The sequence below is a fragment of the Mustelus asterias genome, chromosome 28 (genome assembly GCF_964213995.1).
Source record: "Mustelus asterias chromosome 28, sMusAst1.hap1.1, whole genome shotgun sequence".
Taxonomy (NCBI): domain Eukaryota; kingdom Metazoa; phylum Chordata; class Chondrichthyes; order Carcharhiniformes; family Triakidae; genus Mustelus; species Mustelus asterias.
In genome coordinates this window covers 21062491-21134579 of record NC_135828.1, presented here as the reverse complement: position 1 = coordinate 21134579, position 72089 = coordinate 21062491, and the positions used below count along the sequence as shown (strand labels likewise).

At 46.8% G+C, this 72089-nt stretch overlaps 1 protein-coding gene and 1 pseudogene across 2 annotated transcripts; one reads left to right on the top strand and one right to left on the bottom strand.

Moving 5' to 3' along the window:
- Positions 1-12884: 12884 nt before the first annotated feature.
- Positions 12885-69539, bottom strand: LOC144480305 (annexin A4-like). Of its 2 annotated transcripts, XM_078199658.1 has the most exons (12): positions 69110-69539; positions 65253-65334; positions 52988-53082; positions 51413-51526; positions 48878-48968; positions 44294-44373; positions 42532-42588; positions 38120-38213; positions 29197-29292; positions 23501-23559; positions 17727-17849; positions 12885-13490 (listed from the first exon to the last, which is right to left on the bottom strand). In XM_078199658.1, the coding sequence occupies exons 1-12, from the start codon at positions 69131-69133 to the stop codon at positions 13422-13424; spliced, it is 984 nt and encodes a 327-aa protein (XP_078055784.1). In that variant the 5' UTR covers positions 69134-69539; the 3' UTR covers positions 12885-13421. The 2 variants fall into 2 exon arrangements, with proteins under 2 accessions (XP_078055784.1, XP_078055785.1); XM_078199659.1 differs by lacking the exons at positions 12885-13490; positions 17727-17849 and adding an exon at positions 19733-19966 and having other exon boundaries at positions 69110-69268.
- On the top strand, positions 56455-56659 carry LOC144480366 (U2 spliceosomal RNA; annotated as a pseudogene).
- Positions 69540-72089: the final 2550 nt, after the last annotated feature.

Sequence of the window (72089 nt, the reverse complement as noted above, 5' to 3'; positions counted from 1 at the left end):
AGGTGGTGGAGGCGGACAGACTGGGAACGTTTAAGACTTATTTAGACAGCCATATGAACGGAGTGGGAATGGAGGGATACAAAAGAATGGTCTAGTTTGGACCAGGGAGCTGCGCGGGCTTGGAGGGCCGAAGGGCCTGTTCCTGTGCTGTATTGTTCTTTGTTCTTTGTTCATGGCATTGGATCAGTGCTTTCAGGAAAGGAAGGGAGATGAAGGAAAGCAGAAAAGAGCAAACAGAAATGAGGAAGGTCTGGTAAATTAAAAGATTAAACCTGAGACAATGAAGCGAGCAGAGGAATCGGCAATCTTTGTTTCTTGAGGCACATGAGACGTCTCAGATCAAGTACAAAGAACAAAAAACGAAGAAAAGTAGAGCCCAGGAACAGGCCCTTCGGCCCTCCAAGCCCGTGCCCGAACTAAACTAAAGAAAAAACCTGCCCTTACTCAGTCCGTATCCCTCTATTCCCTCCCTATTCATGGACCCATTCAGATGCCTCTTAAATGTGGCTAATGTGCCTGCTTCCACCACCTCCTCCGGCAGCGCGTTCCAGGCACCCACCAGTTCTCAGCATGAAAAACTTCCCCCGCTCATCTCCCTTAAACTTTCCCCCTCTCACCTTGAACCTGTGCCCTTCCACCCTGGGGAAAAAGCCTCTGACTCTCCAGCCTGCCCATGCCGCTCATCATTTTGTAACTGTGTGAGAAGTGTAAATAAATGTTCAAAACAGGTTCTTCGAGTTAGAGGGAGCAGGTACGCCAAGGGACTTTCCAAACAGAGCAGGGGGCTGAGAGGTTTGACCTTGGGGATGGGGAGGAGGTGCTGAAGGACACGCTGTAGGAAAAATGCTGCTGCCCCATATTAAACATGGAGAATAAGAAACATAATTACAGTGCCAACAATAGTACCTCAGCAATTCATGGAATCTAGCTTGAGGCTTCACTCCAGCATAGCTTGGATGCTCGACAAGCAATTATTGTAAGCAATGGTATGGAAATTAATGAGATGGGAAACTTTATTGATGCAAGTTAAATACATTAAGCAAAAATGTGATCACTTCATCTTTGTATATATTTGATTTGCTTTATTATTGTCACATATGAGGGACAGCTCGGTGGATAGGATATTAGGATGTAGATAGGCTGGAAAATTGGGCGGGGATCCTGGATTCAGGATTCAATCCTGGACCGGGGAGCGGCGCGGGCTTGGAGGGCCGAAGGGCCTGTTCCTGTGCTGTATTGTTCTTTGTTCTTTGTATTAGTATACAGTGAAAAGTATTGTTTCTTGTGCGCTATACAGACAAAGCATACCGTTCATAGAGAAGGAACAGTAAGAAGTCTAACAGCACTAGGTTAAAGTCCAACAGGCTTATTTGGAATCATGAGCTTTCGGAGCGCTGCTCCTTCGTCAGGTGAGTGAAGGAGCAGTGCTCCGAAAGCTCGTGATTCCAAATAAATCTGTTGGACTTTAACCTGATGTTGTGAGACTTCTTACTGTGCCCACCCCAGTCCAACGCTGGCATCTCCACATCATAGACAAGGAAAGGAGAGAGTGCAGAATGTATTGTTACTGTCATAGCTAGGGTGTAGAGAAAGATCAACTTAATATGAAGTAGGTCCATTAAGAGGTCTGAGGGCAGCAGGGAAGAAACTGTTATTGAGTACGTGATCTCAGACCTATGTATCTTTTTCCCGACGGAAAATGTTGGAAGAAAGTATGTCCGGGGTGTGTGGGGTCCTTGATTATGCTGGCTGCTTTGCCAAGGCAGGGGGAAGTGTAGATGGAGTCAATGGATGGGAGGCTGGTTTGAGTGATGAACTGGGCTACGTTCACGACCCTTTGCAGTTTCTTACGGTCTTGGTCAGAGCAGGAGCCCAGACCAAGCCATGTATCATGTCTCTGAATCCAACACACTGGCTGGAATTTTACCATCCCGCCCGCTACGTGAATCGGAGCGGGCGAGGGGCGGACTATGGAAATGTCTGTTGACCTCGGGCGGGATTTTACCGTTTTGGGATGAGTGACCCCAGAAAATCCTGCCCACTGTGTCCCAAAATTCCAACGCTGGACTACATCTCTCCCGGTATATTTGTTAAATATTTTGGATCCACCTTTTTAATTACTGGTCATTATAGGTAGAAATTTTAATAATTTAATGCAAGCTGTATCGACCAAATAAAGAAAAACTACTAAAGGGCAGACTGATAGCATGAGTTTAATGTGTTAGGGAATGGTGAACTGAGTAAAGGTAATCGCCTCTGGTTGGTACAACGACCCAAATCTGCACTCTCTCATTTCCTTCTCTATGAACGGTATGCTTTGTCTGTATAGCGCGCAAGAAACAATACTTTTCCCTGTATGCTAATACATGTGACAACAATAAATCAAATCAAATAGGTGCAGTGTTAGTCAGAAGATCCGAGGACATTGCACAAAGCCAGTGCAGCTGGAGAGAGAGAGTGCAGTCCATGTTTTGCTTTTCACTGAAGACTGATGTAATGTTTGAACCTGTGCCACAATGCAGAAACTATCTGCTTCTTTTACTCAGAGTGCTACACAGTGCCTCTCAAACCTTGGTAAAAGATCGGGGAAAAATAAAGCCCAAGTTACAGCCGTGAGAGGCCCAAGAAAACTCACCCAGAACTGAACGAAATGGTGGCGGGATTACCCACAGTATTAAAATGAGTGTCACTGTATGCCATAAAAGCACAGACAACTTGTGTTTATATAATTCTTTAAAGTGGTTAAAAGTCTTTAAGGAGAATTATCAGATAAAATTTGACACTGAGGCGCATACAGGGATTTTTAAAGATTCAGTCAAGGGGCGTGGGCGTCGCTGGCTAGGCCAGCATTTATTGTCGAACCTTAATTGCCCGAGATGGTGGTGGTGAGCTGCCTTAGAATCATAGAATCCCTACAATGCAGAAGGAGGCCATTCGGCCCATTGCATATGGACTGACTCAAAAAAAGAGCATCTTATCCAGACTCCACGTTTTTATCCCTCTAATCCCCCTAACCCAGACATTTTGAGACACTAAAGGGCAATTTAGCATGGCCAATTCAACCTGTGGGAGGAAACCGGAGCGCCCGGAGGGAACCCACGCAGACACAGGGAGAACGTGCAAACTCCACACAGTGATCCAAGCCGGGAATCAAACCCGGGGTCCCTGGTGCTGTGAGGCAGCAGTGCTAACCACTGTGCCACCGTGCTGCCTTCTTGGACCACTGCAGTCCATGTGGTGTTGATAAACCCGCCTTGCTGTTGGGAGGGAGTTCGAGGATTTTGACCCAGCGACATAAAGGAATGGCGATATAGTTCCAAGTCAGGATGTGCATTTGGCGGAGAGGTTGAATGTTTAAGGTGATGGATGGGGTACCAGTCAAGTGGGCTACTTGGTCCTGGGTAGTGTCGAGCCCCTTGAGTGGTTCTGGGAGCTGCACTCGTCCAGGCAAGTGGAGGGTATTCCATCACTCTCCTGACTTGTGCTGGCCGACAGGCTTCGGAGATGAAATAATCCGTGCAGACTTCCCAACCTGTGACCTGCTGTTGTAATCATCCTGTGGCTGGTGCACTTAATGGTAACCCCCAGACTATTGAGGGTGAAAAGTTCAGCAATGGTAACACTACTGAATATCAAGGGGGGGGGGGCGATGGTTAGATTCTCTCTCATCAAAATGTGGAAATTCTTAGTACAAATGTTACCAGCCCATATCAGTCCAAGCCTGAATGTTTTCCAGATCCCACTGCAGACTGACACAGGCAGCTTCCCTATCTGAGTAGTTGTGAATGGAACTGAATGTGTGTGAACATCCCTAATTCTGACTTTATGATGGGAGGTTATTGATTCAAGAGCAGAAGATGGCATCAACAACATCTGCCATCACCTTGACGAGGATCGAGAGTAGACCGATGGAGCGGTAACCAGCTGGGTTGGATTTGTCCTGCTTTTTGAAGACAGAACATATCCGGGTGATTTTCCACATTATTAGGTGGATGCCGGTGTTGTAGCCGTACTGGAACATTCTGGCTTCGTGTGAAACTGGTTCTGGAGCACTGAAGCTGTTGGGACCCAGATCCTTTGTGGGATCCAGTGCACTTTGCTGTTTCTTGGATAGGAGGATAGGAGGAGCAAAAGCAATGTCAAAGAAGCACAGAGATATAGGTAGAGAGGCAGCGAGGTTTTAGAGGATAATTCTGGGAGTCCGGGCAGCTGAAGCCATGGCCACCAATGTTGGTGTAATGTGAAGCAGGGATCATGGGTGGCACAGTGGTTAGCACTGCTGCCTCATTGCGCCAAGGACCCAGGTTCAAATCCGGCCTTGGGTGACTATATGTGTGGAGATTGCACATTCTCCTCATGTCTGTGTTGGTTTTCTCTGGGTGCTCCAGTTTCCTCCCACAGGCCAAAAATGTGTAGGTTAGGTGGATTGGCTATGCTAAATTGCTCCTTAGTGTCCAAAGAGTTGCAAGTTAGGTAGAATAGCCATGGTAAAGACATAAGGTTACAGATGTTTGAGCCTCTCAGTTATAGTTCAGTAAAGGAGACATGAGATCAGCCTCTTCATAAACCACCTTTATTTTTTTTCATTCAACTCCACATACAATTCTCCCCAACACCCAGTGCCCCTTTATATATCAGTGACTTCTACTGGATAATTGACATCAAATAGGTTTTAATTGGAAGGTCTGTTAATCCATTCCCAACAACAGAGATAGTGTGGGATGAACTTTCGGAGAATTGGTGCAGACTCGATGGGCTGAATGGCCTCTTTCTGCACCTTAGGGATTCTATGATTCTATGTAAAGAGTTTAGAGTTGCAGGAGAACAGAGATCTCAGAGGTTAGCAAGATAGGTAGGAGCATGGAGAGCAGAGAGGGATTTGAAAGCTAGGATTAGAATTTAAAATTTACACCTCTTTTCCAATCTACTACTAGATTTTTAAAAATCTTTAAAGGCTGTTAGACAGCAATATATTGGGAAGACCAGCATTGTTTTTTTTCAGTCTCTGCCACAAACTGGCTTCCTTAGCCGTTGACTCCATCCAACTCCCGGCAGTCATCTGGGGGTGAACCAGACAGTGAACCAGACAATGGGCAGCACAGTGGTTAGCACTGCTGCTTCATAGCGCCAGGGACCCGGGTTCGATTCCCGGCTTGGGTCACTGCCTGTGTGGAGTTTGCACCTTCTCCCCGTGTCTGTGTGGGTTTCCTCTGGATGCTCCGGTTTCTTCCCACAGTCTGAAAGATGTGCTGGTTAGGTGCATTGACCCGAACAGGCGCCAGAGTGTGGCGACTAGGGGAATTTCACAGTAACTTCATTGCAGTGTCAATGCAAGGCTTACTTGTGACTAATAAATAAAACCCATCTGGTTCACTAATTCCTTTTAGGGAAGGAAATCTGCCGTCCTTACCTGGTCTGGCCTACATGTGACTCCAGAGCCACAGCAATGTGGGTGACTCTCAACTGCCCCTCTGAAATGGCCCAGCGAGCCATTCAGTCTAAGGGCAAACAGAGGGGGGGTGGAATAAATGCTGGTCTTGCCCACATACCCTGAAATAATAAACATTAATCACTCCGCCATTGGGGCCCTGCCTTCAGCTGCTCTGGAATTCCTTTCCCAAATCATTCCTCCTTTGAGATGCTCCTTAAAACTGACTTCTTTGGATTACTTACCCTAATCTTTCCTCGTGAGTCAGGCTTTGCTCTGCAACGCTCCTGTGAAGGACCTAGGGGGGAGGCAAATTCTTACTATAACGACGCTACATAAATACAACATGTAGTTGTTACTTCAATGCACTTTCGTGTATACTTTCATGCTCACTGAAGCATGCGATTCAATGCTGGGTTCTGGGTCACTTTCCACCTTGTGGGTCTGGTGTTAACATTGAGTACTCTTCTGAACAAATATTTTATTCTTTCCATGCTTAGCTAATGAACTGAGCAGTAAATCAACATGCAGACAAATGGCATGAATGTAATTATTTTTAACACTGTTAGCTTGTCAGCTTTGCCAACTCCTTGCATAGGAGAATATATTAAGTCATTCACAACGAATTGTAGAATAGAATTATAGAATCTCTGCAGTACAGAAGGAGGCCATTCGACCCATCGAGTCTGTACCAACCACAATACCACCAGGCCCTATCACCGTAACCCCGCACATTTACCCTGCTAATCCCCCTGACACTATTTAGCACGACCAATCAACCTAACCCGTACATCTTTGAACTGTGAGAGGACACTGGAGCACCCGGAGGAAACCCACGCAGACACAGGGAGAAGGTGTAAACCTCACACAGACAATGACCCGAGGCCGGAATTGAACCCGGGTCCCTGGCGCTGTGAGGCACCAGTGTTAGCCACTGTGCCACCGTGCTGCCCTGTAGTTGTGATTAGTTTCACATTTCTTATCAGTCAAAGAAGCTATTTACCTTAACTAATTCTATTTGCATGGTTCTGGATAGACTGTGTTGATGAAGGATGCAGACTAAGGGACAACAAGGTGCACAGTAGTTAGCACTGCTGCCTCACAGTGCCAGGGACCCGGGTTCAATTCCTGGCCTTGGGTCACTGTCTGTGCGGAGTCTGCACGTTCTCCCCGTGTCTGCGTGGGTTTCCTCTGGGTGCTCTGGTTTCCTCCCACAGTCCAAAAGAGTTGCTGGTTAGGTGCATTGGCCATGCTAAATTCTCCCTCAGTGTACCCGAACAGGTGGCGGATTGTGGTGACTAGGGGGATTTTCACAGTAACTTCAATGCAGTGTTAATGCAAGCTTACTTGATTTGATTTGATTTATTATTGCCACATGTATTAGCATACAGTGAAAAGTGTTATTTCTTGCGTGCTATACAGACAAAGCATACCGTTCATAGAGAACCGTTCATTGTGACACTAATAAACTTTAAAAACTTTTGAAAAACTCATTCCTTTGAGCCTTCCACAATATAAAAAAAATCTCAAAATATTTACTGGGGCTTCATTGAATTTTTAAAAAGACCTTGTGGTTTCATTGCTCAATTCAAAATCCAATCTGAGCAAATCACCTGGGAAATTTATGTTGATTTTTGTGGTGTGGCTCTAAATTGTCTAAAGATCCTCATCATTTGAGATGTCTTCACTCCTGTGAGTAAAGCTGAATTTTTACATCAGCAGGACACAAATAAAGCAGCCAATGCCAACTTAAAGTATTTACAGAAATATTCATGGAAAAAAATCTCAGTTACCTTCCAGCTATCTCTTAAATAATGGCATTGGCCTTCAGAAGACCTTGCCCTCTCTGTCAAGGTATAAAGCAAAGTAGGATTAGGTCTAAAAATGTTGAGAATACTAAGACAGCGATGAGGAGAAATTTTGGTCGGAATTCTCCAGTCGGGTGGCACGGTGACACAGTGGTTAGCACTGCTGCCTCACAGCGCCAGGGACCCGGGTTCAATTCCCGGCTTGGGTCACTGTCTGTGTGGAGTCTGCACGTTCTCCCCGTGTCTGCGTGGGTTTCCTCCGGGTGCTCCAATTTCCTCCCACAGTCCGAAAGACGTGCGGGTTAGGGTGCATTGGCCGTGCTAAATTCTCGCTCAGTGAACCCGAACAGGCACCGGAATGTGGCAACTAGGGGATTTTTGCAGTAACTTCATTGCAGTGTTAATGTAAGCCTACTTGTCACTAATAAATTAACGTTAATCATTCAAGCCCTGTCACCGCTGCAAGACAGGAAGAAGTTGGCGCTCAGCCAAATCTCCATTCACTGCAGCTGTGCCAGTTAATCCTGCTGGTGTGAATGGCCAGAAAATTCTGGCCTTTACTTCTCAGAGGGTGGTAAGTATCTGGAGCTCTCTTCCTCAAAAGGCAGTGGAAGCAGAGTCTTTGAACATTTTCAAGGCAGAGCTGGATAGATTCTTGATTAACAAGGGGGTGAAAGGTTATCGGGGGGTCAGCAGGAATGTGGGGTTGAGTCAAATTAGCCATGATCAGACTGAATGGCTCAGCAAGTTCATGGAACCAAGTAGCTTACTCCTGCTCCTAATTCGTATGTATGTAAAATTAAATGGGGTTGAGGGGACAAAGGACTTTGGTTACAAACTGACCTTTTACGTAATGTAAAGCGATTTCCTTTCCCCGAGGGCTGTCTGTCACAGTTCAGGGCTTCCCCCCAGGAGGCTAATGGCAGCTTCCAACACAGATTATGGTGCCTAATAACTTAAACCTATTTGTTTGGGTTTCAATTATTAGGCATGGTGGCACAGTGGTTAGCACTGCTGCCTCACAGCACCAGGGACCCGGGTTCAATTCCGGCCTCGGGTGACTGTCTGCGTGGAGTTTGCACGTTCTCCCCATGTCTGCGTGGGCTTCCTCCAGGTGCTCTGGCTCCTTCCCACAGTCCAAAGATGTGCGGGTTAGATGGATTGACCATGCTAAATTGCCCCAGGATGTGTGGGTTAGTGGGATTAGTGGGGTAAATATGTGGAGTTACGGGGATAGGGCATGGGTAGGATGCTCTGTCGAAGGGTCAGTGCAGACTTCATGGGCCAAATGGCCGCCTTCTGCATTGTAGGGATTCTATGATGATCTGTACATGCCATATGGTCTATGGCTGGAAAAGTTAAACGATAAACCCCAAATCAATGTGTACAAAACATTGGAAGAGATGTGAGAAAGCCACAATGTCCTTCTGTCCTTTTGGAAAGAAGGAAAGGAACATGTTATTAGATCAATGCAAACGGACTAAATCTACCTAGTCAGGGTCCTTCAGAACTAAGTTTAAAAGTTGATCCTACAATAGTCTGTTTGGTTATCTTACAGTGAGTAAGAGTAAGCTTCCAATTGCATTGCTGAGGTTGTTCTTCATTGTGTGGGAGAAAAGGATAATAGGACAGTCCTGAGGGGAATATTTTTCATTTAAACTTTACCCCCCCCCCCAGCATCCTGTTGTATCAACCCGACTTAGAGAAAGTGGAGAAAGGTCAACCTAATGATGTTCAGGATTCCAAGGAAATTCAGTGACAATGGACAATACGGACTCACACCTGTAGATGTGCAGACAACTCCCCTGGAGTGCAAGGAAAATGGCTTGATCGATTGGTAAGGCTCCAGACCAGCAGACGGCTGTGCCCAGACGCTATCCGTGGTTTATAATCTCCTCTTTGCTCCCTCTACCCCAAATCCCACGTTGTTCACAGACCCACTGCAATTTTCTCTCATCCCCCCAGTCAATGATATTCTGCCGTCCGCCTTGCCCCACCCCCCCAAATCTTTCCAGCCTTCCTAGGCGCTTCTTGGATCCAGCCTGGAAACAAATTTAAAGATCAGACCCCACCGTTAAGTTCATCATAAGAATCATAGAAATAGAATCATAGAAACCCTACAGTGCAGAAGGAGGCCATTTGGCCCATCGAGTCTGCACCGACCACAATCCCACCCAGGCCCTACCCCCATATCCCTACATATTTACCCGCTAATCCCTCTAACCTACACATCTCAGGACACTAAGGGGCAATTTTAGCATGGCCAATCAACCTAACCCGCACATCTTTGGACTGTGGGAGGAAACCGGAGCACCCGGAGGAAACCCACGCAGACACGGGGAGGACGTGCAAACTCCACACAGACAGTGACCCAAGCCGGGAATCGAACCCAGGTTCCTGGAGCTATGAAGCAGCAATGCTAACCACTGTGCTACCGTGCCGCCCGTAAAGAGATCGTAAAGAGATTCTGAAGTGTTTCCTGTCCACAGAACAAAGCAGCTCACATTCACCCTCCTCTGGCCTTCCTTAAATATAAAGACCTATGTTACAGAGTCATAAAGATTTACAGCACAGAAAGAGGCCATTCGGTCCATCGTTTCTCTGCTGGCCATCAAACACCTATCTATTCTAATCCCATTTTCCAGCACTCGGTCCACAGCCTTGTACACTATGACATTTCAAGTGTTCATCTAAATGCTTCTTAAATGTTGTGAGGGTTCCTATCTCTACCTCTCATTCAGGCAGCGAGTTCCAGATTCCCATCAACCTCCGCCTGAAAAGGTTTTCCTCTAAATCTCCTGCCTCTCACCTGAAATCTATGCCCCCTGGTTATTGACCCCTCGACTAGGGGAAAGGTTTCTTCCCTCATAATTTTGTACCTCAATCAGGTCTCCCCTCACCTTCTCTGCTCTAAGGAAAACAGCCTCAGCCTAACCAGCTCTCTTTGCAGCTGAAAGGCTCCAGCCCAGTACTGGTGACTCTCCACTGCACCCCTTCTGGTGTAATCACATCCTTCCTATAGTGTGACGACCAGAACTGCACGCACTACTCTAGCCTAACGAGTGTTTTATACACCGCCAACATAGAAACATAGAAAAACTACAGCACAAACAGGCCCTTCGGCCCACAAGTTGTGCCGAACACATCCCTACCTTCTAGACCTACCTATAACCCTCCATCCTATTAAGCTCCATGTACTCATCCAGGAGTCTCTTAAAAGACCCTATTGAGTTCGCCTCCACCACCACTGATGGCAGCCGATTCCACTCACCCACCACCCTCTGTGTGAAAAACTTCCCCCTAACCTGGACCTACCCCCCAGCACCTTAAACCCGTGTCCTCTCGTAGCAGACATTTCCACCCTGGGAAAAAGCCTCTGAGACTCCACCCGATCTATGCCTCTCAACATCTTATACACCTCTATTAGGTCTCCTCTCATCCTTCGTCTCTCCAAGGAGAAAAGACCGAGCTCCCTCAGCCTATCCTCATAAGGCATGTAACCTCTCTACTTTTATATTCTGTGTTTCGTCAGGGTCACGGTGGCTAGCACAGTGGTTAGCACTGCTGCCTCACAGCACCAGGGACCCAGGTTCAATTCCCGGCTTGGGTCACTGTGGAAGCTTACTCTTACTCCACTGTTTAAGGGCGGCACGGTAGCACAGTGGTTAGCACTGCTGCTTCACAGCTCCAGGGTCCCGGGTTCGATTCCCGGCTCGGGTCACTGTCTGTGTGGAGTTTGCACATTCTCCTCGTGTCTGCGTGGGTTTCCTCCGGGTGCTCCGGTTTCCTCCCACAGTCCAAAGATGTGCGGGTTAGGTTGATTGGCCAGGTTAAAAATTGTCCCTTAGAGTCCTGGGATGCGTAGGTTAGAGGGATTAACGGGTAAAATATGTGGGGGTAGGGCCTGGGTGGGATTGTGGTCGGTGCAGACTCGATGGGCCGAATGGCCTCCTTCTGCACTGTAGGGTTTCTATGTTTCTATGTATGCACATTCTCCCAGTGTCTGCATGGGTTTCCTCCCATAGTCCAAAAGATGTGCCAATTAGTTCATTGGCTATGCTAAATTCTCCCTCAGTGTACCCAAACAGGCACCAGTGTGTGGCGACCAAGGGATTTTCACAGTAGCTTCATTGCAGTGTTAATGTAAGCCAACTTGTGACACTAATAAATAAACTTTAAAAGAGGCGGCATGGTGGCAAAGTGATCTGCACTACTGCCTCGCAGCGCCAGGGACCCAGGTTCGATTCCCAGCTTAGGTCACGTCAGTGTGGAGTTTGCACATTCTCCCCGTGTCTGCGTGGGTTTCCTCCGGGTGCTCCGGTTTCCTCCCACAGTCCAAAGATGTGTGGGTTAGGTTGATTGGCCATGCTAAATCGACATTCGTTTTGGGGGGGGGGGTGGATTAGCAGGGTAAATATGTGGAGTTACGGGGATAGGGTGGGATTGTTGTCAGTGCAGGCTTGATGGGCCGAATGGTCTCCTTCTGGACTGTAAGAATTCTATTGCCAGCATTTTACGGGTGTGCCCACCCTGAAATCGGGGTGGGCAAGGCTCGCAAAACGGCATTCTGCGTTGGCCTCGGGCGGGATCTGACGAGCCTCGGGCGGGCGAGGTGGTATAAGTCTGGCATATGATTCTAATCTAGTTGTATGTAAAATCATGTAGACCAGATCAGGATGGCTAATTTCCTTCCCTAAAGGACATTAGGGAAACAGACGGGCTTTTATGACAATGGTTTCATGGTCATCAGTAGACTTTTAAAATCTTTATTGAATTCAAGTTTCAACAGGGCTATGGTGGGATTTGAAGTGAGGGGTGGGGTGGTGGGGGGTGTAGTGGTAATATCACTGTACTAATAATCTAGTAATCCTGAAATCCAGGCTAATGCTGTGAGGATATGTGTTCAAATCCCACCATGAATTCAAAATTAAAAACTAATCAGTGACCTTACCCACATATTTTTAAAAAAAACAAATTCTCGCCCCAGTCATACCTGTGCCTTTAACAAAAAGATGGAGTGAAAATGTCAGATTGAAGTACCAATGTGCTAATTGGCCCAAGATGGCGTAACATCCACAGTGCCCAGAAGGTTCTTTTGCTTTGTTATTCTGGATGAGCACTCAGTAGAAGATGGCCGCATCGCTATCGGGGAAAATGGGGATGAGCGGGCAAGATAAAATTAATCATAGAAACCCTACAGTACAGAAAAAGGCCATTCGGCCCATCGAGTCTGCACCGACCACAATCCCACCCAGGCCCTACCCCCATATCCTACCCGCTAATCCCTCTAATCCACGCATCCCAGGACACTAAGAAGCAATTTTAGCACGGCCAATCAACCTAACCCGCACATCTTTGGACTGTGGGAGGAAACCGGAGCACCCGGAGGAAACCCACACAGACACGAGGAGAATGTGCAAACTCCACACAGAGAGCGACCCAAGCCGGGAATCGAACCCAGGTCCCTGGAGCTGTGAAGCAGCAATCCCCCACTGTGCTACCGTGCCACCCCAATCTCCAACTAGATGAAGAAACCCAGAGCCTATAAGTGGCTTAAAATATGCACTGCAGGAAAGAGAAGAAAATGAGAAGGAAAATTACCCAAAATAGTATCCAAGAAAGTCAAAAGGGGACGCGGTGAAAACCACTGGAAGTTATCAGGAATTTTATTTTTAAAATATAGGCCAAGATCTTCAAATCACAGTCTTGTGGTATCTATAATATTAAATACTACAGTAGATGCAAAACCCTTAACCAAACATTTAATATCAACATGCTGTGCATAAAAGAGGATTGCTACTCCAAACAAACATGAAATGCTAACTCAGAAATAAGAGAGAGTTCCATTTATTACAGTTTTCAATGCTCGGCATACTAAATATAATTTAACTACTGCCAAATCGGTTTAGGACACTAATCTTTTGTGTAAAGTAGATTTTTGTTTAGACAGAGCTGGAAATGTACTGTTTATCTGGAGTTTATGGAAACACTGATTCAGACATGACATTCGCTGGGAAACAAGCTATGGATTTCAGGATCCAACCTCCATGTCCGGACCGTTGGATTTACTTTAAGTTAGAAACCTCTAATATACAGAATACAAGTAAATGGTGGTGAACAAGACTGTGGCAATATGCATTTCACATCTGAAGTCACAAATTCATGGCCTTTTTAGTAAATGCGCTTCATTCTTCATCCTCATCCATTCCGCAGAGTCGCAGCAAGGATTTGCGATAATCTCCTGCTACATCATCCTGGAGAAAAAAAGGCCGTATTAATATCAGTCATTCCAATTGGCCTTTTCCTTGCACTTGTCACATTGTCAACTGCAGTATGTTGGACACTGAAGCTGTAAGAACCCTCTCCTGCTTCCCTTGGGCCTCTTCTGTAAGATCTCTACAATGTGGGAGGCCATTCAGCCCATTAAGTCTGTACTGGCTCGACTCTGAAACAACATCCACCATGGTAGCTACTGCGCCATGAATGATAAAAAATAAACGATGGAAATGGAGAGAGGGATTGGCAGAATGGAGAATAGAGACACCCATCTCCCAAATGCCATGTGAGAAATCAAATGCTCAAATACCTGAGCTATTCGAACAGGCTACTGGACAAATAGTAGGATGAAATAATTGGTTGTAGAATCCTCAAATGTGCTACAGGCATCTGACATGCACCAATTTGGATGATGAATACAAAAGGCTGCTGTACACCTACTATACCCCAGGCTTATTAGGCCCCAACTTTAACGTAAATGAGGCAGTTACCCTGTAATGAGAACGTTACACCAGCAGAGATCTGCCAATGAACCCCAATGCCTTACAGAACTAAAATTTAAAATAATACAGGTAACCCTACACCCCACCCATTACTCTCTCTTCCCGCTCCCCGCCCCCTGTCTTTTCTACCGTGCCAGACAATTATTCAGCGCACAATTGGCATCCAGTGGCCCTTTGGCAAACTCTTGCAGAGCAACATACAATTGTGCAAATAAGCTGATCAGTTATGGAGCCTGGCGTAGTCCAGGTACAGCTCTGGTCCTGGGTCAGAGAGGCGTTCGATTAGCTCCACCGAACCTTCTTCGCTTTCCTTCTGACTGCTTGTGGGACTTTTGCAGAATGCCAGAATGGAAGTTGTTTTGATGCGGTGAGGCTTCACGATTCCCGAGCTCGACATCCTGCCTTCTGTGCAAACTCATACTCCTTGTCCAGGTGAAGGTTAAAAACCACTTGAACAGGTGCACAATGAAGCAGAAAAGGATTTCTTGTTGAGCCACATTTCATGGTTAGAATAAATTAAGTCGTCACACGAGAAGTAAATTACACAAAATATTCTCAGCCTTAACCAGATAACCCGAGAAACTTGTTTTCCCTTTCATACCTGCTACAAAAATATCTTTGTTTATTTCTTTTCTTGCCCCATCTTCACTCAATCTGTCCCGAGGCAACTAACTCTGCTGTCGCTCAATCTCTCCTGCCTTCCACTTTTGTCCTTGTCCTGCCCAAGGACTTTTGTCCTTGTCCTGCCCAAGCCTTGCTCGAAGCATCTTGAACATTTCCCGATTCTGATGAAAGATCATGGAGCTGAAACATTAACGCTGTTTCTCTCTCTCTCTACACAGGTGCTGTCGAACCTGCTGAGTTTTTATTGTCCAGCATTTTCTGTTTCTATTTCTAGTCCAGTTATGTCTGTTTTATCGCAACATTAAAGTGGATTCCGAGAAGCACCGTCTCACCTCCATTCCCTGGGATTGTAAGGTTAGTAACTTCACTGCGCGGGGCAGCGCTTATTGTAAAAATGTCCAAAGGCAATCTTTCATTTTTGATGAGTTAGCCAGTCTTGTTTGGTGCGGCACCTTGTTAATTTTCACATTTTAGCAACTTTATTTGTTCCTGGCATTTGCTGGGCGCAACTTTCCATTAGGAAAATGCATTTCATCAACACAACTCTGAGCTTTAACGTTCCCCTCCCCATTCTCCCCACCCCCCCCATCCCTTCCCCACACTGTCTCTCCCTCCTCCCCAGCTCCCTCTCACCCTCCTCCTCCTTTCTCCGTCCCCCTCCCCTTTGCCCACTCTATTCCTTCCACTGTTTGCCAAGTTGGGGTTGATCCATGCCGTGCACCTGCTCCTGGGAGGCCACCCGTGCTCTGTGTCTCCAAGGTGAAGGCTTCTGGAGGAGAGCAGCCCAGGGGAAAGGGGTTAGACTCCAGTTTCCCTTCCACCCCCAGCCACCTCGCTGTGTTTTATTATTCTCCTCCAGCTGCCTCTCTCTCTCTCTCTAATTCTATTTCTTCTGCCCTAGGGTTTCTCTAGTCGGGGAACCGTTTACGACAGTTTGTTCCGACAACACTGAAACTGGAAAGGGTTTTCAATCAACAAGTGCCGAGTTTCAGCATGGCCACCAGGGAACAGCTGAAGAGTTTGATCCGAAAGCGAATTTGTCCTGTTTGTGCTCGGTTTCTCTGCAGATCAGTGTCATTTATGTGTCAACACGAGATGTGCATGAGATGTTTCATCAGCATCCTTATCCCTGTCTCACACCTTCCTCGGCAATCCTGGAAAGACACCTGCCCAGTTTGTCATCCAGAGTTGCTGAGAGAAAACACCGAGAGAAACAGGGCCATAGCAAATCTGACCAGAAAGGTTCAAATTAAACCTCAGGCAGACAGCGACCCAGCCCGGCTGGCTGCCACCCAAATGCCCCCAACCCCTGGCCGGGCCAATCGCCACCCGAACCCCAACCCGGCCCCATCGACCACCACCCAAAACCCCCACTCCCCCAGCCCGATCGACCACCACCCGAACCCTCCACCCTCCAGCCCGATCGACCACCGCCCAAAACCCCAACCCCCAGCCCGATCGACCACCACCCAGAACCCCAACCCGGCCCCATCGACCACCGCCCAGAACCCCAACCCGGCCCCATCGACCACCACCCAGAACCCCAACCCGGCCCCATCGACCACCACCCGAACCCTCCACCCTCCAGCCCGATCGACCACCACCCAGAACCCCAACCCGGCCCCATCGACCACCGCCCAGAACCCCAACCCGGCCCCATCGACCACCACCCAGAACCCCAACCCGGCCCCATCGACCACCACCCAGAACCCCAACCCGGCCCCATCGACCACCACCCAGAACCCCAACCCGGCCCCATCGACCACCGCCCAGAACCCCAACCCGGCCCCATCGACCACCGCCCAAAACCCCCACTCCCCCAGCCCGATCGACCATCACCCGAACCCTCCACCCTCCAGCCCGATCGACCACCGCCCAAAACCCCCAACCCCCAGCCCGATCGACCACCACCCAGAACCCCAACCCGGCCCCATCGACCACCAACCGAACCCCCCACCCACATCGACCACCGCCCAAAACCCCCACACCCCCAGCCCGATCAACCACCACTCGAACCCCCCAGCCCAATCGACCACCACTCGAACCCCCCAGCCCAATCGACCACCACTCGAACCCCCCACCCCCATCAACCACCACTCGAACCCCCCACCCCTTGGCCGGGCCAATCGCTGCCTGAACCCCTTGTCCCTCCCAGCCTGATCTACCGTCACCCGAACCCGCACCCCTTGGCCAGGCCGATCACCACCTAAACCACCCCACTCTGCAGCCCAGCCGATCCCAGTTGCAAAGTGCGCAGCTTCCCCACCATCTCCCTTGGGCCCCGCCCCTGCCCTGGCACCGCTCCCTCCCCTTTGGCCCTGCCCCCTTAGGCCCCACCCCCTTGGCACTGCCCAGTGCCAGCGGGGACTGCCAGACTGGCAGTGTCCTAGACCCAACCATCTTCAGCTAATTCATCAGTGAGCTTCCCTACATCAAAACATCAGAATCAGGGGTGTTTGCAGTCATTGTACAATGTACACCATCATACACGACTCCTTAGATACTGAAGCAGTCTACATATGCAGCAAGACCCGGACAATATTCAGGCTTGGGCTGACAAGTAATATTTGTACCACACAAGTGTCAGGCAATGACCATCTCCAAGAGAGAATCTCACCATCTCCCTTAACATTCAATGCCATCACCATCACTGAATCCTGGAGGTTATCATTGTCCAGAAAATGAACGGGGCCAGCCCACATAAACACTGCAACTACAAGAGGCCTGGAAATCTGTGGAAAGTAGCGCATCTCCTGACTCCCAAAGCCTGTCCATGATCAACAAAGCACAAGCCAGAGGTGTGCGATGGAATACTCTCCACTTGCCTGGATGAATGCAGCTCCAAGAACACCACAAGAAACTCAACGCCGTACAAGGCAAAACAACCCATTTGATTAGCACCCCATCCATCACCTTCACTCCGACACCACGTGGACTGCCGCGGTTCGAGAAGGCAGCTCACCACTGCCTTCAGGGGCATTAAGGATGGGCAAGAAATGCTGGCCTAGCCAGCGACCTCAACGTTCATCACGAACAAACAAAACATGCAAGAACGGTTTGTAGCGTGTACGTTGAATCGTGACATACCTGAATAAATGAATACAATGACTTTCCATAGAGTCGGAGAAACTCAGTTTTGATGTCAATCATATCCACTTCACATCGGCTCACTATGATTCGGATGAGGCTTCTGTCATCTGTACCAGCACCCTGACAGAAACAGAACAGTTAAATCCTGTGATTTTGATGGATAGTGAACAATGAGAATGACAAACAGCTAAACAGGTATTTTCGTGGCACTCCTGGTATTTTGTCCTTTTGGTGTGAAATAGCTTACCACTCATAGGCTGGAGTTTAAATTACCAGTGGGTTGGGGTTGGGGTCAAAGGCTACAATTTCTCAAAGCTGGCCCTAACCCACCCACATTCTTGAGTAATGGGGTCGGCAGCCAATTTGCTCACAGGAGAGCTAATGAATTCTTGAATGAGCCCGAGAGCCTCTTATTGAACCCATTCCTGCTACTTGCCTGCAGCCTATCAAGTCACAAGAAACTCGGCAGCTGAGGGAAGCTTTTACAGCACTCCTTGTGGGCCAAAAAGAAATGTTTCATCCGGCCCCTTTCTCCTCTCACATTCCCCCACTGTCTCAAATCACCATCCCCCAGAAATATAAAGGCCTCGAGGTCAGGGCTGTGTAGTACTGAGATTGAAAACCCCTCCAGGAGTTAGGGATCGGGGAGGCTTACTACAAAGACACCTTGCTTAAATAGAAGCTAAGCTCACCACTCAGGCTGGCTTCCATGTTCCCCATCCAAAACTCCGCAACCCCTGCAATGGTAATCTTCCCTTCTTAACAGCCGGTCCATCAGTTATGACACAGATACACAGCAAATCTCACCTATTCTGCCCCAAGGCATATGCCCAAGCCTCAATCTCAGAACAGCAGGCAGTGACGCACATCTGTCACTTTGCCAGATCAACTCTCCTTTGACCATTTTGCCCAAATGCGTGACCCGACACTGTCCGAACTCATTTCATGCATAACCAGGATACAACTCCAGCCCATCCGTCTGGGCTGAATTTAAACCCTTGCCTGGTTTCACCCCTGTCTATCCTGTAAATTCAAGTGCCTTACAACTCTGAGAACTCTCTATTCTTCTCATTCTGGCCTCTTATGCATTCCAAATTCCTTTATCCCATCTTGAGCTGTCTGGACCTTAAGCTCTGCTACTCCCTCCCTAAAAGCTCTCTACCTGTCGACATCCCTCTCCTTTAACAGGGTCCCACAATCATTGCAGTGCAGAGGAAGGCCAGTTGGCCATTCATATTTTGCACGGCTCTCTGAACGAGCAATTCTTCTACTGCCATTCCGCTGCCTTCTCTCTATAACCCTCCACATTTGTCCTTTTCAGGTAACAGTCTAATGCCCTCTTAAATGCTTCAATTGAACCAGCCTTCAGCACGCTCCCAGGCAGTGCATTCGAGAACCTAACCCTCGCTGCGTAAAAAGTTTCTCTTCACATCACTTTTGCTTCTTTTACTAATTACTTTAAATACTAAGAGATGACTCAAAATCTACTCTTGAACTGGAGAGTCACTCTAAAACCTACTAATTATATAGATCAGTGCCGGATTGTTTCTGATTATGCTCCTCTGGAGCTGCTTAGGGTAATTCTGTAAAAACCTGGAATTAAAAGTCTGACCATGGAAGCTATTGTTGTAAAAACCTATCTGGTTCACTAATGACCGACAGGGAAGGAAGTCTGCTGTCCTGACCTGGTAACTCATGTGACTCCAGATCCACAGCAATGTGGTTGACACTGAAATTCCCTAACAAGCCATTCAGTTCAAGGACAATTAGGGAAGGGCAATGAATGATTATCCATCCGACACAAAGAAAAACATGCCGAATTAAGTAAGTTTTATTTTGTTTATCGTGCAGACAGGCAAATAACACAAAAACAGACCAATGTTACTCGTCTAATTTAACCAGTGTTTGACTACGTCGTAAAATATTGGTGGGTTTGGTTACAAAGTACACCACTGATCCAGACCAAAGAAAAGTCTTCATTGTTCTCCGAGTAGGTGGCGTGACTGATTGTAAAGTGGTCATGGGGGTTACTCTACTGCTTTAATATCCTGTGTTCTGTTTGAAACTCGAGGAGTTTTGTATTAGCTCATAATATAAGATGGATAGGGCGAGCATTTCCATAAAAGCCAACATCTGGATTATACGAATTAGCATGGCGCTAATAATTGAATACATCTTATTTGAACTGGGGAACGGACGGCTTTGTATTTGAAAATTTCCAATCTAGTCACATTTGGCTAGAAGTCACAAGGAAAAAAGCAGATATGAACAGCGTGCCTCTGAAGTTCTGAGAAAATGTGAATAGGAGTGGATTCTATAGCGAAAAGATAATATTACTAAATGGCAATTGAATTCCATTCAACATCAAGATTGAAAGAGAACGGAGGATGAAAACATACCCTCAAGATTTGATCACTAACATTTTGATATTTGTTAATGGGCGGCACGGTGGCACAATGGTTCGCACTGCTGCCTCACAGCACCAGGGACCTGGGTTGGGTCACTGTCTGTGTGGAGTTTGCACATTCTCCCTGTGTCTGCGTGGGTTTCCTCCGGGTGCTCCGGTTTCCTCCCACAGTCCAAAGATGTGCGAGTTAGGTGAATTGGCCGCGCTAAATTGCCCCTTAGTGTCAGGGGGACTAGCAGGGTTAATGCATGGGCTTACAGAAATAGGGCCTGGGTGGGATTGTGGTCGGTGCAGACTCGATGGGCCGAATGGCCTCCTTCTGCACTGTAGGATCCTATGAATGGAATTGTTTAATAGTTGGCATATATATTTATGCTTCATCTTTTCCATTTTATGGACAGAAGCTAGTTAACATGTCAGGGATTTTTGCCTGCTGGCTGTGGAACTGACGGGAGAGCCAGGCTACCTCTTTTTGAGAAGGCTAGCACAATCTTATTCAAATCAGGCAGTGGCAAGGTCCGTGATGGGCCTTCCCATGAAACCGGGGGAGTGCGAAAGGTTAATAATCACACAAGTTTAAAAATCACATAAGCTGCAAGCTATATCTCAGTCTCACAGGGAAAGTGATGTGAAAACCACAGGTCTTGATTAAAGCAGACCCAGATAAGAGTCAAGGACCATTTAATTGAACAATGTGCAGCTGCAGCTCATGTTTGCCCATTAGAACAAGGACCAATGGAAGGGGAGGTTGATATAGCATTGGTCAGAGATGTAGCTATCATTGCTTGATGATATAACATATAATGGACACTATACCCTTATGTATGCATGATGTAACCTTACTCCATAACTGAGAGTCAATAGAGATAACTCCTATATTTTTATTGGTATATGCTAATTACTTGTAATTGAATTTGAAACTATAATTGCTTGTGTATTTCTGAATTCTGCATCCTGACTGGTCTGAATGGCTTAGTCAGAGTCCTATAGCACTACAGTTGTCAATAAATCATCCTGAAAGCACTTCGTGACTTTGTCTGGCTACTTAAGAGAAAATATAGTTTTAAATACAAGAAAAACATTATGACAGCCCCGTAAGTGGGCACAACTCTCACCTACTGAAAGCAGCCGGCCAGAGGCCTGAAGGTCACGTGCTCAGCAGCACCCAGGGGAGGACGTGGCTGCTGTCAGAAGGGCAGGTACTGGAGTTCCAGGGCAACATAGGCCACAGGTAAGTAATTGAGGGAGGGTGAGGGGGGGGGGGGGGTGGAAAGAGAGAAGAGACGTGAGAGGGAGGGAGGGAGGGAGTCTCTCAATGGACCCTACCCATTCCAATATCTTTGGTTGAAACACCTCACCCCCAGGAAGTGACAAGCTGGTCATGTGGTTATGGCTGCTGTGCACAGGCCTGTCACTGGGTTAACACCAGCGGCAGTGGGATGCAGCCTGTAAATGGTCATTTAACGTGCCTCAACTGGTGGTGGTGGGACGGTCGACCCTAGGCTCTCCCACCCATATCTTAATTCTGATGGAGGTGGGAAGGTGGTAGGGTCCAGGTATGCTGCCACCTTGCCCAAGTGCCCTTCCTGCCTCCAAGCCCGTCACCAGGGTGAGCAGAAGATTCCGCTCAATGCATTCCCCCATCACTTCAACAGATAAGTGTTCAGCAAAGAAAACAACAATTGAGATTGGGAGGGGCTAAGGCCATTAGGAGTAAGCCCATGGAGGGATTTCAAAATGAGGAGGAGAATTTTAAAACCAAGACCAGCGGCTAATGCATCAAGTACAAAGGTGACAGGGGAGTATGGCTTGGTGCGAGTTAAGATACAGACTGCTGAGTTTTGAATGACCCCAAGTGTGGAGAGTAGAATGTGGGAGAGCAGCCAGGAGTGTATTGGACTATCTGGAGGTAGCAAAGGCATGAATGGTGGTTTCAGCAGCAAATGAGTTGAAACAGGGCTCAGTTACGGAGGTGGAGTTAAACAGTCTTGGTGCTGTTGTGAATACGAGGTCAGAAGCTCCGGATCAGATGTGACACCATTGCTTGCGAGCTGACTTAATCTCAGACTGTTGCCAGGGAAAAGGACAGAGTTGGTAGCTACAGAACGGAGTTTGGAGTGGAAACTATAGAGGATGGTTTCAGTCTTCCTGACATTTCAATGGAGGAAATTTCTGCTCCTCTAGCACTGAGTATCAGATCAGCAGTGGCAGAGCTTGGTGTCATCAGCATACACGCAAAAACTAACACTGCTTTCAGATGATGTAATAGAGGGGCAGCATGTAGATGAGAAATAGCAGAGGGCCAAGGGTAGATTCTTGGGAGACACCATAGGGGCGACACAGTGGTTAGCACTGCTGCCTCACAGCACCAGGGAACCCGGGTTCGATTGCCAGCTTGGGTCACAGTCTGTGCAAATTCCACACATTCTCCCCATGTCTGCGTGGATTTCCTCCGGATGCTCCAGTTTCCTCCCACAGTCCAAAGACATGCTGGTTAGATGCATTGGCCATGCTAAATTCTCCCTCAGTGTATCTGAATGTGATGTGGAGTTGCCAGCGTTGGATTGGGGTAGGCACAGTAAGTAGTCTCATAACACCAGGTTAAAGTCCAACACTCACCTGATGAAGGAGCAGCGCTCTGAAAGCTCGTGCTACCAAATAAACCTGTTGGACTTTAACCTGGTGTTATGAGACGACTTACTGTACCCGAACAGGCACCAGAGTGTGGCGACTAGGGGATTTTCACAGTAACTTCGTTGCAGTGTTAATGTAAGCCTACTTGTGACACTAATAAATAATCTTTAACTTATGATGAGGGAGCAGGAAGAGAAGACACTCCAATGGTTCTCTGGCTATGGATAAGAGTGGAATTGGGTGACGACCCAACCCAGGCAGTGCAGAGGCATTGGAGGAGGATGGTGTGATGAAATGTGTCATAGGCTGCAGACAGGTCAAAAAATGATGTTTACTTTTGTCATAGTCACGTAGAATGTTAATTGTGACTTTGGTAAGAGCTGTTCCTGAGGCAGGGTTGGAAACTTGAGAGAAGAGATTCAAACATGGGAGTTCCAGGAGAGGGTAACAGATCAGGGAGGTGACAACACATTCAAGGACTGGAGAAGGAAGGGGAGGTGGGAGATCAGACAGTAGCTTGAAAGGATAAGGGTTTGTTTTTTTTTGAGGAGAGAGTTGATGATGGCAGACTTAAAAGAAAGAAACAACACTTCAGAGAGAGAGAGAAAACACACAACCCGCTATCCTGGGGACAGTAACTCTGAAACTGCTGAGACAAAACCCCAATGTTGTTACAATTGTGCATAATCAAGACAGATTAATCAAAACAAAGACCTTCTTTGATGCTTACCGACATCGCTTCATAAAGCTTTGTTGCAAAAAAGCTAGCTGGGTTCTTTGCACATTGCACTACAGTGAACAAAAGACAAAAAACAGTGTAAACACATGAGGAACACGGCTATTGAAAAAGACTAATTAATGGACAGAATGTGCCTTTCATGCAGAAGCTTATTGAATAGGACAAAAAATCTGTACAAATATAACTTATGTATACTTTATAAGGGAGTGGGTGCCGGTGGCACAGAGGTTAGCACTGCTGCCTCACAGCGCCAGGGACCCGGGTTTGATTCCTGGCTTGAGTCACTGTCTGTGTGGAGTCTGTACGTTCTCCTCATGTCTGCGTGGGTTTCCTCCGGGTGATCCGGATTCCTCCCACAGTCCGAAAGACGTGCTGGTTGGGTGCATTGGCCATGCTAAATTCTCTCTCAGCGTACCCGAACAGGCGTCAGACTGTGGCTATTAGGGGATTTTCACAATAACTTCATTGCAGTGTTAATGTAAGCCAACTTGAGATAAATACACTGATATATAAACTTAAATTTAAAGGGAAAGATCAGTGGCTTCATTTAAAAACATTAAAATATGAGGTTGTTTTGCAGCATTGGGAAAGATTTTAACCAATTCTTTATTTTCTGTTCCCTCAGAAGCCCATCCTGCAGGACTGTAATATTTGTTTGGAACAGAAAATTAAGAAACTATTTTTTTGGATTGTCTTCATATCACAATCACCCCTCAAATATACATTAGAATGTCATTCTGGAAACTTGCATTGGTCTTCACTGCTGCACCACCACTTACAATCATAGAAATCATAGAAACCCTACAGTGTAGAAGGAGGCCATTCGGCCCATCGAGTCTGCACCGACCACAATCCCACCCAGGCCCTACCCCCACATATTTACCCGTTAATCCCTCTAACCTACGCATCTCAGGACTCTAAGGGGCAATTTTTAACCTGGCCAATCAACCTAACCCGCACATCTTTGGACTGTGGGAGGAAACCGGAGCACCCGGAGGAAACCCACGCAGACACGAGGAGAATGTGCAAACTCCACACAGACAGTGACCCAAGCCGGGAATCGAACCCAGGTCCCTGGAGCTGTGAAGCAGCAGTGCTAACCACTGTGCTACCGTGCCGCCCAATCTGAAAGCATCTGAGGAGAGAGAATAGAGCCAACATTGAGTCTGGATGACCATTCGTCAAAATTAAATTTGACACAGCTTAATTAAAGAGCGCAGATAGATGATGAGCTTAGGTGGGAATTTCCAGAGCTTAGTGAAGGGGGTGTGGAAGGCATGGACAGACTTGTTAACAAGGAACTGAGTTGTAAAATTAATATGTTGCTCTACCAAGGGCCGTACTAGGTCGGATCTCAAACAATGATGAGACAGAGCATAGGAATGAGATAGAGAATCTGGTTAACTGGTGCGGTAACAATAATCTCTCCCCCAATGTCAACAAAAATGAAGGAGATTGTCATCAACTTCAGGAAGTGTAAAGGAGAACATGCCCCTGTCTACATCAATGGGACGAAGTAGAAAGGGTCAAGAGCTTCAAGTTTTTAGGTGTCCAGATCACCAACAACCTGTCCTGGTCCCCCCCATGCTGACACTACAGTTAAGAAAGCCCACCAACACCTCTACTTTCTCAGAAGACTAAGGAAATTTGGCATGTCAGCTATGACTCTCACCAACTTTTACAGATGCACCATAGAAAGCATTCTTTCTGGTTGTATCACAGCTTGGTATGCCTCCTGCTCTGCCCAAGACCACAAGGAACTACAAAAGGTCGTGAATGTAGCCCAATTCATCACGCAAACCAGCCTCCCATCCATTGACTCTGTCTACTCTTCCCGCTGCCTCGGCAAAGCAGCCAGCATAATTAAGGACCCCATGCACCCCGGACATTCTCTCTTCCACCTTCTTCCTTTGGGAAAAAGATACACAAGTCTGAGGTCACGTACCAACTGACTCAAGAACAGCTTCTTCCCTGCTGCTGTCAGACTTTTGAATGGACTTCCTTGCATTAAGTTGATCTTTCTCTACACCCCAGCTATGACTAACACTACATTCTGCACTCTCTCCTTTCCTATGCTTTGTCTGTATAGCGCGCAAAAAACAATACTTTTCACTGCATTTTAATACATGACAATAATAAATCAAATCAATGTAGGGAGTGAGCTCATGGGTTAATGGGGGCAATAAGCACATGGGCAGACTTTTGCATAAACTCAAGTTTATGGTTTAGTTTATTTATTAGTGTCACACGTAGGCTTACATTAACACTGCAATGAAGTTACTATGAAAATCCCCTAGTCGCCGCACTCCAGCGCCTGTTCGGGTACACGGAGGGAGAATTTAGCATGGCCAATGCATCTAACTATCACATCTTTCGAACTGTTGGAGGAAACCGGAGCACCTGGAGGAAACCCACGCAGACACGGGGAGAACGTGCAGACTCCGCACAGACAGTGACCCGAGCCGGGAATCGAACCCAGGTCCTTGCTGTGAGGCAGCAGTGCTAACCACTGTGTCACCATGTGTGCATTGGAATAGTCTACAGATACCATGTGCCTGGATGAGGGTTTCAGCAACAATTGAGCGGAGGCAGGGCTGTAGTCCCGGATATTATGGTCGGACTCTACCCAGGGTTAAATATGTTACCAAGGTTGTGCAAAGTCGGACTCAAACTCAGGCAATTGCAAATGAGAAGGATCAATTTGGTGGTTAGGGAAACACAAGATCTCGTGACAAGAGCTGAAGGCATGGGTGGAATTTTCTCAACTTGGTTCCTCATCAAAGGACGAGACTGTTAGTCGGTCAGGACCCCGCTGATTACTTCAGAAAGTTTTGCAACGGCACTTTACTAAGCTACAGCATTAACATTCAACCTCCAGATCCCCCCGGCCAGTCAGGTAGTTGGTGGGGGGTAGGGGGCAGCATGACACATCGATCCTGAAAAAGGAAGGACTTATAACTGAAGGGACTCAGAATGGGTGCCAATCATGGGGTGTCCATGTCAATCACCTTAAACATTCACTTCCTTCACCACCAACACACTGGCATCAGTGTGTACCATCTACAAGATCGAATGCAACAACACAAGTCTTCCTTGACAGCACCTTGAAAACCCACCACCTTAGTCAGATGAGCAGATGCATGGAAACGCCTCCATTTGCAAATTGCCCTCAAAAGTGACACACCATTCAGACATGGAAATATATCGCCATCCCTTCACTGTTGCTGGGTTAAAATCCTGGAGCTCCCTCCGTAGCAGCACTGTGGACATCTCTGCACCACATGGACTGTAGCAATTGTAGAAGGCAGCTCACCACTACCTTCAAGGGAATGGGCAATAAATGTTAGCCTAGCCAACATCCAGTTAATGAATAAATGGGCTAGAATAGCTAGCTGGACATGGACTTTCGTGGATGCAACAACTACAGGAAAGGAAGGGAGACCTGGGAAGGTTGTTCCCTGGGAATCTCGCTCTTATAAAGCACTGGTTAGGCCCCATTTGGAGTACTGTGAGCAATTTTGGGCCCCACACCTCAGGAAGGACATACTGGCACTGGAGTGGGTCCAGCGGAGATTCACACGGATGATCCCAGGAATGGTAGGCCTGACATACGATGAACGTCTGAGGATCGTGGGATTATATTCATTGGAGTTTCGGAGGTTGAGGGGAGATCTAATAGAAACTTACAAGATAATGAACGGCTTAGATAGGATGGACGTAGGGAAGTTGTTTCCATTAGCAGGGGAGACTAGGACGCGGAGGCACAGCCTTAGAATAAAAGGGAGTCACTTTAGAACAGAGATGAGGAGAAATTTCTTCAGCCAGAGAGTGGTAGGTCTGTGGAATTCATTGCCACAGAGGGCTGTGGAGGCCGAGACGTTGAGCGCCTTCAAGACAGAAATTGATAAATTCTTGATTTCTCGAGGAATTAAGGGCTATGGGGAGAGAGCGGGTAAATGGAGTTGAAATCAACCATGATTGAATGGTGGAGTGGACCCGATGGGCTGAATGGCTTTACTTCCGCTCCTATGTCTTATGGTCTTATGGTCTTATCTGGAGGTTCTGCTGCAAAATTTGAAGGACTCCAGAGAGTTGGGGCAAGATTCTCTGGCCTCCCAGTCGCGTGTTTCCTGCTGGTGGGAGGTGGCTTATATTTTGCAAGCGGCGGGATCCTCTGGTCCCGCCACTATCAATGGGAATTCCCACTGATGTCACCCCACGGGCAGGGGTGCGCTCCCGGCAGGACTGGAGAATTCCAGCCTTGGTGTTAGCCTCTCAAACCAGGCAGGTGAGGATGAAATTGGCTGAGGAAGTCAGCAGTGACTTGGACACAGTGCACTAAGAGAATCCAGGAAAATGGGAGGGCATACAAGTTTTAGGTACCAAGCTCCAGGCACCGGCTTTCCCAGCATGGTCCTGCATAATATTCCTCAGCTTTAATCAATCCTCTCTCTTCGGGCACCCATCTGAAGAACCAACACTCACTCATTCTATTGCCTTATTGCACCCATGTCTCACTGGTAGCTTCCACAAATGTGACCCTTCTCTACTATCCACAGGAGCAATTACTAGCACTTCTGCTTGCTCTTCTTGCTGGGTAAGTCAGAGACATAAGAGGGTGGGCCTCCAGTGACATCAATCTTGATGGTCACTGGTAATGCATGCCCACCTAGTCCACTGGGAAGGAAGTCTTGTTCTAGGAGACTGATGTCCACAACAACCTGCCATGAATATCTTGAGCCTGGTCAGGTTCTGATTCACACATGCGCCTAGCGGCCATCCTCTCTGCCCCTGTGGAAGAGCATGTGGCTGAGGTGAAGGAGGCCAGTGCTGACGTTGTTCCTGCTTGTGTTGATGGTATTGCTGCTCCCCTTGCTCTTCCGAGGGGAAAGGTAGAAAGCTACTCCCAGGCCATGGTAAAGGCCGGCATCAGGGAAGTGCAAGTGAAGGCGAGCAAAGAGCAAGACAGGTGAAGGGACTTCCCAGAGGTTGGCAATCAGTTGTCGAGTACTGTTACCTAGCTATGGCTGGAGATCAAAGCCTTCCCAGTCTGTCAGTTTCACTGAAGGACTCCCCCTCTGCACTTGCCAATTGACCTTGGTGGTCATGGCAATTCAGGAAATGGGTCCTTTGGCTGTTAAAGCCAGAATTTTTGGTTAAAATAAAACTTAATAACCAATTTGTATTTTGAAATGCCTTACCTGGCAGCTGTGAGTAGTCTCACAACACCCGGTTAAAGTCCAACAGGTTTATTTGGAATTACGAGCTTTTGGAAAGGAGCAGCGTTCCGAAAGCTCGTGATTCCAAATAAACCTGTTGGACTTTAACCGGGTGTTGTGAGACTACTTACCGTGCCCATCCCAGTCCAACGCTGGCATCTCCACATCATATCCGAAAGCTACATGGGAGTTCCCTTCAAACCCACCAGGAAGACGCCTGGATGATGTTTGGATCTCGAGAAACTTGAGACTTAATGCACCGCCCCCTGCACTCAAACCTGCCTCCCTTTACCCCCAATGGGTTCAGTCTTTCCAATATTCCGTTGTTGGAAATGTTTGGACATCCAGTTCTGGATGCCAAGCACCTAACTTCCTTCAAAGACAAAAGGCTTGCAACCCACAATTTTATTTGGGAGTTATCCATTATACAATTATAGACCTGGTGTGAAAACATAAAAATATTCTTACCCAGGGCCAGCATTCCCATTTGGAACGTGCCAGACATTTCATCTTTAATGGTGTCTTCAATATCCTTGTTAGTTATTTGATAGTATTCTTCAAACACTACAGAGAGAGAGAGAGAGAGATAGGAATCTATATTTAGAAAATTGAAGATAATATCAGTAACCCTTTCACATTATCAAACAATTTTCAACTGCTAATGAGCCAAGAGTTGATTAGACAAAAAGAGATTCTCCATGATTGAAAATAAAAGTTGAAGTTACAAAATAATTCACTGATAAAGAGGACTGATATTACAAATCGACACTTCCAGTAAGTACCTTGCTTCACAAGAGTACAAAATGAAGAATCAGGTCAAAGGTTAGTGTGCCTGATTCACAGCACACCCAATTTCCCAAGTCATCAATCAAGCATCACAAATCTCAATTCTACACAACTCCATGCCAGGAATGCAATCTCAAAGTATAACCTTGTATTGCTCTCATTCATCTCAACTCACTGACAGACAGTCCAAATTTAGGTCTTTTGCGTTCAGCTTTTCTCTTAGGGATAAGACAAAGTTATTTTCTCATGTAAGCGCACAGTGCTTTGTGAGGACATCTGAAAGCATCGCCTTCAAATCAGCGGGTTACTTGAAGGGGAATTTGAATTCTCATGGGTAGAGGATTCTTCTGGCCGAAGCATTCCAGCCAGATTTGACGAGCAGCTTTGACGAATGCAGCAATTTGCAGGAGTGGAGAGAAGGTTGTGAGCAAGCAGGACAAGGGCAAGATACTCGCCAAAAGAATTAATGTGCGTATGGAGCACATCGCGCATTCAAAAGCAGGGAAAGCTTTCTGCAGCATGTGAAAGCGAATGAAGAAGCGAAAGAGAGCAGCTGTGGAGAAGGAGAGCTGGGCTGAGCTGAAACACCAGCCTGCTGAGCCCACAAAGGCGCACTTCATACAAGCCTAGTCGGACAAGTTACGAGAACCAATTCATACAAGTTCAAGGCATAATTTTGATGTCAAATCAAATAAATTAACTGTGTCAGTAAATGAGTAAGAAGTTTAACAACACCAGGTTAAAGTCCAACAGGTTTATTTGGTAGCAAAAGCTACACAAGCTTTCGGAGCCTTAAGCCCCTTCTTCAGGGGAGTGGGAATTCTGTTCACAAACAGAGCATATAAAGACACAAACTTAATTTACAGAATAATGATTGGAATGCGAATACTTACAGCTAATGAGTACCTTAAAGACTTGATGAGCTGTAAGTATTCACATTCCAACCATTATTTTGTAAATTGAGTTTGTGTCTTTATATGCCCTGTTTGTGAACAGAACTCCCACTCACCTGAAGAAGGGGCTTAAGGCTCCGAAAGCTTGTGTGGCTTTTGCTACCAAATAAACCTGTTGGACTTTAACCTGGTGTTGTTAAACTTCTTACTGTGTTTACCCCAGTCCAACGCCAGCATCTCCACATCAGTAAATGAGCGCACAATGAAGTATTAAGCGGCCAAAGTGTTGGAGTACAGACTTACTTCCCTGCATTTAAATCTACCACTATCTGGAAGGAAGGACAGAGTTATATCAAAACACTTGTGCATACTGAAGTGATATTTTAGTGCCTTTAACAAAAGTCAATAGCTAGACAACAGAGTTTAAGGTGGGGACTGAAAACAATGGACTCAGTCTTCCCAATATTGGTAACAGCACTGATAAATCATCCATTTGGTTTTTTTTAACCCGAGAATGGTATATGGCAAGATGAGACCTGCCAAATGGAATGGAAAGAAAATACTAATAAAGTGGAGGCTGCATATTATGCTCAGCCATGGGAACAAGTTACTGTAATTGGTTGATGATTGCAAGCAGTAGCAGGAAAAACAGGTATTTTCCAAGATCAAGGTAGGCGGCGCAGTGGTTAGCACTGCTGCCTCACAGCGTCAGGGACCCGGGTTCAATTCTGGCCTCGGGTCACTGTCTGTGTGGACTTTGCACATTCTCCCTGTGTCTGCGTGGATTTCCTCCGGGTGCTCCGGTTTCCTCCCACATGCAAACTCCAGACAGACAGTCACCCAAGGTTGATTAGCCATGCTAAAATTGACACTAGTGTCAGGGGCGGTTAGCAGGGTAAATATGTGGGTTATGGGAATAAGGCCTGGGTGGGATTGTGGTCGGAGCAGACTCGATGGGCCAAATGGCCTCCTTCTGCACCGTAGGGATTCGAGGATTCTCAAATTCCATGAAACTTGCAACTTAGATTATTTCATAGAATCCCCAGTGTGCAGAAGGAGGCCATTTGGCACATCAAGTCTGCACTGGCTCTCCAACAGAGCATCCTACCCAGGCCCACCTCTCTGTCCTATCCCCACAACCCCACACATCTATCCCACTAATCCCCCTAGCCTACACATCTCTGGTTACCAAGGGGCAATTTAGCATGGCCAATCCCCCTAACCTACACACCTTTCGGATTGTGGGAGGAAGCCGGAGCACCCGGAGAAAAACCACACAGACATGGGGAGAACATGCAAACTCCAGACAGTCACCCAAGGCCGGAATTGAACCCGGGTCCCTGGTGCTGTGAGGGAGCAGCGCTAACCACTGTGCCACCCCTTCTTGAACACCGCATTTACCATTTTAACAAAGCGAAAGAGAGCCAAGCTCAATTCTTCAGCGACTCCTACGAGCTTAAGACAGCGATATCAAACCAAGCAGGGAATTCCACAACTTCCAGCCTGGGCCACTAAAAATGATGAAGATCAAGCGATGCTCAAGAGGCCAGAATCAAAGGAGTGCAGATCCTGGGAGATTTAAATTAATTTAAAGTTTATTTATTAGTCACAAATAGGCTTACATTAACACTGCAATGAAGTTACTGTGAAATTCCTCTAGTCGCCACCCTCTGGCGCCTGTTCGGGTTACACTGAGGGAGAATTTAGCAGGGCCAATGCACCCTAACCAGCAAGTCTTTCGGACTGTGGGAGGAAACCAGAGCACCCGGAGGAAACCCATGCAGACACGGGGAGAACGTGCAGACTCTGCACAGACAGTGACCCAAGCTGGGAATTGAACCCAAGTCCCAACCACTGTGCCGCCCCATTTATAGGCTAGGTTAGAGAAACAGGGAGGGCATTGAAGCCATTGAGGGATTTGAAAAACAATGATGATTTTTAAACCCAGATGCTATTAGACCGGGAACCAACACAAGTCAATGATCAGACGGGTAAACAAGCAAGTTGGGATACCAGCAGCAGAATTTCGGATGAGCTCAAGTTTCTGGCCTATTTACTAGTCAGCAAGATCTACACATGGTCCTGGAAACGTGGATTAGATACCTCTGCTCTGGGAGATAACTCACTAGTTTGCATTCATTCTGTGTTGGCTCGGAAGTGTGACCATTGCACTTTCCAAATATCCAAAAAATATACAATACCAGAGCAAGGTAGAATTGAAAAACACTAAAAAGTGTACATATTGGCCAGGTTCCCCCACCCCCCTGGCAGCTTTTCCAGCAGTGGAGACTTGCCTTTGGCTGCAGGTGGGACCTGATCTCGCTGAAATCAACAGCCATTTACACTGCTAGCTGGCCGCACTGCCATCGTGGGGGGTTGCCTTTGGCGGGACCGGAAGATCCTGCTGGTGGGAAGGGCTGGAAAATCCCGGCCATTGTCACAGTCACCTTAGAGAAGTGCATCTTCTCTTGGTACGGTATTTATGTTCCTGGTGAAGTTGGAAGGTTGCCATCAGGAAACAGACAACGCACTCAGAAATCAAGTGCAGTTTGCTAAATTCAATTTTAAAATACAAAATCGGACTGCGTAAGGTTTTGTCAGCATTTCATGAATGGCAATGAAACCACCATTCACGGCTCTGGAAGTGGACCAACTCCCCATGATATAAAATGATTGTAAGCCAGGACCTTTCGACCTGCAATATCAGAATTGTTTGGGAAGCACATTTATTGGGTGTAGTCTACCCGAATATAAAAAGTAAAATATATATCATTTTGTAACAGTCTTTGCATTTTCTGAATAAGTGATCTTGATTTTCCCTTTTGTGAATTTAGAATAAAATGCAGCACAATAGCAGGGCGGCACAAACCCCAAGGGCTTTTCAAAGAATGAGTAAACACAAATTAGATTTCACAGGGAGTGTCGTCTTACTGGTTAGCAGAGCTCTACACTACAATTACTACTCCCAGCTAACTGCCACATCATTTTAGCAGCTCTGCCCAACACTTGGCCACACTACACTTATACAGCCATTTTAATGAATCCAAAATGATAGTGTTTCACAATAGAACTCATGCTGTGTGTAAAATAGATTTACTCATCCTGTTAACTGTTGGGTTGCCAGCAGACACACAAACCCTTGGGACCAGATCAATCTATGCTGAAGAATACTTAAGAAAACTACTCGTCAAGGGAAGGAATTAATAAAACGGCCCTGTAGCCAGTCAGACAAGTAAAACTGCTTTTGCAACGCTTGAAGGATTAATGCATTATTACAGGTGCCACACTCACAGTACGCATTGTGTATCAGAATGTTTAAAACATGTAAATTTACAACTGGATTGATTGAAAAAAGGATCATGGAACTCTGGTTTCCAATAAAAAGGACTCTGTATGGAAACATTTAATTTATTTTTTGCAAAAGATTTCAGGACATCATTGGGAAGTTCATTTTACGACAACAGAACTCGCAACAGTGTTAAACATCATCTACAGCACAAAGTGTTTTCAATCCAACTGCTCCACGTCAGTGTCTATAGATCTCTTTGGCCTTTCTTACTTAAATGAATTAAGGACAGGCGATGGCCTAGTGGTATTATCGCTAGACTATTAATCCAGAAACTCAGCTAATGCTCTGAGGACCCGGGTTCGAATCCCGCCACGACAGATGGTGGAATTTGAATTCAATTTAAAAATATCTGGGATTAAGAATCTACGGATGACCATGAAACCATTGTCGGAAAAACCCATCTGGTTCACTAATGTCCTTTAGGGAAGGAAATCTGCCGTCCTTACCCGGTCTGGCCTACATGTGACTCCAGAGCCGCGGCAAGGTTGACTCTCAAATGCCCTTGGGCAACTAGGATGGGCAATAAATGCTGGCCAGCCAGCGACGCCCATGTTCCACAAATGAATGAAAAAAAAATAGCTCATCCCATTCTGTCACTGCATTCTTCCCTTCTTCATTTAAAGGGTGGCTTAACAGATCAATGTTACCTGCTCCAGCCATTCTATACGGCAGGTTCCATTCTCACCATCCTATGGCACTTGCGTGGTGGTGAAATATCTTGCAATGAGTCATCACCATAATTGAATTTTATTTTCAATTGTATATCATTTTTCTTGCCCAGCCTCAATTTCTATGCTCGTGGGTACCAGAAACCTTGCGTGGTGTTTGGGTCTCTTCGGAAAATCTATTTCTGCTGTAAGGGAAATGTGTGGCTGAAATAATTTGCATGGTGGAAGATGCCAAGTCCAAGGCCTAATTTCTAGGTGGGAAACACATCCCCGCTGACTCAGAGGCTCGCTGCCATTTTACGCTCTAATGAGCATGGATTGGCAGCAAGTGGGTCTTCCGTCCTCACAATCAGATTGGCCAACAGCTCTCCAGCCCCTCCAGGCACAGTGCTGCAGTGGCCAGAATAGGTACTGCAGCAACCTGCCCAGGCCTAAGTGTCGGGATATGGAGGCTAAGTAGGTGGCGAGGGGAGCAATTGAGGCATTGGTGGATAGGTAGAGAGGATACGGAGGTGTCTGGTTCTTGAAGGGAAGATGTCCCCAGTCACAAGGGGGGGGGCCCCCTTCAAGTTCCTGCCCACGAATGAAGATTTTTCAATTCCACCCCCTCCCCGTCCCTCACCTTGATCTATCTGGCACCCACGAGCATAGAAATTGGGCTGGGCAAGAAAAGACTCTTAAGTGACCATTATGCAGGCCACTTAAGAGCTTTAATTGAGACAAAGGCTGGCTTCCCGTCTGAGGTCTTTTCCTCCCCAACGTAAAGTTGCTTCCAGGTCAGGGTGGGCAGGATCCCAGAAGGAATCCCACCCATGTAAGTTCACACACCTCCTCCTCCCCACCAGAGCAGTGTAAAATACAGGCCCAAGGGATATTTTGGAATGTTGCCCAATTTAAATTGGGATGGAACAGGTAGTCATTAATAGACTCTTTTCTAGCATGATGAAATGAGTTAGGTAGAAGCATTGATAGATTGGATTTTACATAATCCATGGAGGAATGGACTCATGATCTTTCTCATGCACCATTGGTGTTAGGAGACAATAGGGAGATGCTGAAGGCACAAAGCTGGCGTATTAAATGCTAATCACTGTCCCTGCTGGCTTTCCTTCCAAGAAAGTAGTTTTGGTGGCAGGGACTCATGCTAAGATAGTGGCCAGAATTTTCCGACCGTTCACTCCAGCGGGATTTTCCCATCCTGCTGCGGTGAAAGGAGATCTGGCTTGTCGTCAAATTCTCCATCTTTGCTGCAGCAGGGAGCGTGGCGTGAATGGGCAGTAAGATCACCCCCAGTATTTTCCTGTTCTAGGAAGAGGAGTATCACTCATTACAATTGCAACATGTCCTTTTTTATATAAAGGTCTTCTCTAGATGCGACGATAATTATCAGAATTGCTTTTCAGCCAGTTATCCTGCAAGTAATTCAATACTTTTCTCTGAAACCAAATGTTGACATTTCTTTTCCACACATTGCCGCCAGTGAGAACAATGAGGTCAGGATATCCTCCCTCCACTGAGCTCTCAGCTATTCTATTTCCCAGTCCTTATCTTTTTTTGTGTTGATTTGCAATTCCAGATTTGCTATTTAAATATACAGTAATTGTAGGGCCTTGTATATCAAATGTGTTTGATAAAATTCATTCCTTTCAGAAAATAGTAAACAAGCAAAGGAGCCAGCAAGGTAATAAATGACCAATTTGCTTTTGTATGTGTGTATGATGTTGATTGAGGAAATGTTGGCGAGGACATCAGGAGAACCTCCTGCTTTTTGCCAAATAGCACACACAATCTATAATATTAGAACGAGTTTGAGGATTTAGCGACTGCTCTAAATTAACCAATGTTTGAATTAAACATTGGGTAGGATTTTATGGCCTCACTTGTCCCAAAACCATAAAATCCCGCCCAAGGTCAACAGACCTTCCCATGCTCTGCCCCTCACCCGCTCCGATTCCTGAGGTGGGCAAGCTGGTAAAATTCCGGTCATTATCTCTTGAACCAAGTTTCAAATCTGAATCTTAAGGCTAATCGAGGTTAATAAATTTGTCACCCCCCCGAACAAAATATTTTGCCAGAAGATCTGAATTTATCTCATTGTGCTGTTTTGAAGTGATTTGTTTAAAAAAAAACTTTCCATAAGGTAATCACTAAATCTTACAGTACCATTCTGTTACCAAGGTAATGAGATCTCATGATATGAACACGAGAAAGCAAAAAAAAAAATCAAGAAAAATAGAAGCCCGTCAAACTTGGCCTTTCAACAGATCATGAAACATCCACACATTGTGGACCCAAACCAACCCATTTCATCTCAAGGAAAACCCGCTTATAATATATCCAGGAGTCGGCTGTAAAGGAACAGTGCTTTACAAAATAAAGTAAAGCAAAACCACAAGCCTGTGACAAAACTACAACTGGGACAATACAATACTGGACCCGCTCAGGGGCCTGCTTTATAAAGGGCTTGGTATACGAGCTCCACCTGGTGAGTCCCAATCCCCAGGGAGCTCATATTCAACAAGTCCTACAGGGTGATCAGTGATCCTCATGCAAGTCCTGGGGTTATCACACTGCCAAAATTTGCAACTTTGAAAACCAATTAAAACTCAATATATTCTATCTGTACAGCCTGTAGGGAGGTTGATAACAAGACTACTTGTGTGCCAATACAACTGTAGGCTTTTATTCATAACAGAATCAGGAGCACATCCTAACAGGTAACCGACCCGAACTGGACAAGGGGGAGGAGACAGCCACCTTTTTACTAGGTGACAAGGGGAGGAGCCGAGCCGGCAGGGGATGTGTCCAGGCATAACAAACACACAACGGTGGTCCAGGTAGGACAAAGGCACAACTGAAGTCCACCACACTGTGAACACTGCGAACGCGAATACTGCAGCGAGTAACTCACCTCCTGACTCCCCAAAGCCTATCCAACATCTACAAGGCACAAGTCAGGAGTGTGATGGAATACTCCCCACTCGCCTGGATGGGTGCAGCTCCAACAACACTCAAGAAGCTCAACACCACCCAGGACAAAGCAGCCCCGCTTGATTGGCACCCCATCCACAAACATTCATTCCCTCCACCACCGACGCTCAGTAGCAGCAGTGTGTACCATCTACAAGATGCACTGCAACAATTCACTAATGATCCTTAAACAGCACCTTCTAAACTCACTACAACTTCCATCTAAAAAGACTAGGGCGCAGATACATGGGAACACCACCACCTGCAAGTTCCCCTCCAAGCCACTCACTGTCCTGACTTGTAAATATATCGCCGTTCCTTTGCAGTCGCTGGGTCAAAATCCTGGAATTCCCTCCCTAACGGCATTGTGGGTCAACCCACAGCACGTGGACTGCAGCGATACAAGAAGGCAGCTCACCACCACTTTCTCAAGGGCATCTAGGGACAGCGACGCCATGTCCCACAAATGAATGAAAAAAACAGCAGCAATGTTCCCCAGTGTATCCATGCATAAAATATGCTGACCTTAGGTTGCTTGCATACTTTTCCTGTTCCTCTGGGCACATTATTCCTGGAATTTTGGGATGTGCAAATGGCCTATTTGTCAGGCACCAGCAGATAGTAACGGGAAACCAATTTAATGAAAATAATTGAAGCAGGCAACATTATGGAAATGCTGGAGCATGTGGATAACATTCTAGAAAGCCGCACACTGTTCACTCTACCTTTTCGCAGATGAGCAAAGTTCCGCCTGCAAAAGACCTTAATGAATGTTGTCTCATCAGTTCCCCACTTGTCTTCTCCTGCAGCGAACAACCCCTGAAATGAAAGAAAAATATTAAGCTGATACCAGAAATGTAAATCAATGTAAAAGTGATATCAAGAAAAACAATATTATTGTCTTATAAAGGTTTGAGGCCCTCATTTACATCCTAAACTGGTCAGCATAGCTCACTTCTATGGTAGTCTTATTTCTGAATCAGTAGGTTACTGGTTCAAACACCACACCAGGATATAGCACACTCAAAGCACATATCTTTGTGCAGTACTAAAGGAGTCCAGCATTGTTGTTGATGCTATCTTTGATCGGTGTCTTGACATTTTCAGAAGAACTCAGAAGACGGTAGCACAGTGGTTAGCACTGCTGCTTCACAGCTCCAGGGACCTGGGTTCGATTCCCGGCTCGGGTCACTGTCTGTGCGGAGTTTGCACATTCTCCCCGTGTCTGCGTGGGTTTCCTCCGGGTGTTCCGGTTTCCTCCCACAGTCCAAAGATGTGCGGGTTAGGTTGATTGGCCAAGCTAAATTGCCCCTTGGTGTCCCAGGATGCGTAGATTAGAGGGATTAGCGGGTAAAATATGAGGGTTAGAGGGATTAGCAGGTGGATATGGGGATAGGGCCTGGGTGGGATTGTTGTCGGTGCAGACTCGATGGGCCGAATGGCCTCTTTCTGCACTGTAGGGGTCCTATGGTTCTATGATGAAGACCTTGGGTCACTAGTCAAAAATGAGTAATTATAATGGTGTCCTGGTCATCATCCTCCCTCAAACCTGCACTGCCTTTTCATTTGTTAACACTCTCACCTCTAAATTGGAAGGTTTTGGGTTCAAGTCCCACTCCTGAGACTTGCGCGCAAAAGTCTAGGCTGACACTCCAAGGCAGTACAGAGGGAGTGCTACACTGTTTATTTTGGACAGATGTTTTGGATGCAACAGTAAACTGAGACCCATCTCTCAAATAGAAATAACAAGATCCCGTGGCACTATTTTAAAGAGTGAAGGAGGTACCTTTGGTGTCTTAAAATCATAGAATGGTCACAGAACAGAAGGTCATTTGACTCATTGAGTCAGTGCGGTGGTCCTCTGGAGGGACAATTCACCTACTGCCACTCCCCTGCCTTTCTCTGTAGTCCTGGAAATTTTGCCTTTTCAGATACTGATCCAGTTCCCTTTCAAAAACCTTCCTCCACTACCCACTTAGGCAGTGCATTCCAGATCCTACCCACACTCAGTGTGAACAAATATTTCCTCATGTCGCTATCGCTTCTTTAACCTGAAATCATTGCTCCTCCTGTTAGAACATAGAAAAAATACAGCACAAACAGGCCCTTCGGCCCACAAGTTGCGCCGGTCATGTCCCTACCTACCTAGGCTTATATATAGGCTTACCTATAACCCTCAATCCTATTAAGTCCAATGTACTCATCCAGGAGTCTCTTAAAAGACCCTATCGAGTTTGCCTCCACCACCACTGACTGCAGCCGATTCCACTCACCCACCACCCTCCGAGTGAAAAACTTACCCCTGACATCTCCTCTGTACCTACTCCCCAGCACCTTAAACCTGTGTCCTCTCGTAGCAGCCATTTCAGCCCTGGGAAAAAGCCTCCGAGAATCCACCCGATCTATACCTCTCAACATCTTGTACACCTCTATCAGGTCACCTCTCATCCTTCGTCTCTCCAAGGAGAAAAGACCGAGCTCCCTCAACCTATCCTCATAAGGCATGCCAACCAATCCAGGCAACATCCTTGTAAATCTTCTCTGCACCCTTTCAATCATTTCCACGTCCCTCCTGTAATGAGGCGACCAGAACTGAGCACAGTACTCCAAGTGGGGTCTGACGAGGGTCTTATAAAGCTGCATCATTATCTCCCGACTCTTAAACTCAATCCCTCGATTGATGAAGGCCAGCACACCATATGCCTTCTTAACCACCTCCTCTACTTGCGAGGCCGATTTAAGAGTCCTATGGACCTGGACCCCAAGGTCTTTCTGATCCTCTACACTGCTAAGAGTCTTATCCTTGATATTATACTCCTTCATCCCATTTCTCAAAGTTCTCATGTTCTCAATCCTTCCACCAATAGGAACAGTTTCTCCTCATCTATTCAGCCCAAATTTTGAAAACCTCTATCAAATGTCCTCTCAGCCTCTGAGATTGATGGGGGGGGCGGGGGGGCACACGATTGGTCTGGGTGGCGGGGGGATATAATACAGCCCATTGAGTTGCAGGACAGATACATTTTAACAAAGTTTCAGCTGCTATAACTTTGTCCACGAAATTTGCTAAGCCTAGTCTAATGTCCAGGACGTTACAAGATATAAATGCTGGGTGCGAGCAGCATCCTGGATCAAACATTCTGTAGTCGCTAGGTTTATCTTTACACCATTTCATGAACAAAGGTGTAACATTTGCAATCCTCCAGTCCTCTGGCACCATCCCAGTATCTAAGGAAGATTGGAAAATTATGGCCAGTGCCCCTGCAATTTCCATTCCTGCTTCCTTCCACATCCTTATCTCAGCTGGTCCTGGTGCCTTATCAACTTTCAGAACAAAGAGCCTATCCAATGCCTGCTCCTCATCAATTTTAAACCCATCAAGTGTCTGAACTCCCTCCTCTTTCACCATGGCCTGGGGGAGAATCTTCTTCCTTGATAAAGACAGACACAAGATATTCATTCAATACCTCAACTGTGCCCTCTGCCTCTATGCATAAATTCCCTTTCATCTCTAATCAGCCTCACTCCTCCTCTTATCATTGAATTTAATATTTATATGCAAATAGAAAGATTAGCTTCTGATACTCTCTCTTTGGTTCTCTGATTTCATTTTCCAGGAATAGCAACATTCTGTAATCACTAAACAAAGGGTTCTGTAGCCTGCCAAGTAGCTTTATGAATAGTTCATCGTGGCCATTAAGTTTCATGGCCCCAAAAAATAAAATCAAGAAGTTTGCTGACTGAGACTTTGGGCCCTATTTTACCATTTTGATTCTAAGTGCTGGGCGGACTTAAAACTGGGAGTGTTTCAGATCCGACTTTTAGACCAATTCACAGGTGCCCCCATACGCACTCTGCCTGGAAAGATATCAGCGATTCCGAATCGTGCTGTAGAAGCCTGTGGGCGGAGCTTAACGCTCCCGAAACCCTGTAGCTCTGATCAGCGCCTCTAATTGCGTATGTGCAAAAAAAAAATGATAGCATGCTGCTCCCTTGCCACATCCCTCCCGGGCTGGATAATGCCTCCCCCTGGCCCCCACAGACATTGCCCCACCTCCACAACATTACTGACCCCCCCTTATCCCCCCCCCCTCCTGCCACCCAGACAGATCGCGGCCCCTTCCTCTCCACCGATCTCAGGCAGAGTGGCAGCGGACCCCCCCCTTCCCCCTCACTGATCTCAGGCAGAGTGGCAGCGGACCCCCCCCTTCCCTCTCACCGATCTCAGGCAGAGTGGCAGCAGACTCCCCCTTCCCCACCATCGATCTCAGGCAGAGTGGCAGTGGACCCCCCCCTTCCCCCTCACTGATCTCAGGCAGAGTGGCAGTGGACCCTCCCCTTCCCCCTCACTGATCTCAGGCAGAGTGGCAGCGTACCCCCCCTTCCCCCTCACTGATCTCAGGCAGAGTGGCAGCAGACCCCCCCTTCCCCCTCACTGATCTCAGGCAGAGTGGCAGCGGACCCCCCCCTTCCCCCTCACTGATCTCAGGCAGAGTGGCAGCGGACCCCTCCCCTTCCCCCTCACTGATCTCAGGCAGAGTGACAGTGGACCCCCCCCTTCCCCCTCACCGATCTCAAGCAGAGTGGCAGCGGACCCCCCTTCCCACCGAAGGAGAGAGCCGTCAGGAGCTAGCCACCTATCTCCTCACTGACTGGAGTGCCCGAATCGGACTTTTGTGGAGCATGTCTGTTTCACGGCAATTCTGGATGGGCGAACGCGGTGGTAAAAGGGGGAAGTGCAGCCCATTAAGTCAATTCAAATGCATGCAAACGCATTTAAGTTGCCATCACTCTCCCGTTTTGGGTGCCGTCCCGATCGCGGCCATTTTCGGGCTTGGTAAAGGGAGAACCGGCGCGGAAGCAGGCGCGGATCGCACTATTCGCCTCATTCCCGACTTTACCAAGTTTTTGGGCCCGAAAGGATAAAATCGGGCCCTATAAATGGGATTCTCTGGCCGTTCGCGCCAGCGGGATTCCCTGGTCCCGCTGAAGTGAACAGAGATTTGGCTGAGGGGTGGTGGGGCGTGAACAGCCAGAAAACTCCAGCCTACATTTGCCGTGAATGGAGTTGGCCCTTCAATCAATATACAATGTCCCAACTCTCTCTAAACGCTGATGTATAGAACACCATACTTACTTTAGCGTCTTGATTTGCAAGACTTTCATCCGCACGGCAATTCTCATCCCGCTTTCCCTAAAAAGAAAGCGCAACTATTTGAATTTGAACCTTACTGCCTGAAATCATAAAACTATTCCAGAATCTAATCACAATGTTCAAAATGCAGTTATTACAATCGGTTAAGATTTTTGACTGAATCTTGTTCTCACAGCAATTTTGCCCCTCCTCTCTTAACGACATGGGTTCATGCAGGGGAGCAGCCCTACAAGTATCCGTTGTTCATATAGGAATTTAGATAATGAATGGGAGTAGTTTACTGAACTGTAAATGGCATCACAAACCCGTACCTGTGCTTTCTGACATCCCTTATTCCATTGGAGCCATCAAATAGCGAACAAGAGCAGCAGACTTGGCTGATTTCTTCCTCCACCACAGAGAAAGATGGCGGCCAATTATAAAGCCTTACCATACTTTGGTGTGATTGGCTAGGCTATCCGACCACAACGTAGGCATACAGCAAAGGATCATCTGGTCTTGCATCAGATAATTGTGGGGAGGAACTCACAGGCCTGACTTTTTCGCCTGTTGGACACACGCCATTGGCGTACTAGGCCGCAGTCGGTCCCAGATTGCAATTTCCCATTGGCTAGCCAATTAACGGGCCGAAGGAGCGGCGCTCCGAAAGCTAATGGCATTTGCTACCAAATAAACTTGTTGGACTTTAACCTGGTGTTGTTAAAACTCTTACTGTGTTCACCCCAGTCCAACGCCGGCATCTCCACATCACAATTAACGGGCAGCCAGTGTGCAACGAGCTCTGTGAAAGGTGGAGCACCACCGGGGAGGGCAGGAAGAGAGTGGCACGGTGGCAGTGGTTAGCACTGCTGCCTCACAGTGCTAGGGACCCGGGTTCAATTCCCGGCTTGGGTCGCTGTCTGTGTGGAGTCTGCACGCTCTCCCCATGTCTGCGTGGGTTTCCTCCGGGTGCTCCGGTTTCCTCCCACAGTCCAAAGATGTGCAAGTTAGGTGGATTGGCCGTGCTAAATTACCCCTTAGTGTCAGGGGGACTAGCTAGGGTAAATGCATGAGGTTATGGGGTTAGGGCCAGGATGGGTTTGTGATCTGTGTAGACTTGATGGGCCGAATGGCCTCCTTTTGCGCTGTAGGGATTCTATGATTAGAGAGAGTTGGGGGGCTGGCTTTTCCCATGTGTTCGCTCAGGGGGACAGCCCCTAGGAGCTGTCTCAGAGAGTTGCCGACCCATGAACAGTAAACATCAGTGTTAAAACTATATTACGAGTGTCCAAGCAGCACCGACATACACAGACGTCAGTCCCCAGACACACTTGTTAATTTGATTTCAGCCCTGACCTTCCACCCCGACCTGGGTGCAGGTTGGAGTTGAAATGTAAAGGCTGCCTTTGGTCCACTCGCCAACCATAAAAGCAGACAGGCCACGGAAAACTGTGTTCAATTGGCCCCTCTGACTCCCACTCACACCCACCAACCGAAATATTGCACAAATGAGTACCAACGTCAGGGCACGTACCCCCAATGCCTTCTCACATGATTCCACACGCTTGTGGGTCAGACACATGCCTGCCCAAGTGATGTAAAATTCTGGTCAAAGTCTCAATTATTTTATGAAAGAATTTCCCCAAAATACAGTATTTCCTTGACTCAGATAGCTGTGCACCTTTCGGCATCATGAATTCACAAAATATCAAATGAAATTTGCAGTTCCACTGAACGGAATGGCATGGATACAAAGCACACCCACCTTCAGCAGGGACACCAAGAGTTCTTCAAAGTCACCAGAGTTCTCACACTTGAGATCTTCCTTTAAACTCGAAGCATTCTCTATTGGAGAAAAAATACAAACAACGTTAACTCACTCTCTCACAGAAAGGTTTTGGCTGGGATTCTCCGAAAAAAATTCCAAGTGCCGAATTCGCGTAAAAACTGGAGTAAATCACGCTGGTTTGTTCAACGGGATTTTCAAGATAAATCTCCCACACTGTGCACCGCAGAGTACCCTAGTGTGAATCGCGATAAAAATCAGGGATGGGGCCTATTCCCGCTGGAGAGGCCGGCAGCATAGCGCTGAGCGGGCCACTGCGCATGCGCTGATCTGTCATAGCGGAGATCGGCGCATGCGCGGTAGCCCCACACTGCCAGTTTCCCGATCGCTGGCCAGATCCGCGATCCCGCAATGCTGGTCATGTGAACCCCCACCCGCTGATCGCTGGCCTCCCGGACAACTCTGGGCCTGCCCTGACCACCCCACCTCACCCCACCCCGACAGCCAGCCCTGCCTTCCCTCTGTCACCGATCCCATGTCCAGAATGGCAGCAGGACCCCTCACCCCCACCGATCTCCACCCCCTCCATCGGCCCTGTTGCAATAGACCCCACCGCCTCTGGCCCCAATCCCATGGCACTGCCCGATGCCTGGTGGGTAGTGCCAAAGTACCCCTGGGTATTGCCAGGGGTCATGATGTGGAGATGCCAGCGTTGGACTGGGGTAAACACAGTAAGAAGTTTAACAACACCAGGTTAAAGTCCAACAGGTTTATTTGGTAGCAAAAGCCACACAAGCTTTCGGAGCTGGAGCTCCGAAAGCTTGTGTGGCTTTTGCTACCAAATAAACCTGTTGGAGTATAGAAACACAGAGGGACCTAGGTGTGCAAGTCCACAAATCCTTGAAGGTGGCAACACAGGTGGAGAAGGTGGTGAAGAAGGCATATGGTATGCTTGCCTTTATAGGACGGGGTATAGAGTATAAAAGCTGGAGTCTGATGATGCAGCTGTATAGAACGCTGGTTAGGCCACATTTGGAGTACTGCGTCCAGTTCTGGTCACCGCACTACCAGAAGGACGTGGAGGCATTGGAGAGAGTGCAGAGAAGGTTTACCAGGATGTTGCCTGGTATGGAGGGTCTTAGCTATGAGGAGAGATTGGGTAGACTGGGGTTGTTCTCCTTGGAAAGACGGAGAATGAGGGGAGATCTAATAGAGGTATACAAGATTATGAAGGGTATAGATAGGGTGAACAGTGGGAAGCTTTTTCCCAGGTCGGAGGTGACGATCACGAGGGGTCACGGGCTCAAGGTGAGAGGGGCGAAGTATAACTCAGACATCAGAGGGACGTTTTTTACACAGAGGGTGGTGGGGGCCTGGAATGCGCTGCCAAGTAGGGTGGTGGAGGCAGGCACGCTGACATCGTTTAAGACTTACCTGGATAGTCACATGAGCAGCCTGGGAATGGAGGGATACAAACAATTGGTCTAGTTGGACCAAGGAGCGGCACAGGCTTGGAGGGCCGAAGGGCCTGTTTCCTGTGCTGTACTGTTCTTTGTTCTTTTGTTCTTTGACTTTAACCTGGTGTTGTTAAACTTCTTACTGCATTGCCAGGGGGCCAGGTTGGCAATGCCCTGGGGAACCCCCTTACCCCCACACCCGCGGGGGCCTCCAGGGTCCCCTTTACTCCAATGGGGTCAGGCCGCCAGTTCCGCGCTAGTGGGGTGCTATTGTAAACCCCGCTGGAGTGAAACACTCCTGGTGGGGGGCAGAGGGGGAAAGAGGCGAGCGAACCAGGAGTCTTCAGTCCCGGGCTCACTAATGATATTAAAATTTGAATTTACATATCTTAATTAGCTCCACGCCATTTTCTGACATGGAGCTGATGACGCTGGAATTCCAGTGGCCTGAGATGAGCGGAGGCCATAGCGCCCGACTGGGAACCTGCTAAATGGCCTTCGCTGGTGTCTCGAGCAGCGCAACAGGTTGGAAAAATCGCCCCCTTTATTTTTATCTGTCATTCTGAAATTAGCTTCAAACATATTAAAATCGAAGTACAAAATAAATGCATCACACCAAGCAGTAACATCTACGTGTATGAACCAAATCTGCACAGGCACACAATACGTGCAAATGTTTAAAATGGCCTGCTCACGTCAATCTGCATAATCTGGTTTTATAACATTCTTAGTGGGTGAAAATGGAAAATGTTGTCCCTTGGCCTAGGAAATAAAAAGATGGTTAAAAGTACTTGCGATGGAAACCCTGGCTCTTATAGAAGCAATGGATATGGGGTAACACTTGGGCAAATTCTTTGGTGAAAATTCTATACAAGGGCAATAGCTTGCCATCGAATATTATGTAGATAATATTTCTCGATGGGATAACATACATTTGACAAAAAGAATGACGGAACGAAGATTAAGGACTGCTTTTGCTAGAGTAAAAGAGGTGCTTAAAAGAAAATAAATATTCAAAACAATATTCTCTGCTCCAATATTGAAAGCAAAATACTACAGATGCTGGGGATCTGATGTATATATATTTTTTTAAAAGTGCTTCAGAACTCAGGAGAATCATATAGGACTCAAAACCTCAGTTTCTCTCTCCACTGATGCTGCCAGACCTGCTGAGCTTTTCCAACACTTTTGGTTTTTATTTTGTTCTCTACTCCCTAGTTAATTTTCTGGAATTGTACATACACTTCCCTTTCCTCCTGATAAGGCTGGGCAAAAGCCCAGTATGTTTCGCATTTATTTCGAGAAGTATACAGCAACAGGAAAGAAAGGTTTCCTGTCAACTTCCTCCAAATCTACAACATAGTTTGCATTAGTGGAAGCCGTGAATACTAAGAGGAAAATGTCCTACAAAAGAAAATCTTAAAATGGGTCTCTACAATACATACCAGCGAGCACAGTATTAGTGTCATTTTTCCATTCATGTACAGTCAACCCTTATAATGTGAATTGCTTTATCAGATCAGTTCCAAAATTGTACAGCTGACTCACACGAGGAGGAACTAGATTGAGAGTTTACAATGAACAAATTAATTTCTCCAATAATGGGCAGGATTTTCTGGCCATGCATGCTGCTGGGATTACCCGCTCCCATCTAAAGTCAATAGACATTTGGCTGGCCCACCATATTCCCATGGCTGGTCCTGCCAGGACGGGGCTGGAAAATCCCAGACAACCTTACTAACAAAATGGCAACTTTGATTTAATTCGAGCTGAATTCACGTGCTGGTCTCAAAGATCAAAATTTAAGTTACACATAGATTCATATCATACAATCCTAGTAGGGCAGAAGGAGGTCATTCGGCCTATCGAGTCTGCACCCACTCTCTGACAGAGTATCTTACACATGTCCTCTCCACCGCCCTATCCCCATAACCCTACATGTTTACTGTTGCAAATAATTCTAACCTACACACCTTGGGACACTAAGAGGCAACGGCCGTTCCACCTAACCTGCACATCTCTGGACTGTAGGAATCTCACTGGCTGTCCTGTCTGGAGACAATACACATTTCTTTAACCTGTGCCTAATGCTCCCTCCACTCACATTGTCTGTATCTTTAAGACTTGATTAGCTGTAAAGATTCGCATTCTAATCAGTATTCTGTAACTTGATTTTGTGTCTCTGTGTGCCTTGTTTGAGAGCAGATATCCACTCCATCTGACGAAGGAGCAGTGCTCCGAAAGCTAATGGCATTTGCTACCAAATAAACCTGTTGGACTTTAACCTGGTGTTGTCAAAACTCTTACTGTAAGAGGAAACCAGAGCACCTGGAGGAAACTCATGCAGACACGGGGAGAACATGCAAACTCCACACATACAGTCACCCAAGGCTGGAACCGAACCCGATCCCTGGCACTGAGGCAGCAGTGCTAACCACTGTGCTACCGTAGGTTTTAGCACAGAAACACTTCCATCATACAACCTCAATTAACTCTTCATTAGGTCTGTATTAACTGCCCTCAGCATACTCATAAATACCCGACAGTGCAGAAGGAGGCCCATCAAGTCTGCACTGACAACAATCCCACCTAGGCCCCTGTAACCCTGCATATTTGCCCCACTAATCCATCTGACCTACACATCCCAGGACACTAAGGGGCAATTTAGCATAGCCAATGCACCTAACCCGCACATTTTTGGACTGTGGGAGAAAACCGGAGCACCCGAAGGAAACACACGCAGACACGGGGAGAACATGCAGACTCCGCACAGACAGTGACCCAAGCTGGGAATCAAACCCAGGTCCCTGGCGCTGAGAGGCGGCAGTGCTAACCACTGTGCCGCCGTGCCGCCCATCATGTTGGGTACGATATTGTACTAGGCTCCTGCAGACAAGCGGTCATTGGAGGGACAAAACTGAAAATGAGGAGTTACATATGGGCAGATCGGAATAAAGTAAGAAAAATAAAGGTAGACACACAGGAACTGGCAGATGTGAGTGGTGGGAGGAAAAGTACTCAATTCTGAGGTGGGCACTCTTCAGCAAGCTCAGTTATGATGACAGATCCCGTCAATATTTCAGACATTACAAAACAAATATATTACCTGATTGGTAAGATTCAATAAGGTCCCAAATTTGTTTGTTAGTCCGTGATGCAAGAATCTCTATTAGAACGTGCTCATCCGTTCCAGCACCCTATTAAACCAGACAGAATACAAAGTACATACTTGACATTAATCATCAGAGAATGATAACACCCTCCTAAAATGATTACACAAGAAAGCGTAAATATATTTGACCATTTATAGAGTCCTAGAGGTTTACAGCATGGAAACAGGCCCTTCGGCCCAACTTGTCTATGCCAGCCTTTTTTTAAAAAAAAGGCCTAAATTAATCCCAATTGCCCGCATTTAGCCCATATCCCTCTATACCCATTGTACCCATGTAACTATGCTTTTTAAAAGATAAAATTGTACCCGCCTCTATTACTACCTCTGGCAGCTTGTTCCAGACACTCACCAACCTCTGAGTGAAAAAATTGCCCCTCTGGACACTTTTGTATCTCTCCCCTCTCACCTTAAACCTATGCCCTCGAGTTTTAGACTCACCTGTCTTTGGGAAAAGATATTGACTATCTAGCTGATCTATGCCCCTCATTATTTTATAGACCTCTATAAGGTCACCCCTCAGCCTCCTACGCTCCAGAGAAAAAAGTCCCAGTCTATTCAGCCTCTCCTTATAACTCAATCCATCAAGTCCCGGTAGCATCCTAGTAAATCTTTTCTGCACTCTTTCTAGTTTAATAATATCCTTTCTATAATAGGGTGACCAGAATTGCACACAGTATTCCAAGTGTGGCCTTACCAATGTCTTGTACAACTTCAACAAGACGTTCCAACTCCTGTATTCAATGTTCTGACCAATGAAACCAAGCATGCCGAATGCCTTCTTCACCACTCTGTCCACCTGTGACTCCACTTTCAAGGAGCGATGATCATGTACCCCTAGATCTCTTTGTTCTCTCCCCAACGCCCTCCCATTAACTGAGTAAGTCCTGCCCTGGTTCAATCTACCAAAATGCATTACCTCGCATTTGTCTAAATTAAACTCCATCTGCCATTCGTCAGCCCACTGGCCCAATTGATCAAGATCCCGCTGCAATTGGAGATAACCTTCCTCACTGTCCACCATGCCACCAATCTTGGTGTCATCTGCAAACTTACTAACCATGCCCCCTATATTCTCATCCAAATCATTAATATAAAATGACAAATAACAGTGGACCCAGCACTGATCCCTGAGGCACACCGGTGGTCACAGGCCTCCAGTTTGAAAAACAACTCTCTCCAACCACCCTCTGTCTTCTGTCAAGAAGCCAATTTTGTATCCATTTAGATACCTCACCCTGGATCCCGTGAGATTTAACTTTGTGCAACAACCTACCATGCGGTACTTCATCAAAGGCCTTGCTAAAGTCCATGTAGACAACATCAACTGCACTGCCCTCATCTACTTTCTTGGTTACCCCTTCAAAAAATTTTGCCTGCTACTTCTTGCCAAAATAAATACATATTCTTGTTGTACTCAGGCAATAATAATACTATCAGCCCTTCAGTGTGGCTCATTATTACCTGTACAAGGTCATTATCTGTAAATAAAGAAAACGCAAGACTTGTTTTACACTTGCTCTCCCACAGGCAATGACTCACACCAAGATAGGGTCTACTGAGGAGGCTAAAGAGAGCCAACCTGTCCCCCAAGCTTCTATTGGTGCACAACAGACAGCATCTTGTTGAACTGCATTGCAATGTGATGACCAGAAAGCTCTGCAGCGGGTAGTCAAAACTGCCCAATACATCATCGGCACCCAGCGACCAGCCATCCAGGATATTTATCACAAACACTGTCTGCGGAGGTCTCTCAGCATTGCTAGAGGTCCCACCCATCCCAGCCACAGACTGTTTGCCCCCCTGCCCTCTGGGAGGCGCTACAGATGCATTTGAGCCTGTACGACCAGGTTCTGGAACAGCTTCTTCCCCAGAGCTGTTACCCAGCTGAACTCCATCCTTTAACAAATTCCCAGGTGATGGGCATTGTGCAATATACATGGATACACTTTATTTTATATTGACCACTTCATTTGCTTTTTTTTCTTTGTACCTTGGGAGCCTGCAAGCTCACTTTTCGTTGTATTTGTACATTATACAATCCTGGGTGGGATTGTGGTCGGTGCAGACTCGATGGGCCGGCTGGCCTCTTTCTACACTGTAGGGTTTCTATGATTCTATGAAATCAACAGGAGGGGGCAATGTCTAATGTGCGGCCACATTCGGGCACAAGTAATCCAACATATTGATTCCAGCTGTTCTATTGGGCTGATTTCCCTGGCGGCAGAGCTGCCACATACCATCTCGCTCTGGGGATCTCAAACAAGAGCAAAGGACCAAGCACTTGCTTCATGAATTGGCAAAGGATGCCTTCTGTTTGTCTGTCCCAATACAGTGGGTGGTGGTGCAGTTCTGGTTGACAGGCCTGCCATGTTTTGAGGCCTTAAAAAGCATCATGTGGTTTAATTTTAGGCCACGGGGTCTTACTTGCAAACACAAGATCAAAACAAAAATGGATAACTGTGGACTTACCTCCATTGCATGTGAGATTTCCTTTGCATCAAATTTTCCTGGAGTTAGCATCAATCCTTCAATCACAGATTCAAAGTGCCCTCCGAGCTCGGATTTCAGTTCTTCAATTAGGCTCTATCACAATTTGGCAACACATTAAAATGTAAAACTGTTGTTGAATAATCAGGAAAACATATATATTGGGGTCAATAAAGTAGGGAATGCTACTCCAAAGCATGTTTTGGGCTGCTTCTGACTTAGAGTTATAAAGAATGCAGTGGAGAGGCAGAACATCAAGTTGAAAGTATTGACACAATTATTTTAGTGGTCATAGAATCCCTACAGTGCAGAAGGAGGCCATTTGGCCTATTGAGCCTGCACTGACCACAATCCCACCCAGGCCCTATCGCCGTAACCCCATTTATTTACCCTTCTAATCCCGCTAACACTAAAGGACGATTTAGCATGACCAATCCACCTAACCTGCACATCTTTGGACTGTGGGAGGAAACCGGAATCTGCAGAAAACCCACACAGACACATGATGGCTAGCTACAACTATCAACATCCTGCTTTTGCAATCCTGGAGTGAGAGACCATTCCCTTATATTTAAAAGTAGAATCTGTTAAGGCATTTTTCCAAGCCTTGGTGCCGATAAGCTTCTGAATACATATGGAGCAGTGGCATTGCTAAGATTGTTTGCTTCTGTCACCATAACATTCCCAGATTCTCTCACTGCCTCAGCTAATCTGCTGCTAAATCTTTCTCGCCTTTGTTCCCTTTAGATTGCACTGTGCGCTCCTGGCCGATCTCCCACATTCTAATTTCTGTAACTCTGCCGTCCATGTCCCGAGCCAAGTCTCATTCATTCATCACCCCTGTACGCGCTGACCTACACTGGTTCTCAACTAAGTAATGTCTCAAAGTCTTATCCTCATTTTTAAACCTCTCCAAGACCTGAACGAGTCTGAACCGTTGAATGGTTTCAAGAAGGAGATAGATGCATTTCTAAATTTAAAAAGGGATAAGAGGATATGGGGAACAGGTGGGGAGGTGGATTTGAGACCAGGGAGAGATCAGCCATGATCTAATTGAAGGTGGAGCAGGGCTGAATTTGCCTACTTCTGCTCCTCATTGGTATATGTTCTACCCCTGTCCAACCCTAAATCTGTTAGCTTTTTAAATATATGATTTTTTCCCCACCCAAAAGCACACCAAACTTCAGCTACTTTTGCACTGAGTAATGCAAAGTATTTTTATGGTGTCCTTACAATAAAGTACAACTAACTGTTTGTCTAACTTACAAAGAAACCCTTATGCAAAAGAAGACATGAAACACAGAGTGTGCATTATATTATTTAAACCCATATCTATTATTGTCCTGCTCTGTCAGCAGGGTAACAATTCCAAAAAGAATTATATACAGGATATAATGACATCTTTTCCACCAACAATAGTTCCCAAATCTGAGCTATTAGACAATCTATTCGACAATGTTCCCTCATTGGGGAAAAAGGTTCAATTGATTTTTCTATTGATATAATGACATTCAACTGTGTGAAAAGTTAAGCTAAATATTAAGATATGTTCATTACCTGGTCGTAACTTGATTTGAATGCTTCAATGATTTGCTGTCGTTGCAAACTGGCTCGACTTGTCAAAATATCAATAATTTCATCTTCATTCGTTCCTGATGAATTAACAAAGAAATTAGCATCTGATTATGATACTAATTAGACAACTGGCTTAGAAATAAAACATTACAGGGAAAGAAAGAGTCATATTGGACCTGAAACATCTGTTTCTCTCTCCACAGAGGCTGTCTGGCCTGAGCTTTTCCAGTATTTTGTTGTTCTTATTTCACATCTCTAGCATCCGTATAGTTCTTTGCTTTATAACAGCAACAGACGTGCAATTGGAGACCTGAGTTTGACACCCAACCCTCAGCATTGAACACACGCTGGGACTTTCCAATTGTTGGTAGGATCTTCTGGTCCCACTGACAGTGCGCCCCTGCCATGGGTTTCCTGGCAGCGTGGGGAAGAGGCAATGGGAAATCCCATTGACAGCAGCGGATCCAGAAGATCCTGCCACCGGTCAATGGCATGCCACCTCCCACCACAAGGAGGACACCACAGGGAGGCCAGAGAATCTCGCCCTTGTGGAGGGGGGGAGAAATCGGGTTCCCGCCCGGTTCTTCGCCTCTTGCAATGTTACCGGCCCTGCTTTGCCAGTGAAAATCAGATTTGCATCCTTTCAATAGCCAACTTAAATATAATTAGTGAGTCCCGGATGCAATCATCCGGGCTCACTTGTCCTTACCTGCTCGTTGGTCGAGATCCTCACCGGCGAGGATCATGTATGGTCCCCACCAACTGGGGGACCAGAGGCCATTTAAGCCCCCGAGTGATTGGGGGCAGGGCTGGGCAGTACCCCTTGGATCGTGCCAGCGTGGCACCCTGGCAGTGCCAAGGGGGCAAAGAGTACTTGCTTCGAGGAAGGGGGTGAAGTGGGAGTGACAGATCTCCCAGTGCACACACGAGAGCTCAGCAGCCAGCTTCCTAGCGAGAATAGGATCCGCCCACTCCCCCTGCTGGCAAGACTCACGTCTTGCCTCTTTCTTTCTAAGTGCCACGATTACGTCTGGGAGCTCGCCCAAAAAAATGGACGTGATTCTCTCCTGTTTTAGCGCTTGTTCGGCACTTAGAATTGTTTTGGTAAGATCGCCCTCTTGGTCTTTCTGCAAAGTTACATTTGCCTGCTCTTCTAAGTGTTCTCGATTCTCAGTCGACTTTCAAAAGAAAATTGACAGCATCCAGTGGGAGAAATACTGACTGAACGTGTTTGAGATAGCTAGAAAATGAAAGGAGAAAATAAGACGGCTGCACACATGAACAGTAATTTCTTTCTAAGATGTACAAAGAACTTTGCTTTCATTTCTTTAGAAAAAGACAAAGCCAAGGGATGTCCTAATAGACTTTGACTCAGAAGCTTCCCAAGTCTAGAAGCACGTGGAGGCAGACAATCTATCTGCTTACTGCTGTTCCAAAACTCATATTTCCTGTACAGGTTGTGAGCCTGAAGCCAGAGGCTACAGCTTGAGGAGCACCATTCCACGTCAAGCATGGCTGAGCAGGAGACACTTCTGCTCTTGCTGTAAGTGTACTAGAAGAAGTTGTAAGTTGATAATCAACCTGTTTGGTAATCAAACCTTCCGTGTCCATCAAGTCCTGGGATGGGACTTCATCCTTAAAATGTAGGGCACGATCTTACGACCTCTTCCCGCCCGACTTTCAGCAAGGCAAGGTGACAAGATCAGAAAGGGCGTGGAGCCAATTTAAAATTCGGTAAATACCACTATCGTCAGGGCTCATTTACCTAAACCATCTCGTCGAGTCGAGGTTCACCCCAGCGAGAATCACAGATGGTCTCCACTGGCAGAGACCAGACATGATGGCCTCATCAGGGGTGGGGGGGAGGGAGGGGGTGGGGGAGGGAAGAAGAATCGGAGGCCATTGAAGCCCCCAGGTGGTCAGGGGCAGTGCCCACCTGGCACCACCACTGTGCTAGGGACAGTGCCAAGGGGGTGGGGCCTGAGCGGGGGCGGAACCTGTGGGAATGAAGGGAAGGGAACTCTGCTGGGGGATGATCGGTGGCAATAAGGGGGAAACTCTGCAGATGGGGGCGATCAGCATGGGATGGGTGGGGGAAGGCAGCAGGAGATCTCTGGGAGATCAGGGTGCCTGCGCAATGGCACCACGAGAGCTCAGCAGCCGGCTTCCCTGGAGAACTCTGGCTTCACCCACCCCTCCACCCCCACTGCTGGCGAGAATCACTTTTTTTTGCACTTAAGAGCCATAAGATTGCGACTCGCAGCTTACCCAAAAAGAACGGTGTGATTCTTTCCTGTTTTCTTGTTCGGCACTTAGAATCTTTTTCGTAAGATTGCACTTGTGGTCACTATTGTAATGCAGGAAACAGCCAATTTGTGCCCTGCAAACTCCGACAAAGAGCAATGTAATAAGGGCAGAGCATGTATTTTTAATGTGACACTTGTTTGAGTGATAAATATTGGCCAGAGCACCAGTGCAGCTCTTTTTCAAAACAGGGGGAAGATGCGGCCTAGTGTTAATGGCTCTTCTGAAAGATGGCACCTCCAATAGCATGGTATTGGGTGGCACGGTGGCAGTGGTTAGCACTGCTGCCTCACAGCGCCAGGGACCCGGGTTCAATTCCAGCCTCAGGTGACTGACTGTGAGGAGTTTGTACGTTCTCCCCGTGTCTGAGTGGGTTTCCTCAGGGTGCTCCGGTTTCTGTGCAGGTTAGGTGGATTGACCACAGTAAATTGCCTGTTAGTGTCAGGCTATTAGCGGGGTTAATACAGGGGAATGAGGCCTGGGTAGGATCGTTGTCAGTGCAGGCTCGATGGACAGAATAGCCTCCTCCTGCACTGTAGGGGTTCAATGATATTCTCGCAGTACATCACTCAAGAGGCAAGAGTGTTACTAATTTATAGAATCCTGACAGTGCAGAAGGCGGCTATTCGGCCCATCAGGTTTGCACCGATCACAATTCCACCCAGGCCCTATTTCCGTAACCCCACATACTTACCCTGCTAATCCCCCTGACACTACGGCCAATTTAGCACGGCCAACAACCGAGCCAGCACATCTTTGGACTGTGGGAGGAAACCAGAGAACCCGGAGGAAACCCTTGCAGACACGGGGAGAATGTGCAAACTCCACGCAGACAGTGAACCAAGGCTGGAATTTTTTAAAAATACTTTTCCAATTCAATCAAATCAAGTCCAATTCAGAGTCTCAACAAGTTGAGACATTTCCGATCCAAGCTGACAAGACAGGGTATGCGACCCTTTACCCTGTCTTGGGCCTGATTTACATGAGCCAAGCTGATTGGAGCAGGCAGACGTCTCCGCCCCCCCCAAGGCTTGATCTCATTTGCATCTTAGCCAAAAGGCCGAGATGCCGCTTTTAAAAATTGCTTCATATGAAAATGAAGCTTAAATGCAACCCAATGACCTCAACCAAGTGCAGCATCACCAGACGCTTCTCGGCCTTTTGGCTAAGATCAAGTGTAGTTATGCGGATGCTGCACTTGGTTGAGGTCATTGGGTTGCATTTAAGCTTCATATGTTTCATATGAAGCAATTATTTTTAAAAGCGGCATCTCGGCCTTTTGGCTAAGATGCAAATGAGATCAAATCTTGGAGGAGGAATTGCTTTCCCTCCTCCAATCAGCTTGGCTCATGTAGATCAGGCCCAGGACAGGGTAAAGGGTCGCTTGCCCTGTCTTGCCAGCCTGGATCAGAAATGTCTCAACTTGTTGAGACTCTGAATTGGACTTGATTTGATTGAATTGGAATAAAAATACAAAATTAAAAAAAAATAAGCAGACGACACTTGATCTTAGCCAAAAGGCCAAGAAGCGACTGAACCCGGGTCCCTGGCGCTGTGAGGCAGCAGTGTTAACCACTGTGCCACCCCAAATTAATGAATTAAGCCACAGCTGACACAATAAAGGGAAGCTTGCAGAGCACATCAAACAAAGTATAGTACTTTTTAGGAGTTAATTCTGGATGAAATCCACAAATTAGCAGAGTTGTTTGATTTTCAGTCTGGAAACTGATCGATTGATGGTGGAAGCAGGAGCTTTATTTGCACACTTTAGACTGATGGGATTAATGAGGGAGTATGATTTCTGAACAACCTGTTTTGTATCAAAGGTCACGGTGGTGCGGTAAATTTAGAATGGTGTTTCCATTTACAAGCAATGGAGGATAGAAACAGAAATACACAATACAACCAAAAATATAGCTAAAGATTTACATACTTTGGAGTTGTGTAAAATGCAGCATTTTAAATTAAGCTGCAGGTTTACACATCCACAAACTCCATTGTGGTTCAAATCTTGAAAAATATCAAACAAAATATGGGGCGCGTTTTTATCACCTCACCACGCCTGGTGATCAGCACGGGAAAATAGCGTGCAAAGCTAAAAATCTGATTCGCGCCTGGCGCCAAATAGTGTGCGATCTTCCCAGCCCCTCTCAAACAGCACCAACCATTTCATGCCCAGAGAGCTTATTAGCATGAGATTGACTGAATTTCAATATCATTAGTGAGTTCCCTCAGGTTGGGGTTCGCCGCTGGCTTGGGGCCCATGTTGCGCACATTCACCCTAGCCGCTGAATGGCGCCCGAGGGGTTACATGGGCGGCACGGTGGCACAGTGGGTTAGCACTGCTGCCTCAGGGCCAGGGACCCGGGTTCGATTCCCGGCTTGCGTCACTGTCAGTGCGGAGCTTGCACGTTCTCCCCGTGTCTGCGTGGGTTTCCTCTGGTTGCCACCCACAGTCCGAAAGACGTGCTGGTTCGAGTGCATTGGCCATGCTAAATTCTCCCTCAGTGTACCCAAACCGGCGCCGGAGTGTGGCGACTAGGGGATTTTCACAGTAACTTCATTGCAGTGTTAATGCAAGGCTACTTGTGACTAATAAATAAACGCATAAATAAAATAAAAATATGAGGTTGCGTCCCAACCCCCACTAATGCCGCTATGGTTACCCTGCCATCTCTCTGCTGGACAGGCTGTGTGTCTGACTGCTGGCATTCCATCCCACGCCCCACTAACAGTAACAGGAATCAGGCCTGGCAGCTGTTGCCCCAAACAAGGGAACTTGGTAGGTATTAACACGGTTCCTCCATACTGCATGGACTCTGCAGTGTTGTCAACAATGGGCATCCATCGCATGAACATAACGAGGATGCTTCTGCACCTTCTGTCTGAACTGTAAGCCATTCCTGGAAGCCAGTGCACCAGACGCCCATGGACTCAGATCCATGCTTCAAGGGTTCCCGATGGGGAGCTCCGCACAGTCACCCTTATGCTCTCTTTGCCCACCATGGTGAGGATGTAGCAATGGTCAGGAGCCCACTAAGGTAGCCAATGACATCAGGGTGCCAGCTTCCGCTCTCATGGGGATACTGAGAGGGGGTGAGGGGCCCAGGATGGACACTATCCTTCCCCCCACCCCAGAGCAACAATGGATTCTGCATTAAAGCCAGACAGCTGGCAGTCATACTCGTGGCTGCTGTGGCGATTGAGGGAGATGGCCACCGGCGGAAAGGCCAACTCAGGCTAGAGGCCACAGCAGTAGGACAGGGGGCTGCCAGTTGGGGCTGCCCATCGGCTTGAGGATGGCAGAGACAGAGACCCAGGCTCCATAGCACACGCATGTGATTTGATGGCTGCCGGACACCGTGTGCGCCGCAGACTGCATCTCCGGGAGACAGTGTGGCACCTGTGCCATGTCCTCGCGGACCTGGCACCTCGTGGGGCAGGAGAACAACCGCTCTCAGTGACAGTGAAGGTCACAGCGGCTCTCAACATCTACACTACCGGGTCCTTCCAGGCCTCCAGCAGAGACCTCTGCAGCATCGATCAATCAACTGCACACAAATGCATCTCTGAGGTCATGGATGCCCTGTTTGCCTGAGTAGGCAACTATGTCCACATGGACCAGGGCCAACAGCAAGTCCGGGCTGCAGACATTGCCGCCATGACCCGAAGGCCTATGTGCAGGGGGTTATTGATGACACGCATGTCACCCTGTGGGCCCCGTGGGATCATAGGGTGCCCTTTATTAATCGGAAGGGATTCCACTCCCTTAACGTCCAGATGGTCTGTGACCAGTGACTGAACTTCATGCAGGTGTGCGCATGCCACCTGGAGAGCGTGCATGATAGCGACATCCTGAGGAGCTTGGACACCCCTGGACTCTGAGGAACTCCCCAGGCTGCCGTGATGGCTGAGGTTATAGCTGATGATGCCAATGCAGAGGCCTGAGACTGAGGCGGAGACCCGTTATAGTGGGGCCCATGCTGCCACTTGGTGTCGATCGGTGCATCGGGCTCTTGAAGATGTGGTTCCGCTGCATGGACCGCTCTGGCAGTGCCCTCGAGTACAGCCCCCCGACAGTCTCCCACATCGCGTTGCTTTGCCGTGCGCGCCACTCATGGTGCAACAGCGGGGAGACATCCTGGAGGAGGATGAGGGGGAACCAAGCAGATGACCATGAGGTGGAGGCAAACCAGGAGGATGAGGAGGAGCCGGAGGATGGAGGACAGGCAATGGCTGGAGTCCAGCAGGGCAGAACGGCGAAGGAAACCCTCATCATCACAAGGTTCTCCCACTGGGAGGCGTGGTGTCCCAAAGAAAGTGACCCCAAAGCCTCACCGCTAAAATGTCCCACCGAGGTGACTGCATCCTCGTTGGCAGCTGGTGCAGGTGATACCCTTGTCGACTGGTCAGAGTTTTCCTCAGAGCTTTCCTCGGAACTTTCCTCCGAATATTCCTCGGAGCTTTCCTCAGAGGTGTCAACGGGACTCTCATCTAGGGTCTCCTCGGGGGCTTCGGGGGTCTCCTCCAGGGTCTCGACAGGGACGTCAGCTCCTGAGTGCCCAGCTTTATCAGGTTTGCCCCCTGCAAAAGAAGATGCACGGTTCAGTGCAAGGAAGGGACAAGCGTCTGGGCGGACAGCAACTTACTTGAGACAGGTCATATGAGTGAAGGTTTTGTGGCACATACCGACCTGACCGCGGGTCACGTCTCTCGACGCTGTCTCCGCTGACAACTCCATGGCATGCTCCTCAAAGGGAGTCAGGAGACACAGCTCGGGGATCCCCCAGCACCTTCCCCTGTGGATTATGGGCCGTCTTGTCCTATGGGGACAAGAGGGGGGGGGGGGACTTAAAGCCTGATGGCTGGAAGTGTGTGGGGTGTCGGGGGGGCGGGGGGGGCAATCAGGTGGCGTATTTTAGTACCGTGCCTCGGCAGGCAGGGGTTGTGACGGGGATGCCAGGAGGGGTTGGAGGAAAGTGCTAGGGGATTGGGTGCTGGATTCCCCGCGGCCTTCATGGGGTGCGTTGATGTGGACATTCCAGGCGCAACGGATGGTACTGATGCCAGGGCGGGACAGACACTCATCCTTGCTGCCTGAATGAAGTCATTCATTTTCTTGGGGCACTGGCAGCCGATCCTTCATGTCAGTGTATGGGCACGGACAGCTGCTGCCACCACTTCCCAGACTGCATTGCCAGCTCGACCCCTGGGCCATCCGAGGGAACAAGCTGGCCCTCCTCTCTCTACAGCATCCAGCAGCCATTCAAGCTCTCCCTTGGTGAAGCATGGAGATGTTGTGAAGGTGCCAACATCACAGTGACTGACTGTGGGTCCAGTGGGAGTGTGTAGACACCGCGGCAGTGTGTAAATGCAGCTTCCCCAGCTTAATGGCTTATTGCTCTGGCTACGTTGGCCGGTTCCTGTACCTGGAGACTCCATAACGGCACGATTCGCATGAATCAAGTGTTGGAGGATTCTGATGCGGAACATGCCTGAGAGTTAGGAACAGCTCACCCCATTTTCCCCGCCATTATGATCGGTTCATCGCGCCCGATAAGATTACACAAGAGGTGAAAAATTGGGTTCACATCCGGTTTCTCGCTTCACGCAAATCATACCGGCCGTGTTGCCGGCAAGCTTGACTTCGCGCCCATAAAGGGCACGAAGCCGTTTAAATATGAATGACATGTTTTACCTGCCATCAGAGAGTCCTGGATGGCAATGTCCGGCCTCATTTGCACTTACCTCCTCGCCGGTCAGACCCCCCCCACCGGCGAAAATCACAGCCGGTCTCCACCATTGAAGCTCTCGGATGATTGGGGGCATGACCGGACAGTGTTTATGGGGCAGTGCCAGCCTGACACTGCCCACTGGGCACTATAAATGTACAGGGGCAGTGCCAAGAGGATGGGGCCAAGAAAGGGGGGAGCTCTGCGGAGGGGAGGGGGGGTGTTCTGCAAGAGGGGTTAGGCAAGAGTGGGGGGGGGGGGAAGCAGGAAGGGAGCTCTGCATGGCGCGGGGGGTGGTGGGGGAGCTTACTCGGACTTCGAATTGATCTCCCCCCAGGAGGTCTTTTGGGAAAATTTTGCCCATATAGTGTTCAGTACAGGTGTTGACTGGAATGATGCATCTCTTCCAGTCTTCTGCTACGCTAAGAAGTTTTGCTTCATATATGCCAACCTAGAATACTAAAAATAAATTGATCAACAGTTTAAAAAAACAGTCCTGAATATTAGCTCAATATGGAAAGTGCTGTGGGACAAGAGACTATTAACCTAAGCAGCAAGGATCCAACGTTTAATCAGTTTACTGTAGGGAAGGGAATCACGCACACAAATGGAGTAATGGTTGATTTGGAAACCACTGAAGGAGGATGTGAATGTTACACACCCAAGAGATATTCTCCACAGGATAGACAGAATCACAAAACATTCTGATTCACGGCACTTAATTTGATTTGTCTGGAATTCCTAAAAGCCTGCTTTCCTTCGTCTGTCAAGCAAAACAATTTCTCCTGGAGGGACTTTAGGCATTTTAAAGATAATAGTGCTGGCGAGTTGTATTGGCTCCAATTGAATTCTGAAGTGATCTGTTCAAAGTCCTCCAGGTGCATCATGCTGATTTGCAAAACAAAGTCTTTACAAGCTCCACCTATAATCCAACTAGCCACGTATCCGTATTCACAAGAAAATTTGTCTTCTCAATGCATCCCTATCCCGAAATCCATGACAACCCAGTGGTAGATAGCAATTACCTAGATTGAGAATATTCCGAGTTGACTTTTAATAAACAATTATTCTAAGTAGCTTCAATGTTATTGAGAAGTAGGATCACAGTGCAATATTAACTTGTCTTTCCCCCTCTTTAGGTGCTGATCAAGCAAATCTCCATCTCATCAACAACTTATATTTATATAGAACCTTTGGTGTAGTAAAACACTTCAGGTGCTTTACAGGAGTATCAGACGAAATTTCGACAGAACTGAAAAGGGCAACCTTAGGTCAGGTGACTTGGTCGCGGAGGCAAGTTTTAAGAGAAGGAAAGGGTGAGAGCTATGGGGTCAGAATTCCAGAGCTTAGGGCAGACAAAAGAAAGTAGGGACACACAAGAAGCCCAAGTTGGAACATTCCCTATTTCTTTCTGGAAGTTTAATACATAGAACATAGAACAGTACAGCACAGAACAGGCCCTTCGGCCCACGATGTTGTGCCAAGCTTTATCTGAAACCAAGATCAAGCTATCCCACTCCCTATCATCCTGGTGTGCTCCATGTGCCTATCCAATAACCGCTTAAATGTTCCTAAAGTGTCTGACTCCACTATCACTGCAGGAAGTCCATTCCACACCCCAACCACTCTCTGCATAAAGAACCTACCTCTGATATCCTTCCTATGTCTCCCACCACGAACCCTATAGTTATGCCCCCTTGTAATAGCTCCATCCACCCGAGAAAATAGTCTTTGAACGTTCACTCTATCTATCCCCTTCATCATTTTATAAACCTCTATTAAGTCTCCCCTCAGCCTCCTCCGCTCCAGAGAGAACAGCCCTAGCTCCCTCAATTTTTCCTCATAAGACCTACCCTCCAAACCAGGCAGCATCCTGGTAAATCTCCTCTGCACTCTTTCCAGCGCTTCCACATCCTTCTTATAGTGAGGTGACCAGAACTGGACACAATATTCCAAATGTGGTCTCACCAAGGTCTTGTACAGTTGCAGCATAACCCCACGGCTCTTAAACTCCAACCCCCTGTTAATAAAAGCTAAGTAAGAAGTTTAACAACACCAGGTTAAAGTCCAACAGGTTTATTTGGTAGCAAAAGTGTAGCAAAAGTGTGGCTTTTGCTACCAAATAAACCTGTTGGACTTTAACCTGGTGTTGTTAAACTTCTTACTGTATTTACCCCAGTCCAACGCCGGCATCTCCACATCAATAAAAGCTAACACACTATAGGCCTGCTTCACAGCTCTATCCACTTGCGTGGCAACCTTTAGAGATCTGTGGATATGGACCCCAAGATCTCTCTGTTCCTCCACAGTCTTCAGAACCCTACCTTTGACCCTGTAATCCACATTTAATTTAGTCCTACCAAAATGAATCACCTCACATTTATCAGGGTTAAACTCCATTTGTCATTTTTCAGCCCAGCTTTGCATCCTATCTATGTCTCTTTGCAGCCTACAACAGCCCTCCACCTCATCCACTACTCCACCAATCTTGGTGTCATCAGCAAATTTACTGATCCACCCTTCAGCCCCCTCCTCTAAGTCATTAATAAAAATCACAAAGAGCAGAGGACCAAGCACTGATCCCTGCGGCACTCCGCTAGCAACCTGCCTCCAATCCGAAAATGTTCCATCCACCACCACCCTCACCCACTTTCTAGGTTCTACATGAACCTAGAAAGTACTGTTGGGGCTAATAGCAAACGATCATTTTAATATGTCAAATATTCTTCTATCGACTATTTTTGAAATATCATTTGAAATTAACAGATTAATAACATCAAAATTATGGGCAGCAGAATGTTTGCTTACGCATTAAGCATTCATCTATCAGTAAAAGTAATTTCAAGCTTATATTTTCAAAGACTGGAAATTAATTCATTATATACTGCAACCTTTGAAAAGCTAAAAACGGCATGAAAGCAGGATGTAACAAGACAAAGCTTTGGAACCTGGATTCTGTGTTCTCAAGTGTATCAATCTGACAGCCTCTAGTCTAATCACTAATGCCATATCTCATGCTTGACCTGTGGCTATTATCTGTCCAATATGGAGGGTGCAGATTACCTCCCCAATTATTGTACAGTAATTCTTCCATATCGATGCAACCAAATGGAATTTTCAGAATGTCAGAGGATAAATAAATGCTGCAGTCACATGCAAATTGCACCACAGGAAACTCCTAATTGTGGAAATATTCGTAAAACACTGATCGAGATCTTTTAACATTTTCATTTTAAATTCTACAATTGCAGTGTGAGAAATGCTAACATATAGCAGATATTGACCAGGACAATGCCTCTATTTCAAGAAAGCAGGAGCAACTAGTTTTGAAGTAAATAGACTTCACAAAAGACAATGAAGAGGTGCACCTGCCACAAAACTTTTATTTAAAAGGCAAACAAAAAGATTCAAAAGGTATATTTTAACAGCTTGCTGTGTTTGACTTCTTGGGGACAAGCACTAAATAAATCTACCTGTAACTTAAGCTGTAATTTTAATGCTTTACTTCCTCAAAGTTACATGCAGCCAATTACTGAGAGACAGCAACATTTGGTTATTATTGGTCTTGCCCTCCAAGCTATCTGCTTTGTTAACTATGGTAATTTTTCTTTGCTTAATGTATACAAGCTGATGACACACAGGAGTTGATACTCTGAGAGTTGGCATACATTTTAGCATGCCTCATCTACTTTGGTTTAAGCCAGTTTTTTATTTAACCCACTTTCACTAATCGCTAACGATTATCTCACTTTAAAAAGTAATCACCGTTTTAACATCTTACTCTGGAGCTAAAGATCGTTAGCGCTGCTGCCTCACAGCGCCAGGGGCCCGGGTTCGATTCCCGCCTTGGGTCATTGTCTGTGCGGAGTCTGTACATTCTCCCCATGTCTGCATGGGTTTCCTACGGGTGCCCCAGTTTCCTCCCACAGTCCGAAGATGTGCTGATTAGGTGCATTGGCCGTGCTGAATTGTCCTTCAGGCGCCGGAGTATGGCAACTAGGGGATTTTCACAGTAACTTCATTGCAGTGTTAATGTAAGCCTACTTGTGACACGAATAAATAAACTTTAAACTCCTCTGTAGAAGGGGGTTTGCTATTGAACCTGCACAGCAGCATGATCTGAACTGTACCAATCAAGAAAATTCACACCCAGTGGCCCAATCCCCAAATCATACATTTAAACAGGAAAACGTATCGAAAACTTCAGTTACCTAGTCCTTTCATAGCATTGCGAAGATTCTCTGCATCATGGTAAGCATTAAAGCCAGGACTTGGTCTGACGGTACCTCTATTCTGCATAAGTAGGGGAAAGAAAACATAAAATTTTAATCAATCATTTCATACAGAAATTTAAAATGTTTCAAGCGGAACTATTTTAACAGAGATTAAAATTAAGCAATGAATCATGTTCTACAGGTTGCACAAGCGCGTGCATTTTTCTGGGCTTGTGATTCACAAATTGGATTTACAATTCAGAATTTCTCTCTCCAACATCGTGCTGCCATATTTATGCCACAGTATTCAAAAATAAACCAAGACTCTTAAAAATTGAAATTTCTCTCTTTATTCACCACTATATACAAGCTGGAATGCCCAAGTTTAGTTTTTACTCTAATTGGGACTAGCTGGGAGTGCACCATGGACAGCATGGACTGGTTGGGCTGAAGGGCCTGCTTCCTTGCTGTATTGTTCTAGGAGTCTAATTCACTCTTGGATACATCACTCAGCAGAAAATACATGGGAAGCTTACCAAGCTCCTCTTCCACCTCAGATGATGGAAGATAACATGGCCAGTCCAACGTACAGACAATTGGTCTGATCTACTTATCAGTTAAATACTACACAGAAACAAGATTTTAATACAGTCAATAAGTTTATATATGTAAACAGAGCTGAACACAAGAAAAAAAAATAAAGCATTTCAAATTCCTAAGTGTCTCTCAGCAAATTCTTAAAAAACCTTTGGATAGAAGATTATATAGAGGATTCCTCACAGCAAAGCATAAAGGGAATGGGCAGTCTCAAGAGAGTCTGAGATACTACAATATTTTTACTTTGAAAGTGAAGTCCGGTAACACTCATGAAAATCTGTCAGAGAAACCCAAGAAATTGTAATATTTTTCTGTTGGTAATATTACAACCATTGCTATTTAACACCATCAAAAATATGTACCCATAAAAACATTCAAAAATTTACCAAATAAACAAGGTTGTCAATGGTATTAATTTTGGTTTGCTTTAGCAAAAAGCAAACACAAACAAAATGGATTTTTAGCAAACTGGTACGGCTCTGTGACACAAGTGTTCATGGTGGCACTGTTGCCTCACAGTGCCAGGGACCTGGGTTCAATTCTGGCTTTGGGTGACTGTGCGGAGTTTGAAGGTTCTCCCCGTGTCTGCGAGGGTTTCCTCCGGTTTCCTCCCACAGTCCAAGGATGTGCAGGTTAGGTGGATTGGCCATGGTAAATTTGTGGGGGATAGGGCCTGCCTAAGATGCTCTGTCAGAGAGTCTATGTAGACTTGATGGGCTGAATGGTCTTCTTTTGCACTGTAGGGATTCTATGAAGAATTGGAAAAAGAAAAATGAACAAGTTACAGTCTTAGTTAGATAAATTAGGGAATTAGGCCCATGTGGCAAATATTGTTCAATATGGTTAAGTGCATTTTTGCTCAGGGAAAAAGTCAGGTATGCTTATACAATGCAGGGGTATACATTAAAGGTTACGGTATTGGGGGAAGCTGGGACTGATAGCTGACAAATTAACAATCCAAAACTAGTATGGTGGGACTATTATGAAGGCATTTTTGATCTTAGGTTGTATTGTTGGAACAATACAAGATACCAAGATCAAGCTTGTTGGGCATCTGCCCTAACATCTCAGGCTCAGTTCCAAGTTTCATTTGACAAGGTTCCATATAAGTACCTTGGATGTGTCCATTTGTTAAAAGCAAATGCTGAATTTGGGTGGCACAGTGGTTAGCACTGCTGCCTCACAGCGCCAGGGACCTGGGTTCGATTCCAGCCTCGGGTGACTGTGTGGAGTTTGCACGTTCTCCCGTGCCTGCGTGGGTTTCCTCCAACAGTCCAAAGATGTGTGGATTAGGTGAATTGGCCATGCTGATTTGCCCCTTAGTATCAGGGGGATTAGCAGGATAAATACGAGGGGTTATGGGGGTAGGGCCTGGGTGGGATTGTTGTTGGTGCAGGATCGATGGGCTGAATGACTTCCTTCTGTACTGTAGGGATTCTATGATGATCTATGATAAAATACAAGTTTGTTTTTTTAGGGTGAATAAGTTGCTTGTATCACTGTAGGCTCCCAGAGGTGGGGATAGAAAATAATTAGATTCTGTCTAATTGGATAGATCAGTGGTTCCCAAAAGGGGTGGCATGGTAGCACAGTGGTTAGCACTGCTGCTTCACAGCTCCAGGGACCTGGGTTCGATTCCTGGCTTGGGTCACCGTCTGTGTGGAGTTTGCACGTTCTCCCCATGTCTACGTGGGTTTCCTCCGGGTGCTCCGGTTTCCTCCCACAGTCCAAAGATGTGCGGGTTAGGCTGATTGGCTATGCTAAAATTGCCCCTTAGTGTCCTGAGATGCGTAGGTTAGAGGGATTAGTGGGTTAAATATATGGGGGTAGGGCCTGGGTGGGATTGTGGTCGGTGCAGACTCGAAGGGCCGAATGGCCTCTTTCTCTACTGTAGGGTTTCTATGAGTTCTATGAGGGTGTGGCGCGCCACACTGCTGCGGCGAGAGAGGATGGCAAGTGCGGCGGGAAGGTTCAAGAACAATCAAAGAAACATTTAAACATGGATTCGATATTTTTCCAAAGTGATTGTTTTATACTTTCTGGATGTCCCATGATCATATTATAAAGTAGTTGTGTTCTATGTTATCAATCAAGCACTGCTAGGAGTTGTTTTTTTTTTGTTTTTAAATGTATTTCTTATCAATAAAAAATTCGGTGTGGCGCGAGCAAATTTTTATTCCAAAAGTGTGACCCAGTGAAAAAAGTTTGGGAAGCACTGGGATAGATTTAGATGGGCTGATGTAATAAATTGAATATTGTTGCATCGCCCTCCGATGACAAATCAATCAAGCGACCACACCTTAGGCGTTCAACCACTGAAGGAAAGGACGGGGAAGGTTGCATTTACAGAGCACTTTAACAGTTCTTTAATATCCTTACCATGTGTCTTATATTTGGAAACTGAATTAGAAAATACTCTCTAATTCACCAACATCGTACCGAAATTACACATGATTATAGTGATGTGAAGGCTTGCATCTGCGCGGTAGTGGGCAATGTAATCGACCTAGAACTATGCACCAGTGTTGTGTAAAAATTTGCCTTTGGAAACTGGGTGTGACAGAATCAACAATTGCTCAATAAAAAGATGGTTCTCCCGGTTATTTAAGAGACACGTTGTTAAGAAAATGTAGCCACCCGCCCAGCATGAACTATCCTGGTCTGTTTCTGTAGTACAGGAGGACATCTTCCTGATATGCGAAAGGTTCCTGTGACAGGGGGAGAAACACAAAATTGAAAGACTTAAAAAGTCTTGCTTCCCCATTTCTGACCGATTTTTATCACGCCCAGAAAGCAATGTGACCGATCACAGGTTTCTCTGAAACTGCAAATTCGACTTACAGTAACAAATGGTTGGGGTTACTCATTAGAGAGGCTTTCGCCTCATTACAGAGGGTTTACCCTCATTAGTGGATCTTTAGTTTAATTAGCTTGTACCATGACTGGCAGCAAATTAGGAAACTCCCCAAATGAATGAACATTACTGTAATGTTTCCCAACCTGAGCATATCGATACTCAAAACCATATTCATGTCCTGTACAATCCATCTGGTGAGAAAGTTGTCATCTGTGATATAATATCGCCCCTCAAGATAACGGCTTGGTTGATAAGAGAGAAGGAAATGGCTGGGAGAAATGAACAAACCTCAGGTGTGAAGATCTCCTCCACCTTTTGAGTAATCTGAACAATTTATATACACTGAATTTATAAAGCACCCGAGAAACATAACACAGTCGCCGTACTATCTACTACTTACATTGTGTTTGCCTTTAGCAGCCATTCTCTGGGAATCAGATGAATGAACTTATAGATGAGCTGCACAGACAACCGAATGCAGACAGCTGCCTACTATGTGCTTTGTCTAGCTGAATAAGGAACACTCTCTCGCATCTGATTTGAGGATGCTTCCTCTCAATGAGAGCTATTGAATAGATATAGGTGTGTCCCAGCTACTCAATTTGTCCAGGCAGGTTTGGTTTGTAAGAGAGGCGTTCCGGTAGCCACCAGTCCCGTTTGGCAACATCTTCCCAGTCACCAATAGCAGACTGATAGCATCCGTCCTCGTCATATTACACCCTGCCCTGTAAGAGTCTCTTTCTCGCCAGACTTCCAGGAATTGCTTCTGAAAGTCTGTACAAACAGCGCAAAAGATTCAATCTCTCATTATGTTGCTAAACTGCTACTCCCCTCATTCCAATGTTGGGTCATTGCAGCCTCTCCTTAACACTCGAGACGGGTATAGTCTCCAGTGTCAAGTACCTCCTAGCGGTGGTTTCATGGTATGAGTAACAGGAGCTTGAGAGACAGGTTGCCGGATTTTTTCAACTGATGGGGAAAGTTCAAAGTTTATTTATTAGTGTCAGAAGTAGGCTTACATTAACACTACAATGAAGTTACTGTGAAAATTCCCTAGTCGCCGCACGGCGGGTCGGGATGGCGACCTCCTGCTCCTGGGCCTGGCGAAACGCGCCACTTACAGGTCCAGGCAGCGGGCGATCGAGGGGGCCGTCCATCCTGACTGTCTGCCCCTCTACCGCGGCTACGTTCGCGGCCAGGTGTCCCTGGAGAGGGGGGTGTCCACGGGCGCGGTTGACGCCTTCCGCGCCCATTGGGCACCGCAGGGGTTGGGGTGTGTTATCGACCCTAATAGTCACATTATGATTTGATGTTTTTAAGTTTCCTTTGTACTTTGATTTTTGTTCGGGCTGTTCCCCCTCCATTTGGGGAGCTGCCCCTTTTACTTTGTCCTGATTTAATTTGACTTTGTTTATTTGGTTTGACCTTAAAAGAGGCCACACTCCGGCGCCTGTTCGGGTACACTGAGGGAGAATTTAGCATAGCTGATGCACCTAACCAGCATATCTTTCAGACCGTGGGAGGAAACCTGAGCACCCGGAGGAAATATGCACAGACACGGGGAGAATGTGCAGGCTCCGCACAGGCAGTGACCCAAGCCAGGAATCGAACCTGGGTCCCTGGCACTGAGAGGCCATGATGTGGAGATGCCGGCGTTGGACTGGGGTAAGCACAGTAAGAAGCCTCACAACACCAGGTTAAAGTCCAGCAGGTTTATTTGGTAGCACAAGCTTTCGGAGTATCGCTCCTTCTTCAGGTGAGGCAGCAGTGCTAACCATTATGCCACGTGTGTTTCTGGAGGAAGTGAGAAAGAGATATGAAGGGGTGGGAGGAGGAAAGTTGAGAAACCAATGGAGATGAGGGAAATATTTTCCAGATAGGGCAGCTGCATAAGCAATGGAGGTTGAGATAATCTATTCTTTCCGTCCAGATATCTTTGCAAATGGAATTGGAAAATGGGTACAGGAACATGCAATATCCTCCAGTTTGGGATTATGCTGTACAGAAGGTAGGAACAACTAGTCATGAAGCTTCAGCTTGTTAACTATATAGATTCACACATACATCGATATTTAAATGAAGCCACAAAAACATTATGCCCTCCCCAACACTAACACAAGACTTACTGGTTAAGAACAAATGGCAGTTACAACCTCTTCAGCAATAACGATAGAAATATTGCTGGGATTCCAAATTCAAAAAACAACTTTAGCTCAACGTGAGAATACTGTGCCATTGGGACTGCAATTTTGTTTCAGGATGTGGATGCACTTTATCTTGACAATTGGCATGATGCCTTTAGTCCCAACTCTCCACCTGGACCAGAGGGAAGTATCAGAATGGCTTCTGGGTATCTGAAGAAAACTTTGATGGTCCTAGTGAAGGTGCCTCATGATGAGATGGAGGGAAGATATAAATGGGCTGCTGTAACATGGCTAATCATAGAAAAGACTAGACAGATCCTGCAGGCTTGCTTCTGCTGCTTGGGCAAATCTAGTTGGGCTCTCCAATATTCCGACTGCTGCATTATTGTGCCCTGGAATTATGCTCTCAGCTAACTACACACTAAAGACTGGATTTTTTCCCCTATATCTTTCCATCTCTCTTTCCTTTTAGAATGCTCCTTAACAACTACCTCTTTGACTAGGCTTTTGGTCATGTGGTCTATGTGGCTGAACGTCTAACTTTGTTCCATAATGCTCATGTGAAGTGCCTGGGGAAATTTATTATGTTAAACGTACTATATTAAGGTAACTTGTTGTTGGAAAGTGGTGTCTGGTTGTAAGAGGATGCACTAGCTGTTCAGGCGTATGAGCAGGAGCTTGAAGGAGACAATGAACTTTAACAGCAGGAGGAGCTTGTGGCAGCATCTAGAAAGAAATCATAGAAACCCTACAGTGCAGAAGGAGGCCATTCAGCCCATCGAGTCTGCACTGACAACAATCCCACCCAGGCCCTATTCTTGTAACACACAATCTCCCTGACACTAAGGGGGAAATCCCACCCAGAGGTGTTCCCCGTAACCCCAAGTATTTACTCTGCTAATCCCTCTAACCTACACATCCTGGGACACTAAGGGGCAATTTATCATGGCCAATTAACCTAACCTGCACATCTTTAGACTGTGGGAGGAAACCGGAGCAAACTCACGCAGACACGGGGAGAACGTGCAGACTCCACACAGACAGTGACCCAAGGCGGGAATCAAACCCGGGTCCCTGGTGCTGTGAGGCAGCAGTGCTAACCACTGTGCCACCGTGGCACCGACTTAAGGTTAGAAGTGTTCTCATAAAGGGCACTTCTCTTAGAATTCAGAACCCAACTCCCTGCCATCTCCAGAGGGCCCACCCCTGACAGCATACAACAGTGAACACTAACAG

What these genes read in the sequence shown, in the direction of transcription:
- LOC144480305 (XM_078199658.1), bottom strand. Translation starts at nt 69,133, where the DNA reads ATGGCTGCTAAAGGCAAACACAAT. An exon ending in TCAAATCAAGTTACGACCAG is followed by an intron (nt 51,527 to 52,987) that starts GTAATGAACATA and finishes AAATTGTGATAG; the next exon opens with AGCCTAATTGAAGAACTGAA. An exon ending in AGCTTTATGAAGCGATGTCG is followed by an intron (nt 17,850 to 23,500) that starts GTAAGCATCAAA and finishes TGTTTCTGTCAG; the next exon opens with GGTGCTGGTACAGATGACAG.